Raw genomic sequence first — 72089 nt, forward strand, 5'->3', positions numbered from 1 at the left:
GCAGGGATTCAAACAGTCATATTTCCAGCAAAGTACGCAGAGTGCAGGAATGTTTCAGGGATTTAAAGCTGCCCTTTACACTTCTGGAACCCAGGACAAACAAAGCCCTCCTCAAATGAACCAGGCTAGCAGCTGGAAAGAGGATGTGACAATGACAGAGAATACGTCTGCTTTACCAAAAGAAGTTGAAGTTGTGCAACCAGAAATCACAGCCGCTGGTAAGTCACAAAAGAGTTATCTGCAGCCTCGGCCAAGCCCAGAGTTGTACCCGAAACAGTCAGTCAAAGTGTCCTTTGAACAACAGCCAGCCCAGAGTGGCCAGTACGACAGATGCATGGGTCAGCATGGATTCAGTAAGCAGACAGTAGCGACAATTCGCCAACAAGGGCAACTTCACACAGAGCAACAGCACACCCCGCCACCAGACGCAGTCGTAATGCGAGGGAAGCGGCAGCAGGGGCAAGAGACAGAAGATGATCGCAGGAAAAGGTTATCAGTTCACAAGGAGGAAATAATGCGAGGAAATGTGAAGGCGGCGATGGAGATATTTGAAAATTTGAGAAAGCGAGAAGAGCTGCACAAGATCTTGTCTCAGGTTAAAGAGTTTGAAGAGGAGACTTTTCAAGTGGATGTAAAAGGTCTGAAAAGTTTGTTTGAGAACGTGCCAGAATGGGTGGTGCCTAAGAATAAAGTGGCTAAGCAACTGAAACCAACTGATCGTCAAAAGAATGAATTGCAGAATCAGTCTAATGTAGCCAAGGACGAATTGGAAAGTCTGTCCTCCATGGAGCTTGTGTTTGAAGACCTTGAAAGAGCAAGTATGGAAATCATTTACCTGAAAGAACAGACACTGGCGAAGCTGTTACACATCGAAGAGTCCATTAAAAAGGCTCTCTATTCCGTTTCCAATCTGAAATCGGAGTCTGATATCGTGGGACTCTCTGGCCTTTTCCGGGAGTCACTAGGAGTTGCTTCAAGCTCCCCATCTGGCAACATTAAGAAGATCAGTCTGGTCTCCAGCAAATCGAGTGCAGAAAAAGCCAAGGAACGTAAAGAGGATCAAGTTCGAAAAGAAATGTTAAACAATTCAGAGAAACAAGTGAATCCATTGTTAGATATTCCAGCCGTTCCGGCTCGTGTGAGCACTCCATCATCTCCCTCCTATATTTCCATTGAATCAGCAGCTAGGAAACCGACAGGTTCCTTAAAAAACAACCCACCAGTTGCACCAACAGAAAGCATGTGCATTTCTCCTGCTCCTCAAAACCAGCACGCTGCACCATTATCTCCAAAAGCAACAACCTACAATGATATTCTTTGCAATGGACACCAGAGTGATACAGCAGAGAAGGCAAAGCATGAGGCTGTTGGCAGCAAGAATTCAGTGCCAAAAGACACCAATGAGTTAATTCAAACCGAGAACAGAAATGGAAACAATATTGCCAATATCAATGACAGTGCACTCAACGCGTCCACTGGCGTTATCCCTTTAAGTGGATTTAAAGGCAATGTCTTCGAAAGAACACAGACGCCAGTCCCTCAGAGAAGCAAAAGTGTTGTAGAGTTCAAGACGGGACCTGATGGAGGTGAGATAGTCGGTACGAAGACTGTCATGGAAAAATATGAAGAGATTGATCGATTTGGAAACAAAATCATCACATCAAAAACCTCAACCACAGTCACAAAGCAATCAGAGTCTAGAACCTCATCAACATATGAGGTAGTTCAAGCGCCACCCAAGTATGAGGTTGCTACTTCTCCCCTTATGGGTAGGTACCTGCAGAGCCCATCAAAGCTAGCAGAAGATTCATATTCGAATGCTAAGGAAAGCGGAGTCATGTTTGTTTCCATTGGCAATCCCAATTCGGTAAAGAAATGTTAAATATTAGAGTCACACTAAATTCCGTTAAAGTACAACTTATGACACGGTGATTAAGAAATGTAGAGCTGGGTAAAGAACATCCATGGAGCTGGAAATCTGAAATAAGAATCAAAAAGGTGCTGCAAATGCCCAGCAGGCCTGGTCAATCTCTCAAAGGATGGGTTTGTATATCACGTCTAGGTGGATAGAAGACCCATAGTTAATGGAGGACCCACACAAAAAAAGTGCCAAACTCATTTAGTATTTCAAGAAGAACAAACTGGAATTTTGAAATGAAGATCAATATGTTCACATCACGCTCATCAGCTTCTGAAAAGAAAAAAAGGATAATGTTGGAGATTTAGAATACTTTCCAGAAATCAGCTTCTACTAACAGCCTGTAATCACAATGTTGACCATCATTTCCACATGTTGCTGTTCTTAGGACAATATTCCTTTTGACAATGTGATTTTAGACTTCATGGGAGGTCATTTTAACTTTGGGCAATGGTATACAATGTGTTTGATTGAATTAGCCACTCATTTTACAGCTCTGTTTATTTTTTGACACTGGAATAGAAAGTCTTGTACTGGGGGCAACTCAATATTGTCTGTTTCACGCTGTCAAAGTTAAAATTACCTCCTTGTGTGTCACATATCTCCAGGGTTTCCTGATTTTTGCTGAAGAGTTGTAGTGTTGTGAATGCAAATAGACCACAATTTTAAATCACTATTCAATTTTCTCCTCAAATTTCCTATTTTGTTTCTACATCCAACAATGTATCAGTTTCTTTAAGCTCTTTGAAAGTCTCTTTCTGCCTGTGAACTGTTTTTCCTGTTTGCTAAATACTTTATTCACCTCTTTTTTATTCCACAGCCTGCCTTAATAAACATTTTTAATATTTTACTAGCTTTTTCTGATTTCTTTTGCATGAAATCAGTCTCGGACTGTGTGACATGAACTGTAGGCTTTATCTGAATCTTATTTAAAATTATTTTGGTATCTTCACTGTTGGTCATTAGTGCTGGAATTGATAAATCATTTTTTAAAGCGTCTCCTGTTATTTGGTTGGTAAATGTATTTTCCATTTTGAAATCTAGCCATTAGACAAAGGCTCCTAGGTTTGGTTCCTGTTTGTTGCACAATTCGTGGATGACAGTAAGAACAGTGATTGGGTGAGCCCCATAATTGTCCTTTAACCATAAGAAGAGGGAACAACCCAGGTGTGGTTAATGGTCCTGTTCCTAAACAGTAAAATGTTTGAATTTGGCCCATTTAGATTTAGAATTAGAATTAGATTTATGTTTTATTGTCATAGGTACGCTAGTACGGGACACCAGAGTACAGTGAGATGTGTACAATGTCGCCACACTCAACAAAGTACCTAGATACAGAATCTTAGTTACAAAAGTAGAAAAATAAAGAATTAAGTTAAAAAGTCAAACATTACAGTCCTTTCTCAAGCCATGGGCTTGCAGATGCTCCAAGCTGGGCTTTCCCCAAGAGGGCTCGCTCACCCCTGTGGTGGGCTAAGACCAGCCTGTGCTTGCCAGCTCCGACCACTGCTGCTGATCTCCATCGGGTACACCAGGCTTGGCTGCCGCCGCTCGCAAGGCTTCAGCCCCGACCGCTGATGCCGCCGCCATCCATTGTGACTGACTTCTGCTGCTTCATCGCCGACCGCCGCTGTCCCAGTCCGGGCTCATGCTGGGCCCCAGCCGCTGCCACGCTCTATTGGCGCGTTAGCCACTTTGTGCTTTTCCCTACCCTCCTGGGCACAAGATGATTGAGAGCGCCTGAACAACCAGTCCCCAGGCAAGGTTGTCCAATTTTATCATAGTTCCAGATCAGAAATTGTCCAAGTTGTCAATTTCATCAGGGGGGAAGTTATGGAATAGTTTTCATTTTTTATTTCCACATCCCTAACCCACCCCAGTTGCTTGCATCAAGATTAATTTAAAAAGGATCCCTTCCTTTGGGATCCCTTTCTCCCAGGCCAAATAAATTTATATTTTCAAGAGAAAATTTACCCAGGCTTATTGAATTAAAGAAAAGAATGAGTTAATTCATTACTGAACAGGAGAACAAATAACAGCACAACACACATACATATGCATTAGAAATGAGATAGTGAGTCTTAAAATGATAAAAGTTTAAAAAGTTATAAGGATCAGTCAGAGTTCTATGAACAGTAGACAATGGGACATTGTGACCATGATCTTGAGAGAAACCACTAGAATAGCTATCGGTGAATGGTTGATTTTTGAGATATGTGGCTTTTTTTGCTTTTGTCCTGTTTCTTGTTGACAGTGAGTGGCTTGCCACACTCAGAACAATAGATTTTCTTTTACATTTTGCCTGCAGTGCAGGGGTGTTTAATGGCTATTCCCTAGCTGTGGCTTTCACAGCACATTCGTCCACTAGCACATACAGATCAGAGGTCCCTACCGGGTGCTACTTTCCAGGGGTTCACAATTAATCTTTAGTCAACAGTTAATTCCATGCTCAGAAGCTACAAGATCAACCAAACTTGGTTTGCAGTCTTTATTTTGAAAAAGTCTTGTCCAAAAATTCTATATATTCACTTGTAATTTTTGATTCATGATACTTCTCCTTGTAATGAATGATACTTCCCCTTATAATGAATGAACTTCCCCAAATAATGGAGAAAAGGAATAAAATATCATTCCCTTCCTTGTCCTGGGTGTCTAAGAGTGTCTCTTTGAAACCTGGACAGCGAATCTACGCTGACATGAATTCCAGAAATGATTTTTAAATGATACAGCTGGAGGAACAAAATCCAATGGAATACATTCTGGATGTGAAACTTTTCCACAAAAGTTAATGGCCTGTGGTCGATATAATCTGTGGTCTCTCTCCGTACCTATTTTGGACACACATCTCAAAGTGCCTGACAGCCTGAGAGTTTTCTCCTCTACTGTAAAGACTCATTTCTGATGCTTGTTTAGTTTTTTTTTGACAAATAACTGATTTGTCTCTCTATTCCTAATTCATCTTCCTGAAGGAGGACCACCCCTACTCCAATGGCTACATTGAATGTTTGGTTAAAAGTTGGAGATGTAAACACAGGTTGATGAATAAAGTGGCCTTCGGCATTTCAAAAGCTGTTTGGCATTTCTCAGTCAATGCTACCTTCACATTTTTCCATTGCAGTTCTGTCTGCAGGGCATTAATTGTACTGAAAATTGGAATGAACTTTCATAGAATACCTGTGGTGCAGAAAGAGGCTATTCAGGCCTTCAAGTCTGCACCTTCCCTCCGAAGACCCACTCATCCAGAACCACCCCACATCCTGTCCCATCACCCCACATTTACCATGGTTAATCCACCTAGCCAACACATCCGTTAACACTTTGGCCAATTTAGCATGGCCACTCCACCCATCCTGCACATCTTTGGACTACGGGAGAAACTGGAGCACCCAATCGTACCCCACGCAGTCACGGGGAGAACATGCAAACTCCTCATAGACAATCATCCAAGGCTGGAATCGAATCCCAGTTCATGGTGCTGTGAGGCACAAATTGAACTTGTAATAGAATCCACGCATCCCCAAGAATCTCATGACTTCCCATTTTGTTATGTGAATGGGGAACTGCTTCTGAATGGCTTCAACTTTTGCAGCCTTGGGTAGCACATGCTTGAACCACTCTGTGTCCTCAATAGATCACTTGACCCTTTCCAAACTTGCTGTTTGTGAGATTGACCACGAGGTTAGCTGACCATGTGTTCCGGAAGATACCTTCCAGTTACCCTGAGTATCCAATGTGTTGCTGAAGACTTGCAGGTTGTCCAGGTACACTGCACAATTAGATAGTTCTGCCACTGTGTTGTTATCAGCCCGGATAGATTGGCTGGATTGTTTGGAGTTTGAATGTTATGACTTGACAGTTGAATAAAATGTCTGGAGTTACAAACACTTACTTTGAACAGGCTGTCAAGGGAATTTGCCAGAATGGCTTATATAAATCTATCTTGGCAAAATAGGCTGATTTACCTATCCTAGCAACGTAATCTTCCAGCTGGGATATTGGGTAGGAATTGGCTTTGGTCACTGCATTAACTTTTTGGTAGTAAATATAAAGCCTTTTGGAAAAAATCCGCTGGGCACAAGAACAACTGGGGACCTCCATCATGACTGCTGGGTTCTATTGGTCAGTGGTCTGGCACGTAGTTCTTTCCAAATGTGGATCAGCTTTTCTGGGCCTAGCTGAAAGGGATGTTGTGTCATGGGAGGGGCCTCTCCCACAACCACATAAAGTAGAACTAGACTAGTGTAGCCTGATGTCCCTGCACAGCGAGCAGCTTCATCGATTCTAATTAGTTCAGTATTGGTTGTGCAGGTAATAAGTGGTTCATTGGTTAAATATGGGCCTTATCCACATCTTCCTCCAATTCATTCCTGCTGCTACCATCCTCTTGGTTACTGGCAATGGACAGTTGGCCATTTGGGTAATCTGGGGTGAGGCAGTCAGTACCTCTACAATCTGGAGAGTGGGCCATTGTCAGATCTGCAGGTCCAGTACATCTAGTCTGGGGAACTCAGTCAAAGAGATGCCTAAAAATCAGTCAGGGATCTGCCCAATCAGGTCTGTTTTTCCATGCCAGCTGGGTATGGGTCACAGTCATTCTAGGGTTTTTTTTATTGAATGTCAGAAATCACTGCTTCGATGGGCACATTAGGGAAATTAGTTGTGGGGAGGAGGCATCATGCGAGGATGCAGAGGGGATAATATTTGTGGGGCGGGGTGAGGTGGTCAACTCAACATATCAGGATGGGGAGATAATAAAACATGGGAGGGCAAGGACTACTCTGGGAGCGGGTATTCATTGACGGTCATCACCAACCTAGCTTCACTGGTGGGGGGGGCGACAATGTATGTAGTATAACAAAGCTGTGTGCCTGGGGAGAGTAGGGAGAGTAAACAAACAGTTTGGGTGTGAACATGGGGAGGATCAAAGCTAGTGGGGTTGACAGGATAGGCAAGGAATAAAGTAACAAGAAGGTTCGGTGGGGGAATCTCACTGAGAGTGAGAGACTCACTGAGAGACTGAAAGCATGTGACTCACTCCATGAAGAGCTACCTGTATTGCCTTCCATTCTCATCCAAATTGCAAACATGCAATGGAACTGAAAATGTCTGAAAATGTAAGTGTTGGTTTCTTTTTCTCAAATGGAGGGTGCTTCATTTATCGATAGCGAGGTCCTTCAAGGGGCAATAGTATTAAATAGCTATCCACACAGTTCAGGTGAAAGACATCTCTTATTAGCAAATATTTTATGTAGACATCAAATATTGATCTACTGTGTTGATTAAAAATCCTGGCACCGAAGACTTTAGAGCAATTATATTACAAATGTACATTCTAAATGTTATCACTCCAACTATTTTAAGTGGCCAGAATTTGAGTCTTTGTCAGCAAAATAAACAAGTCAAGCACCGAGGACTTTAGAGCACATTATATTACAGATTAACCCCGCTAATGGCTGTGAGACATGAGCAAAATCTTGCAGACAGGAAAGATTCACTCAAGTTGCCATAGTCACAAATACCTACCCAGGTCCCATTGCCTGCACAGGGTGCAGGAGAGGCTCTCTTCATAAGCACATTTGGATCATAAAATGTCTACACGGTTATCCCATATGCAATACTGCCTTTCTAGGGTACTGTTGAGTCTGTGTTGGGAGGGGGAAGACCTCCTCATCATTGCTGCTTCACGTACAATCTGCTACTTCATGTGCCGTAAATGGATTGAACAACAGATGTCTGAGTCAGGGCAAAGATGTGCAGCATGCACATACAGACATTCCTCTATGTAAGCAGGGGTACCTTCTCCATCCTTTACATCCCTTCTCACTCCATTCATTCTGTGGTAATGACAGTCAGAGTGACCCAGCCAACTGCAATGGAAATGGTGAATTTGGATACCCACTTCCTTGTACAGGACAGCCCAAACATCTGGCTGGGTGAATGCTACCTTGGCCATTCCCAAACATCTGCAAAGGCTTTTGTGGACCTTAGCCCAGGCTGTTTCATCACAACAGATTAGGTCATCCCAGTTTTAGTGTTGTCAATGCCGAATGTGCTGCAGCCTTTTCAGAAAGAGGCTCTTAAAACCTGGGAAAAGTTACAGTATTCACCCTTGCCTAGGTCCTCTCTCTATTCCGACCAGGACTTCTGGAAACAGCCATGAAATCTCTCTGCAAATGCACTGATGGTTTCATTTTGATACTAAATAATACTTGGTGGAAATCAATATTTTCTACCCCCCACCACCCTACTTGTTGTTCCTTGAATGAACCTTTGGCCACAACACCTCAATTGAGCTTTCTTTTTTCGAGGGATCATGCAGCAAAGAGGGAGAAACTCAGCAGGTCTGGCAGCCTCTGTGGAGAGAAATCAGAGTCAATATTGTGGGTCCAGTGACTCTACTTCATCGGATTAACTAGAGACCTGAGACAGAATATTAACTTTGCAGGATGAGTCCTGCATTAACAAAATTACTGGAGCAGGTTGTGTCTACCACAACTCTATCGATATTTTTCAATCAATTTTGCTCAGAGAGGTTATTATGCACCTCTGGAGTAGGTGGGACCTGGACCAGGGCCTCCTGGCTCAGAGTTAGTGGCACTGCCATTGTGGTGAGTAGGTGATCCTCAAAATTGGGTACCTGTCCAGCAAATGCATAGTGCCAATTAACATTAATCAGATGGTCCAATGGGCAGAGGAGTGGCAGATGGAGTTTAATTTAGATAAATGTGAGGTGTTGCATTTTGGTAAGGCAAACCAGGGCAGGTCTTATATACTTAATGATAGGGTCCTGGGGAAAGTTGGTGAACAAAGAGAACTTTGGGTGCAGGTTCATAACTCCTTAAGGTGGAGTCACAGGTAGACAGAGTGTTGAAGAAGGCATTTGGTACGCTTGCCTTTACTGGTCAGTGCATTCAGTATAGGAGATGGGATGTCATGTTTTGGTTGTACAGGGCATTGGTTGGGCCACTTTTGGAATACTGTGTTCAGTTCTGTTCTCCCTGCTGTTGGAAAGATGTTGTTAAACTTGAAAGGGTGCAGAAAGGATTTATAGGGATATTGCTGGGTTTGTAGGGTTTGAACTATGGGGAGAGTCTGAATAGGCTGGGGCTATTTTCCCTGGAGCATTGGACGCTGAGGTGTGACATTATAGAGGTTTATAAAATCATGAGGGGCACAGTGCATAGCCGATGTATTTTCCCCCAGGGTCAGGGAGTCTAAAACTAGAGGGTATAGGTTTAAGGTGAGAAGGGAAAGATATAAAAGGGACCTAAGGGGCATCTTTGTCACACAGAGGATGGTGTGTGTATGGAATGGGCTGCCAGAGGAAGTGATGGAGGCTGTACAATTACATTTAGAAGGCATTTCGACGGGTATATGAATAGGAAGGGTTTAGGGGGATATGGACCAAATGTTGGCAAATGGGATTAGATTCGTTTAGGATATTTGATTGGCATGGATGAGTTGGACCGAAGGATCTGTTTCCGTGCTGTACAAGTCTATGAGTCTATGACTTTATGACCTGTGAGTGTGAAGAATGCCAGGTGAGTAATTTAATTTTTAATCATTCATTTTGTCAAGGTGGTTTAGATGCACCAGGGAATCAATATTACACTTCAGCAGTTTATCCTACTGGTAGGTGTGAGTACTTCTAAGTGAAGGCATTGTATTTGTGTATTGTTTTGTGAAGATTCAACATCTCAAAGTTACAGGCACGTTTGTGGAAGTGCAGTCCCATCCGCACTATAGCTAGTGTGCTCATCTGGAGATGCAACCTCCAATGAGGAGGTGAGAAGGGTAAGGAGGATGATTATAAGGAGGATAGACATCCGCTATCCTTGCCTGTTCTGTGATTCCAGACCCACAGCAAAGTGGTTGGCTGTTAACTGCACTCCTTGCAATTGGGGGTGGACAATAAATATTGGCATAGTCAGCAATACCCTCATACCTTGAACAAAACATTTTAAAAAGGAGGAGGCTGAGAATGAGAAGCAGAAGAAGAAGGGCAGAAGCTGAAGCACAGGATATTTCTTTAAAAGCATAGATGTCTATCCAAATGCATGGGATGAAAGATCATCAGAAAGCGGGACAGTGGAGCCTCAGAAGAGTGCCAGAAGACATTATGCAGCCAACTGAAGCTACGGAATCAGGATGAATTACCTTCAAATGTCTAAGACACAGTGCTGTAGAAGATGGACCGTAATGTCTCTTTGTAACATTCTGCCTGGGGTGATACTGTCTAACTGAATAGCAGGGGACACAGTACCAATGACCTTAAAGGTGACCTTGGTCATAAATGTTCTTGGAAGTAGTATATTTCAGACTGTGATCTATGTGGTTTCACCCAGCCTAAAACCTAACATTGCATTAAAATGTTTACTGATACAAAGTTCACTGCAGGAGCAGACTTTCTAAGGTTTCAGGGTGTTACTGAATGTCTGTCATTACAAGGCAGCTGCATGTTCATCTCCTGACTCCTCAAAGCCTGTCCACCATCTACAAGTCACAAGCCAGGACTGTGATGGAATACTCCCCACTTGCCTGGATGACTGCGGCCCCAACAACACTCAAGAAGCTTGACACCATCCAGGACAAAGCAGCCCGCTTGATTGGCACTACATCCACAAGCATTCACTCCCTCCACCACCGACGTTCAGTAGCAGCAGTGCGTACTATCTACAAGATGCACTGCAGAAGTTCACCAAAGATCCTCAGACAGCACCTTCCAAACCCACGACCACTTCCATTTAGAAGGACAAGGGCAACAGACATATGGGAACACCACCACCTCCATGTTCCTCTCCAAGTCACTCACCACCCTGACTTGGAAATATATCACCGTTCCTTCACTGTTGCTGGGTCAAAATCCTGGAATTCCCTCCCTAATGGCATTGTGGGTCAACCTACAACAGGAGAACTGCAGCGGTTCAAGAAGGCAGCTCACCACCACCTTCTCAAGGGCAATTAGGGATGGGCAAGAAATGCTGGCCAGCCAGCAATGCCCACATCCCACAAAATAAATGGAAAAAAAATTAGGGAGGGGTTTCACTTTATAAATGTCCAACTGGTATGCAACCATGTTGGAAATTGTGGTCCCTTTAAAATTGTACTTTGCTAGTATTTCCTGTGCAGCGCAAGAGCTCATATAACTGCAGTTACTTTCTTTTTTCAAACAAACAATTTCTAATAAACAACAATAAAAAGAAGATATGATCATGGTTATAAAGATCACCGATGTCACTGCGTTGTACTGAACTGACATCAAAGACTACCCATGTTCTATTATCAATGCAATGTTTAGGAAAATAAACATTCAGCTTCTCAGAATAGTGAAAAAACACTTTATAATGGGAGAGGACAAGAAGGGGATAATGGTAATTCTGACTTGACTGGTTGCAACATGATCATTGGCTAAAAAAGATTTAGACAACTGCCAAAAAAGTTCAGATCAATAAGTGCTCAGAGCTGAGGATAGTCAAAGTCAGGGGATAGTCCTTGTCAGGCACCTGCCTTCCATATCTGAGGAAAGGTGTGCTGGCTATGGAGGGAGTGCAACAAATGTTTGCCAGACTGATTCTTGAGTTGGCAGCACTGATGTATGAAGGAAGACTGAGTCAGTTAGCCCAAAGATGTGCAGGTTAGGCAGATTGACCATGCTAAATTGCCCCATTAGTGCCCAGGGATGTGCAGGCTTGGTGGGTTAGCCATGGGAAATGTGGGGTTATGGGAATAGGGTGGGGTTGGGTGGGATGATCTTTGGAGGGTCGATGCAGACTTGATGGGCCAAATGGCATCTTTCCACACTGAAGGGATTCTATGATTCTATATTGACTGGCATTTAGAGAATGAGAGGAGACTCTTGGGGCCCTAATAAATCTTGACAGAACTAAGTGCAGGAAGAATGCTCCGGATGACTGTGAAATCCTGAACCAGGGCTCACAGACTAAAGATACTGTATAGGGGTAGGCTATTTACAGCTGAGCTGAAGAGAAATTTCTCCATCCCGAAAGTAGTGAGCCTTTGGAATTTGCTGCCACAGAAAGTGGTGGAGGCTAAAACATTGAATGTTTTCAAGTAGGAGATGGATATAGTTGTTGGGCCTAAAGGAATCAAAGGGTATGAGGAGCAAACGGGAACAAGGTACTTAAATAGATGATGGTCAGCCATGATCATATTGATTGGAGGAGCAGGCTTGATGGACCGAATGTAATACTCCTGCTCCTATTTTCTATGTTTCCATGTAACTGAGGTTCTGAACCCTGCAAAATTTAATAGCTGGTGTCAGGACTGGAATCTAGAAGCAGAGATTTTATAAGCTTTAAATGAGAAAATCAGCGGTTTTACATTACAGTTAAACACTTATGAATAGCCCTTAAGTGAAACCAGAAGCTGCATTTTATAAGGAACAGTTGGCAGAGTGTTTCACTGCAAAATCTGGGGCAGCTGGAACAAAAGATGTACAGGGGTTGATAGAGGAATGTGACAGAGATTATGAAACCATCTTTGTTTGACTCTCTAAGAAGGTTCAGAGGGTAAGATTGAATTAAAACAGTCTGCAATAAACTGGCCTATGGCACCCCAAAGTGTGCCTTACAGCTGAATAAAAATTACAAGGAGTTGAGGGAACCAGCTAAAGAGTTACAAGGAAAAGTGACAGGCTACATATTCAGTTAAGATAGGAGTTAGATGTGATGAGGAATACTATTAAAAGGAACAGAGGACATATTGGAATAAAACTTTGATGCATTCAGAGAATGACAGATTGAAGTGTGACCTGCAAAGATGCAAAGATTTCTCTGAAAAAGTTAATTTGACAATAAAATGACAATAAAGTTCCTGGAGCAAGCCACATCTCCTGCATTAACAAAGTCAGAAACTCCAGACACAAGTTTTACCAACAATGACCAGTGAAAGCTGCAAGCTCTCCTGGTGAGACAAGAGACCTTGATGTATGCTAGTAAATCCGAGAGCTGTTTCTCTGGTGATTTTAATCTTTATTAGGATAGCACAATTGAAAGGCCCCTCTGTCCTGCTTCTCCTATGCCAGTGTGTGCAGTTACATGAGCCATGGCAACAACTGAGACAGCCATACAGGGATTAAAGAGGAGGTCATCACCACGCACTGAGCAGCTACATGTTTTGAGACTTCTGACAATCACTAAAGCCCAGCATTTTAATTACATTGTCTCCCTAGTTGTTAAATGCACTGGACTTCAAGGTGCTTTTATCCCTTTCTCTACTATTAAACTTTAATTCCTAAAACTAAAAATTATACTGAAACAAAAGAAACATCAACGAGATATTCACTGTACACTAATTATGGACATCAGACACAAATAAATACCATTACACTTTCTGATAAAGACCAAACAGAGATAACACAAGAGCTGATGTACATTCTAAATGTTATCACTCCAACTATTTTAAGTGGCCAGAATTTAAGTCTTTGTCAGCAAAATAAACAAGTCTATGTTGAGAATACATTTCAGACAAGTCAGCTAATAGCAAGAGTGGACAACACTATTGATGTCAATACAGTTAATATATGGTGTTAACGATCCCTTTGCATCTAAGGAGTTTTTTATGATCTCCTCTGTCAATAAGAAGACACATTCTGAGATTTGGTAATCTTCTCTGTCAATTTTCAAGCAAGTCTCCTTAGTCAAATGAGGTTTTCAAAACATTTTGTAAATAAAAGCAGCTTTGAAAATGAAATACAAGCTGCTTGTAAAGTGAGGTGGGTTAACCAGTTCTGCAAAAGAAAAAGACCAGGCTAACAAATTCACTTTTATTAGGATAGTGTTCTGATTAAGGCATCTACTAATCTAAAAGATTAACCCTCTCCCTCTTCTTCAGATACCGATAGAACAACAACACCACACCAAAGTGAATGGAGGGGATGAGTAAAATATGAAGTTACTGAAGACAATTTTCATAGCAGAGAGCTCAGGAGAAAGATAAGGAGCTGGATTTAATGCTCCCTCATCAATGAGTTTAAAACTGGGGTTGGGAGAGCGCATGTTAAATCGAGCGAGGAGCTTGCTCTGCTGACCATTTCTGGCACAATCACCCATTATGCCAACAGCATGGGCGTGAAAAAAGTACCTGATTTACTCAGCAGCAGAGAGGACCATGCCAATTTCCCAGTTCAGCAAGTTTCCCCATGCAGGCGATAGTTAACTGGGCTGCTAGTTCCTCCCTAATAATGGGTGTTCATTAAGACTATTACCTCCCAACTTTGCACAGTACACCTCCATCCCTCCAGTCACTTCTCCCCTACCAGACTGCTTGTATTCTCCCCCATTCCCCATGTCTTCTCAGCGCTCAGTCCCAACGATCCCCTCCACAGACCTTTCCAGCTTGATCCACGCAAAACTTATAAACACTGACCAATGTCACCCACTTCTTTCCCAAAGTGCCAGAGAGTTATCAGCTCTGGTTGTCTGGCAGCTCTCTGAGGGGTGACTGACTGCTCCAGAATGGCATAAGTCTACTAATAGCCAATTGCTCGCACACAACAGCACTCACCTGGCTCCCTGCAGTCACCCACAAGGTACCAAGCACAACGTAAACCGCAACCTGGATAGGAGCATCCAGTATGTTTGGATCCTCAGAGGCTAGGTCTAGACCACACGAAAGTCAGTTACATCTGCATGGGAAAAGACCTTTTGGAAGCACACATAAGCATGTTGAGAAGAGCACTTAGACTCACTTGGAGTTTGTCGATGTATAGATTATGTACATGCTCAGCCTTGAAATTGTAATACACTTATTAATTGTCAAATTGTCAAATAGGACAGACAGTGGCAACGTGGTCATATCACAGGGCTGGTAGTACAGAGATTCAGGTGAAAATTCTGGAGGTGTGTGGATTCATATCCTAGCTGGTGAGTTTTAAATTCAATTAATAAAATTTAGAATTGAAAGCTGGTCTCAGTAATGGTGACCATGACAACTATCACTAATTCTCATTAAAACCTGTCAGGTTCAATTATGTCTTTATAGAAAGAAATCTACAGTCTTTACATCTGATCCAAATTTACACCTTATGACTGACTCTTAATTGCCCTCAGTACCATAATCACAGTATGCAGAGACAGTGACATTATTATGCATGGAATGTAGTGATGTAGACCACGCATGTGCAGACACATTCTCCCTTGTCAATACCTGACATCAGTGGTTCCATTTTAACATGTGTCTATGTGTGTGTATCTGTGTGTGTGTGCATGTGTCTGTCTGTGTGTGTGTGTGTGTGTGTGTGTGTGTGTGTGTGTGTGTGTGTGTGTTGTGTGTGTTTGTGTCTGGGTGCCCATGGAGTATACACTGAGATGTTGATGCCTGTTGTTCAACATGGAAGTCCCTTCGGGGCAAGCAGTGAGCCAAACTTACCAGGTACCTGCAGTGGTTTGCGTGTCAAGAATTTTCAGTGTCTAGTTTACACATGGCGGGTGATAGGATAGGAAGTTGCACGTTAATATGCATTAGATAAGCTCATTAATTGAAACAGTTCCCCTTAACAAGCAACTCAGATTCCCTCATGAGGGTCATAGATAAGGTGAATAGCAAGGGTCTTTTCCCTAGGGTGGGGGAGTTCAAAACTAATGGGTATAAATTTAAGGTGAGAGGAGAAAGATTTAAAAGGGACCTGATGGGCAACCTTTTTACGCAGAGGGTTGTTTGTATGTGGAATGAACTGCCAGAGGAAGTGGTGGATGCAGGTACAATTACAACTTTTAAAAGGCTTTTGGATAAGTACATGAATAGGAAAAGTTTGGAAGGATATGGGCGCCCGAATGCAGGCAAGTGGGGCTAGTTTGGTTTGGGAACATGGTCAGTGCGGAACGGTTGAACTGAAGGATCTGTTTCCATGCTGTATGACTCTATGACTCTTATATATTGCTCCCAAAAACGAGATATTTCTCGCTGAACTATCTGAGATTCTACAACATTTCTTACCATAGCCCATGTCGTTTCTTCACCCAGAAAGTGATGAGCGTGTGGAATTCTCTGCAACAGAAAGCAGTTGAAGCTAAAATATTGAATGCTTTCAAAAAGGAGTTAGATATAGTTCTTGGGTTAAGGGGATCAATAGGTCTGGGAGAAAACAGGAACAGGGCACTGAGTTGGATGATCACTGAGCCACGATCATATTGAATGGCAGAACAGGCTTGAAAGACTGAATGGCCTACTATGTTTCTATGGTTCTATTCACATAAATCCAAGAAGGATAGGAAATGGGAGAGAGGATGGTACTGAAGGTGGATATGAAAATCAAGTGCCTAAACGTTTAAGTAGTTATAAAGTGGGACACATTCATTCCAAATGTTGGAACTTGCATGGGTAGCCCATGGGACCATTTGAGGTTCATGACAGCGAGCACAAAAGGACAACTCCAAAGGAAGCTTTAACAGATCAATTTGCAGCTTTAATTACAACTGTGGAACAGAAAGTAAAAACTATTTTGAGTGCTTGTGAGTGAATAGGATTGAGGAAAGACATGAAGGTTTTTTTTGTCAAAAGAGAAGATGGTCTTTTTTATGATTTGGCTGGAGTAAAGGTTATTAGCTTCGCAAATAATCACAGAAAACTTGAATAAGGCTAAAGCGACAGAAATGTGACAGGAACAAGTTCCAAGTATTTTTCTATCATGCTTGGTGACCAGAACAATGGTTCAAGTCCATCACCACACATTAAAATAATAACAAGCAGGGTAGCTGAAACTTTCTTTAAGGATGGGAATGATTCAAAAGAAGTATTAAATATATCTTTGTTAATTGAGGTTCAGACAGTAAATCTAAATTTAAGTAAGTTAATGGAGTCAGTTCATACTGAGGCCGAAAGTGAAGGTGTTCTGGAACATTATCATACTGAAGTTGGAGTTGTGATAAGGAAGTTGAGACACCCTCACTGGCCTGTCATTGAGAAATAAATGGTTCTTCATCAGATTGTGGAACTCCCCAACTATCGTGAGGAGATAATACAAGAAGCATTTGAAATTCCTATGGGAGAACATGCAAAGATGTAGAAAATGCAAGCCTTGCCGGGCTTTATCATATCAAGCACCAAAACCCACCGCTGATCACCATGTGGTGGTTGCAAATAGAAGGATGCAGCCACCATTCCTTGTTCCTTGTCAGGGTCTAAGGGCCTACTTAATTTATAGTGGCAAGGGAACAACCACTCATGAGTCTTTACAAGAAGAAGCTCTTGTCTTGAACAATATGTAACACATTGCAAAGCAATCAGGTACAAATTACATTAGTAAACTGTTGCTACACCTATGAGGAGACCTGGATATATGTCTTCACTCTATTAGATTTCAAATTCTTCAGTCTTATCTCCACCTGAGCAAATATGACATCATCAGATTAGGTGGAGTTTAATGCAGTTTTCAATATTAACCCTTTACGAACCATTTCCTTACTCAACACTTATTCATTGTCCTTCCCGGATTAACACCAGTGTACACAATTATCACAACCTGTACTATCACTGCAATCTTCTTTTTATCATTCAGTCAGTGAAACACTCCAGCATAAAAACTGCATCAGATTACTACATAAAGCCTCCTCAGACTCACTACCAAGACTTATTATGCACACTGGTGAGGGAAAGCTGGCCAGGCTTTGATCACTCAGCTAGGTTAGTCCTTCCTCTCTGAACTCTGGGCTCAGGGTGCTGCTTCTGTAATGATTGTTCCTAGGTTACGCTGCCAATGTCTTCAAAATACTTATTTTTATGTTTTGTCTTGAAAGTTCCAGAATTTTCAACTCCTGCCAGGACCCTTGTGACTTGAAGATCATCTATCCAACGTCGTACAGGCAAGATACATCTGTTTCATTGTCCTCTTTTCTGTCTTTAATTAAGTGGCCTTGATAACCATGAAAGTCAAATAGCTTTTTAGCAGCTCTTATTACGAGACTCCTGCTTAATCTGCAGTGCCTGGCTCTGCCTTGCTACTATTCCTGAGAAGTTGGCCACTTTTCCCATCAACCCTGTAGACACTCACCTGTTCTGGTATAGAGTAGAACATAGAACATTACAGCGCAGTACAGGCCCTTCGGCCCTCGATGTTGCGCCGACCTGTGAAACCAATCTGAAGCCCATCTAACCTAAACTATTCCATTATCATCCATATGTTTATCCAATGACCATTTAAATGCCCTTAAAGTGGGCGAGTCTACTATTTTTGCAGGCAGGGCATTCCACGCCCTTACTACTCTCTGAGTAAAGAACCTACCTCTGACATCTGTCCTATATCTATCACCCCTCAATTTAAAGCTATGTCCCCTCGTGCTAGCCATCACCATCCGAGGAAAAAGGCTCCCACTGTCCACCCTATCTAATCCTCTGATCATCTTGTATGTCTCTATCAAGTCACCTCTTAACCTTCTTCTCTCTAACGAAAACAGCCTCAAGTCCCTCAGCCTTTCCTCATAAGACCTTCCCTCCATACCAGGCAACATCCTGGTAAATCTCCTCTGCACCCTTTCCAATGCTTCCACATCCTTCCTATAATGTGGTGATCAGAACTGTACGCAATACTCCAAGTGCGGCCGCACCAGAGTTTTGTACAGCTGCAACATGACCTCATGGCTCCGAAACTCAATCCCTCTACCAATAAAACCTAACATACTGTACGCCTTCTTAACAACGCTATCAACCTGGGTGGCAACTTTCAGTGATCTATGCACATGGACACCGAGATCTTTCTGCTCATCCACACTACCAAGAATCTTACCATTAGCCCAGTACTCTGTATTCCTGTTACTCCTTCCAAAGTGAATCACCTCACACTTTTCCGCTTTAAACTCCATTTGCCACCTCTCAGCCCAGCTCTGCAGCTTATTTCTGTCCCTCTGTAACCTGCAACATCCTTCCGCACAATCCACAACTCCACCGACTTTGGTGTCATCCGCAAATTTACTAACCCATCTTTCTACGCCCTCATCCAGGTCATTTATAAAAATGACAAACAGCAGTGGCCCCAAAACAGATCCTTGAGGTACACCACTAGTAACTGAACTCCAGGATGAACATTTCCCATCAACCACCACCCTCTGTCTTCTTACAGCTAGCCAATTTCTGATCCAAACCGCTAAATCACCCTCAATGCCATGCCTCCGTATTTTCTGCAATAGCCTACCATGGGGAACCTTATCAAACGCTTTACTGAAATCCAAATACACCACATCAACCGCTTTACCCTCATCCACCTGTTTGGTCACCTTCTCGAAGAACTCAATAAGGTTTGTGAGGCACGACCTACCCTTCACAAAACCGTGTTGACTATCCCTAATCAAATTATTCCTTTCTAGATGATTATAAATCCTATCTCTTATAATCCTTTCCAACACCTTACCCACAACCGAAGTAAGGCTCACTGGTCTATAATTACCAGGGTTGTCTCTACTCCCCTTCTTGAACAAGGGGACAACATTTGCTAGTCTCCAGTCTTCTGGCACTATTCCTGAAGACAATGACGACATAAAGATCAAAGCCAAAGGCTCTGCAATCTCCTCTCTAGCTTCCCAGAGAATCCTAGGATAAATCCCATCCGGCCCAGGGGACTTATCTATTTTCACACCTTCCAGAATTGCTAACACCTCCTCCTTATGAACCTCAATCCCGTCTAGTCTAATAGACTGTATCTCAGTATTCTCCTCGACTACATTGTCTTTTTCCTGTGTGAATACTGACGAAAAATATTCATTTAGCACCTCTCCTATCTCTTCGGACTCCACGCACAACTTCCCACTACTGTCCTTGACCGACCCCAATCTTACTCTAGTCATTCTTTTATTCCTGACATACCTATAGAAAGCTTTAGGGTTTTCCTTGATCCTACCTGCTAAAGACTTCTCATGTCCCCTCCTGGCTCTTCTTAGCTCTCTCTTTAGGTCCTTCCTGGCTAACTTGTAACTCTCAAGCGCCCTAACTGAGCCTTCACGCCTCATCTCGACATAAGCCTCCTTCTTCCTCTTGACAAGAGATTCAACTTCTTTAGTAAACCACGGTTCCCTCGCTCGACCACTTCCTCCCTGCCTGACAGGTACATACTTCTCAAGGACACGCAGTAGCTGTTCCTTGAACAAGCTCCACATTTCAATTGTGCCCAGCCCCTGCAGTTTCCTTCTCCATCCTATGCATCCTAACTCTTGCCTCATCGCCTCATAATTGCCTTTCCCCCAGCTATAACTCTTGCCCTGCGTTATATACCGATCCCTTTCCATCGCTAAAGTAAACGTAACCGAATTGTGGTCACTATCACCAAAGTGCTCTCCTACCTCCAAATCTAACACCTGGCCTGGTTCATTACCCAGTACCAAATCCAATGTGGCCTCGCCTCTTGTTGGCCTATCTACATACTGTGTCAGGAAACCCTCCTGCACACATTGGACAAAAACTGACCCATCTGAAGTACTCGAACTATAGCGTTTCCAGTCAATATTTGGAAAGTTAAAGTCCCCCATAACAACTACCCTGTTACTTTCGCTCCTATCCAGAATCATCTTTGCAATCTTTTCCTCGACATCTCTGGAACTTTTCGGAGGCCTATAGAAAACTCCCAACAGGGTGACCTCTCCTTTCCTGGTTCTAACCTCAGCCCATACTACCTCAGTAGACGAGTTGTCATCAAACGTCCTTTCTGCCACCGTAATACTGTCCTTGACTAACAATGCCACACCTCCCCCTCTTTTACCACCTTCCCTGATCTTACTGAAACATCTAAACCCCGGAACCTGCAACAACCATTCCTGTCCCTGCTCTATCCATGTCTCTGAAATGGCTACAACATCGAAGCCCCAGGTACCAACCCACGCTGCAAGTTCACCCACCTTATTGCGGATGCTCCTGGCATTGAAGTAGACACACTTCAAACCACCTTCCTGCCTGCCGGTACACTCCTGCGACCTTGAAACCTTATTTATGACCTCACTACTCTCAACCTCCTGTACACTGGAGCTACAATTCAGGTTCCCACCCCCCTGTTGAATTAGTTTAAACCCTCCCGAAGAGCATTAGCAAATTTCCCCCCCAGGATATTGGTACCCCTCTGGTACAGGTGTAGACCATCCCGTTTGTAGAGGTCCCACCTACCCCAGAATGAGCCCCAATTATCCAGGTATCTGAATCCCTCCCTCCTGCACCATCCCTGTAGCCACGTGTTCAACTGCTCTCTCTCCCTATTCCTCGCTTCGCTAGCACGTGGCACGGGTAACAAACCAGAGATAACAACTCTGTTTGTTCTAGCTCTAAGCTTCCACCCTAGCCCCTTGAATTTCTGCCTTACGTCCCCATCCCTTTTCCTACCTATGTCGTTGGTGCCTATGTGGACCACGACTTGGGGCTGCTCCCCCTCCCCCTTAAGGATCCCGAAAACACGATCCGAGACATCACGGACCCTGGCACCAACTGCGAGTCTCTCTCGTTCCCATAGAATCTCCTATCTGTCCCCCTAACTATGGAGTCCCCAATGACTAATGCTCTCCTCCCCTCCCCCCTTCCCTTCTGAGCAACAGGGACAGAGTCTGTGCCAGAGACCTGTACCCCATGGCTTACCCCTGGTAAGTCGTCCCCCCCAACAGTATCCAAAACGGTATACTTGTTTTTGAGGGGAATGGCCACAGGGGATCCCTGCACTGTCTGCCTGTTCCCTTTCCGTTCCCTGACTGTAACCCATCTACTTTTTTCCTGTACCTGAGGTGTGACTACCTCCCCGTAACTCCTCTCAATTACCCCCTCAGCCTCCCGAATGATCCGAAGTTCATCCAGCTCCAGCTCCAGTTCCCTAACATGGTTTCTGAGGAGCTGGAGTTGGGTGCACTTCCCGCAGATGAAGTCAGTGGGGACACTAGTGGTGACCCTTACCTCCCACATTCTACAGGAGGAGCATACAACTGCCCTAACATCCATTCCCACTGTTCTGAATTCCCAAACAGACAAATAAAAAAAAACTAGTAGCCTTACCAAATCAGCGCTCAGAACCTTTTTTTTGGTTAGAGGAGGAGGATGGGTGGGAGATACTACCTAGGTAGTGTTTTGGGTAAAGCAACCGCCCAAATATATTACCTCACTTACTCCAAAAATGGAGTCACGCGAGGTAAGACTTTTATAACCGAAAAGCTCACCTTCCCAGGCTGCCCTCGTGCTTCCTCCCGGACTCCTGCCGCTGAAACAACTGAAAGGCCGCAGTCACGCGAGGTAAGACTTTTATAATCGAAAAGCTCACCTTCCCAGGCTGCCCTCGCGCTTCCTCCCGGACTCCCGCCGCTGAAACAACTGAAAGTAGGAACTAAGATGCAGCCATACAGCTACAAAACTGATGGACCCCAATCACTGGCATTCCAATACACACTGGACATTTTCAGTCACATGCAATGACGTTTTCCTATAATTAATTGTGTCTGTCAGTTATGGTTCTTCTTGTGTTGAATTTACTAAAACAAAATTAACAAAATCTTTTTCTTAAAATCAATCTCTTAGCAATACAATTCTGTTGGCACAGTTAATATGCTGATGTCTGTTGAAAATGTGCATAAACTCCAAGTTACAATGCAGAAAAGAGTTGAAGAGTTCTGAGTGACTTATAGCCGTGTTGCTCAGAATTTCTGTTGCGTTGATGCTTTGCTTTATACTCGGGTGCTCTCAATAAAGTTTCTGTTTTCTGCTGTAGTCTGATTGTGTCCATTTTCTAAGTCATTCTTACTATTCACTTTCCTGGGAGAGAAGAAAAGAGGTATTTATATTACAACACTATATCATAATCTTTAGTTTAAAATACAGGGTAAGCACTGAGACATTGTCCCTCATGGAAGATCTAGAACTAAGGAGAAGCAGTTTGAGGTGCCCCATTTAGGCCAAAGGTAAGGCGGAATTTATTTTCTCAGAGGGCATTAATATTTGGAATGGTCTTCCCTATCGAGAGGTGGAGGCTACATAATTGAATATTCCTCTCCTCATAAGACAGACTATTGTCTCATTATAAGTGCCATCATCAAAGCAAGCTTGGAAAATTATATGTCTGTGAAGAAGCTGAAAAGTTTAGCCTGGAGATTGGGCTTTGTCGTACTCTCTCAGTGCAAATCAAGACTAGAGAAACATCAAAACAAAAACAGAAACTGCTGGAGGAGCTCAGCAGGTCTGATAACATCTGTGGAGAGAAGGCAGAGTTAACATTTCTAGTCCAGTGACCTCTCCTGGCTCTAAAGAAAGGTCCCTGGACTCAAAATGTTAATTCTGTTTTCTCTCCAGAGATGCTGCCAGACCTGCTGAGTTTACTCCAGCCATTTCTATTTTTGTTTTAGATCTTCAATGTTCACAGCATTTTTTGTTATTGAGAGAACCATCACTTTAGAAACTTGCCGTGCTGATTAAATTGGCTACAGACTCAGCATGAAATAACTACCTCAGCGATGTTTTGCTAATTTGCAGGTCTTCCAAGCAACTCTAAAAATTAGGTCACTTCATTAGAGCTCAAGGCAAACACTAATAGGGACATTTTAAAAACTTTTGAGTTTTTTATTGCATTAAGAAAGTGACTAACACACTATAACACATTTGATAGTATATAGAGCTAAAATAAACACACACTAACCTTCTAGATTTTCCAACTTGGCTGGTTTGATCTGGTAGTTCTTTGTTGACAGTCTCAGGTAACAGGACACTCAGGCCAGCAGCAACTATTACTGCAGATCCAAATAAGGCCATGGGGAGAGCTGGATAGTCATGTTGTAAAAGTACAAACAGGGGGATAATCATGCCACCTATCCGAGCTGACATGGACACCAAACCAAGGCCAGACTGTCTGTGTTGCCAACACAAAATAAACAGTTTTAAACATGCTGGCATTACAGTCCACCTCCATGAACATTCTGTATTTATAGCAGTCAACTATCCATTAATCATAACCATTTGCTATCAATGTAGGTGTCAATTATAAATTACAAATAAAAACAGAGAGTTCCGAAATATGCAACAAGTCAGGTAAGCAGCTGTGGAGAGAGAAGAGAGCTAGTAGATGGAATTTTATAAATGGCTGACATTCCTGATGATATGATTGAAATTTATCTAACTTCTGCTCTCACTTTTTGCCTCACTTTTTGCCTTTTCCCACATGACTACTATTAACATTTGAAGTGCTGGTGGTGTGCAAAGGAAACACATGCTCAAGCGAAAATAAAGCTAGGTTACATCTGTTGAAACAAAAACAAAGAAAGCTAGAGGGTGTCGACAGGTCTGGCAGCATCTGAAGACAGAGAAAGAGAATTAATATTTCCAGTCAAATGACTCTTCTTTATACCGACTCTTCTTCATTCTGAATCTTTGGACTTCAAATGTTAACGTTGTTTCTCTCTTCATAGGTGTGCCAGACCTGCTGAATATCTCCAGTATTCTCTGTTTTTATTTCAGATTTCCAGCACCCAAAGTATTTTGCTTTTAATTAAGGTAAAACACTTATATTGGTTAGAGTCATCATATTACTTGGTTAGCGTACCGATTTGTAATTTTTGCTTGTTTTTTTTTGTTTAACTTTGTAATAATGCTTTTGGTATTTCGGTTTAATTCTGGAGTTCTCCACTTTTATCTTACCTTTGGCTCTTCCACACATTATATTCTAAAAATGATAATTGTCTATCAAGCCAGATCACAATAAATATCTGGTTTGTGAGCAGAGATTTCAGAACAGGTTATTGGATATGGATTGACCTGAAGCCTCCTCTGTGAGGTGCAAGCTCTTAATAAAAATACTTTTTTTTAAGCTTCGCTGTTAGGTGGCATCAGCTAGGCAGGAAAATATTGCATTAACAAAACGTGATGGAGGTATGTGCTCCACTGAGTGTCCTCTTCACTTCTTCCATTGCATACTGTGGATTTATGCATTTTCTGCACTCACCCACTAAGTTTCCAATTTATAAGTTTAGAAAGTACAGTTTTACTGTTCATTGCATAGAGGAGGCAACTCATGTTCATACTGATATATCTATCAACTATCCTGATGGGAACTGAATTTACTCAAAGCTGAGCTTCTTTTTCCGTACAGTGCTGATTGTGTTCCTTCTCTCAACAGCTCTCTAACTTTACTCAAGTCTGGTCATTCTTGTTGACTATTAATGGGAAATGTTAACACTTGACAAACCAATGAACTGAGAGTTTAAATTGGATGATTCTATTTGCCGCTCTGTTCCTGCTGATTGCTATATTAGCCTGGTTGTTTTTAAATCGGCTGCAAAGGCGTCTGGCAAATCCAAATGGGAATGACATTGCTCAATACTAATCAGGGACCTAAGACATATCTAGTACGAAGCTGAATTTTAACAGTATGAGGATAAGGAAGAAGCGGGGTCTCTGAGCCTCATGAAGAATGTTAAGGCCTCTACTGTCTGTGTTCTCACCTTCCTATCCGCAAAATCCTCTCAATTGTTTTCTTTCTCTCCTTGACTGTGGGACAGACATTGATTTGCTAACAACCAGTTTTCCCTCTCTTTATGCCTACTGTTGACACAGGTGTTACTGGCAAAGTTGGCATTTATTGCCCAATCATTGAATGGGATTGAACAGAGTGGGTTGCTAGGCCAATTTAGAGGCTGCTCAACTGCTTTGGTCTGTATTGGAGCCATACACAGTGCAAAGCACTTTAAGTGAAGGAAAGTAGGCTTCCTTCCCGACAGGACATTGCTGAACATGTTAATATTTTTAAGGCTTATTTGTCACTTCTGCTCTCAGCAATTTCTATTTCCTGTTTTTAAAGTGAATTTAAATATAGAGTGTCATTGTGAGACATGAACACCCTCGTGTTCACGAATAAGACTGGATGACTGATACAGCAAGATATTCACACTATGTTAAGCCATAAACACTACATTAAAGCATATTACTGGTTCAAAGTAGAGAGAGAGTTGCATTCTGCATTTAATATACACTACACCTGACCTGAGAACATGCAGCTTGCAACACTGAATGCAGAAAACAGATAAAGCAATCTACTCCACCGTGAACAAACTCCATCAAAACTGACACATTTCTCAATTCTTCATTACAGGATGCCTTTTATAATTGATCATACCTGATCACAGTTGGAAATAATTCAGCAGAATAAACGTAGGCAGCGGAGAAGGAGCAGAAGATTCCCAGTTTTGCAATGACGGCAAGTACAGTGACTTCTAAAGGTGTACCTGAAACACAAAGAGCAACAACCATAAAAGGGCCATTTCCTGGCTATCTGCTCCTTTGAAACCTTTGCCCTGCAAAGAGGTATATACTAATCAGAGCATCTCTTGCATATATTTTGTGCTGAGTGTCTGTCCAGAGGTTCCATCTGTGCTCCTATTGGGTGATGTTGCAGCCCGGGATCGATGTCAGAAAGCTATGTATATACATCTACAGTAAGATGAAATACAAGTCACTTGCTGATGTGGACATCTGGATTAAGAATGAAGAATATTGCCTTACGTGAACGTAAACATGGTGAATGCCTCACTTTCCTGGAATTAGCTGAGTTCTGTCGCGCTCACCTATTCATTCTGAGCTCTCCTATTTCTCTCTGTTCTCTTTTCTCTGGTCCCTTGTCCCCAGCTCCCTCTCTCAGACTGGCGGATTCTCAGATATACAACCTCACTTCTGTCTACATGCAGTAACAGTAATGTATGAAATGCATAAGAAACTCAGGGAATGATGGGGGGTGGGTTTTAAGACCTGACCAACCAGGAATGGTAGGATGAGGCAAGGGGGAGAAACCAGTACAGTGTGGGGAAACTGGAAGTCAGGGGTCCCGAACCCACTTTGGAGTTTTAATGAAGCGATAGTGTTGGCAGCCAGTCCAGAAGAACTCAGAGGACCAGGTGGGTTTGCACACTGACTGGGTGTGACAGTCATGCGAAGGATCATTGATTCCAGAGGCAGAGCATATCCTTAAAGCAAATAGACTATCTCTGATGTAGGGTCTTCTCATCTGGGGTTCCGGGACAGGATGGCAGTTTGTAAGCTGCTCTAAGGATCTGATTCCTTCATTGGGTAGAGGGGAGATTAAAAGGTGGGTGGGTACAGGTGGGATCGGAGGATTCAGAGAAGAATTCAAGGTCTCTTTTGTGGAAGACAGAGGTCGCTGGGAAGGAGATCGGAAGTGTTGTTGGGATATCCAGTTGTTGGTGTATTAGTCTAGGGTGGGTGCACTGTCTACTTTCTGGTGTTCTTTGCAGACATTTCCTATCCTTGGCTGAACTATTGAGCTATGTATTGGGGAATGACAAAACTTTGAACAAATTTCCTGCTCCCCCGTCAACCCCAAAAACCCATCTCCCACCAAACCCATACAAAATTTGATGAGACAAAAAAAAAAGCTGCAGAAACTGGAATCCAATCTGGACAAACAGGAGGCTGGAAGAACACAGCCAAGCCAGGCAGACTCAGTCCTGAAGAAAGGTAATACCCAAAATGTTGGCTGCTCCTTTCCTCCAGATGCTGCCTGGCCTGCTGTGTTCTTCCAGCCTCCTGTTTGTCTACCCAAAATTATCCGCTATAACCTTTTGCTTTCAAAAGTTCTTTCAATTAGAAAATCCAGTTATCCCTCTATGAGTTGTTTTATGCAGGGGTCTATAAAGTAAGAATGCAAGTTTAAAATGTAAATGTCCCAGGTATGGATTCAGTTAATGATCCTTAGTGCCTCACACCTCATTCCCAGGTTTCCATTATTCCATAGAGGAAATGATCTAAACTCCTCAATTAGATTTCAACCCATAGCTTACTCCCACCTGTCCATTTGGTTGGAATTATTTGCTTTCTGCACTGAGTTGTTATTTTTAGAATGCACTGCCTTAAAGCATCGTGCAAACAGATTGAAGAATAATTTTCAAAAAGATATTTGATACAGACTTGAAAATAGTTGCAGAGTATGGAGAAAATGCAGGGCAATGGGATTAAATAGATCGCTTTTTCAATTGATCAGCTAAAAAATTTAATGAGCAGAATGGCCTCATTTTGTGCTTTAAGATTGTCTACTTCTTATCGTATGTGCGTCTGAAAGCGGTAAGTACCATCCATAATGCGAGTGAGACCTAACATCTGGTCCTTCACAAAGTTTCTGCAATAATGTCTATCATATAAATGTAACATGTAGCTAACTGCTAACTTGCAAAATACTATTGGCAGAATCTTCCTAACCTCCAAATGATGTGAACACTGTTGAGAAAATAGGTCGAGTTTTGCAGAAATTAGATTGTTGACATCAAGAAAAAAACATCTGATTCACCAACCGTAGTGACTTTATATAAAAAAAACACACAGTCTGAGAGAAATAGTTCAGGCAGGCTAATAGGAATTTATCGACATTGGGATAGCTAAAAATGAACAAAGTTATCAATATAGTACATGAGGCTTTCAGAGATGAGATACTAGAGTTGGTTCTTTTCGGCTTAGGGGAAACACCCATAGCTTGGAAAAAATAGTTTCAGTTTGAGGTAGTTATTAGAAGTCTTGGCTGAAGTTAGACATGTAAAACTGTTGTTCCTGTAAAAGGGAAATGGTTCGGATTGTTAAGAAAGAGGTTACATCAGTGTAAGGAGTTTAGTTTAAAAGCTCCAGGCCAGAAATGTTTGGATAAAATGCTGAAGGGGTTATTTGAAGCTGAGAAAATCTAAGCTCTAAGAAGGGGCTATCAGAGTCATAAGCAGGGAATTGAAGCTACAGTTAACTTAAATCTTATAGACAATGTAATAGAGAGAATCCTCTCTGCTGTGAGTACTGTCAAAGAGAATTTTTGGATTAGTGGGTTGTATTTTTATATGTTTTGATGTCTTTAAATTTGTGTTAAATGTAAATAATTTTGTTTATTCTATTTTAACTTAATATCTACTGCACAATGTCCTTCTTCTGTTTGATTGTTAAACAAGAATCTACAGATTGTACACTTGTGATTCAGTGAAAGTCTACATTGTTAAAATCAAAGAAAATCAAAACATAATCTATCAAGGCAGATATCAGTCTGGGCTCTGACTTGTTCAGTAATAATATTAGCTGGGATCATAACAAAGGGAAGTAGTCCTCACTCAAGTCAAGGGGGAGCAGCCTTTGGTCAGGGCACACCAGCACAGTAGGTTAAGGGCATCAGAGATAGTAGGAACTGCAGATGCTGGAGAATCCGAGACAACAAGGTGCAGAGCTGGATGAACACAGCAGGCCAAGCAGCATCATAGGAGCAGAAAGGCTCCGTCCGCTTTTAGTCCAGAGGTTTGGATATGGTCAATCAGCTGCTTTGAGTGGTCAGGGCCAGCGATCTATTTTGCAACAGTCCAGAGAATGGGCCATTTCAATCCAGTAAACACACTGCAACAAGACTGGGGAGTCACAATATGTCAGTCAGGGAGCTGTGCACAGATCAGTCAGGATTCCAGTCACTCATCAGTCCATCCATGTCAGTCAAGGGTGTGGGCTACGGTCAATCCTGAGGCTCCAGAACTAAAAAGCAAGGGGCTGTGGTTATCAGGACAACTGCTGTGGTAGGGAATCCAGGGAGATCAATTGTGGGTAACGTCCTGGGATGCAGAGAGGATAATAATCGTGAAGGGTGGCAACTCAACATATAAAGTGGGAGGAGGAGACAATAGAGAATGGGAGGGAAAGAGCTATAGAAGTAGGGGTGGGGTAGTTCATTGACAGTCAGAACCATCCTGACCTCAATTGGGGGGAGGGGGGTGCGATCGACAGTGCTCTACCACATCTGGCAAGAAATGTGGAATACCTCAGGCTCAGGGAGTGAAGTCAGGAGATGAACCCTGTTTGGACAGATAAATGAGTTGGGGGGAGATATGGGGAAGGTCAAAGCCTCAAACGACTGTTAGGGAGGGTAATCAAGAAGGACTCTCAACCTCTCCCCTCGCCTGAAGCATGGTGACTCTTAGTTTAAACCATCACCAGTTGCTTCTCTCTAATAACTGAGCAGCCCTATTGTCTGGTAAAACAATGGTGACTTTACCTTCACTGGTGACTTGATTACTAATGGGATGTGGGTTTGAATCCCACCATGGGGTTGAATTCAATAAAGTATCTGGAATTTTAAAAAAAAGTCTAGTGGTGACCACATAACCATTGTTGATTGTCATAACCCATCTGTTCCGCTAAGAATGATATAGATATTGCTCCTACAGCTAAAGAGATCAAAGATTATAGGGTGAAAGCGGTCATAGGGTTCGGAGTTGATGATCAACCACGATAACACTGAATGGGGGAGAAGATTTGATGGACTGAGTGGCCTACTCCTGTTCCTATTTCCTTTGTTACTATGTTTCTAGTGTGTTTTAGGGATAGAAATTTGCCATCTGTAATCTAAAGCAATAAGTGCTGGCTTAGCAAGTAACACCCACATCTCCTGAAAGAATAGAGCAAAAGAAATATTTCCAACAACACCATTTTGAAAAGACAGTCAAGGATGGCTATGTTAGTATCCTAACCAGTTCCGTCACATATTCCTACCTTCTGGAAAAAAAAATGCGAGGAGGCATGAGATTCCGCTGAGCAACAGGAAACCTCCCTGACATTTTTTCCAACCAAATATATTCAGCAGCCAAATGCAAGAGAGACGCAAAAAGTCCACCAATCCAAAGATAAGTTGTGTTATGTAAATGTTCATGCCAAAGCTCCCAACATTAAAGGCCAATCCATAATACACAAAGCTGTTTATGAACCTGTTGGAAAAGGTAATGAATAGAGAAATGCTATTATTCACTATCGCAACCATTTGTTTCTCACGGTCAGTGATGTTAAGTTTTATACAAATTGGTGTGACACAGCACTGTAAATTTATATGTTTATTGATGAAAAATTCAATATTGCCAGATGCTAATTAAAATCAATGTAATTCTCCTCAGCTTTGATGTCTTGAAAAGATCCAAAATGGAGGCCTTCTGGACTTCTTTCTCAGTCACAAGCTTGAAAATAAATGTGGTAACATTAGGCACCCAGTATCAGTAAAGTCAAAACAGCTGACTGAGTCACAACCAGTCATGATCATAGTTGAACAAATATATTCAATTTTCTTCAGATTAGAAATATTGGACAAGATTGTACTTATTTAGCTCCCCTCATTTCACATGGTCCTCTTCCATCCATGGCGCACACTGTTCCCCAGCTTATCAGACTAAATACTCCCAGGCCAATGCGAATTGCTGGATGGTGCAGATGGAGACGTTATGCAAGGAGTCCTTGGCTGTTATGTCTCCATTTGCTAATCTTCCTTACATAGGAACAATTTACCTTCACTTAACATGGCCCTGTCATCTCATCCTCAACAAAAAGTAGAAGACAGGAACTTTCAGCAAAGAAAACAAGTGTGCAATGCACTCATCTTACAAAGCTGGAAATCTTCACCTGAACTGATGCAGTAGGGTTAAGGCAAAGATGTTTACTACTAACAGCCAATCCACATCCCTCTTTCAGAATCTAGCATTGTTGGAGATTGCAACAACTTCAAAATGAAAAAAAAAATCACCGATCCTTTCTCATTTTGTGTTCAAGTTCAAAGTTTCCAAGTTTGTTGATGATACACAGCAAGGTAGTAATGTGAGGAAGTGGCTTTAACAAAATTTGTACTGACTAACTGAGTGGGCAAGAACATGGCAGATGATAACAAGGTGATAACAATGTGAAATTATACAGAGTAATTAAGTGCCTCAATAAACATAGGAACACAGGAACATAGGAGCAGGTGTATGCCATTCAGCCCATCAAGCTTGCCCTGCTATTCAATATGATCATGGATGATCATCCACTTCGATGCCAGCAATATCTCCATTTCCTTTTACATTATAAGTCATTTTGAAATCTATTAATCTCTATATATACTCAAAGCCTGAGCTTCCACACCCCTCTGGTTTAGAGAATTTCAAAGATCCATATCCACCCAATTAAAGTTATAGAAGATAGAACAGTATAGCACAGGAATGGGGCCTCCAGCCCATGATGTTGTGTCAAACATGATACCAAATTAAACTAACCCCTTCTGCCTGCCCTTGGTCCATATCCCTCCATTCCTTGCATATTCATGTGCGTATCTAAAAATCCCTTAAAATGCCCTCATCATATCTGCCTCCACCACCACCACCACCACCCCTGGCAGTGTGTTCCATACTCCTACAAAAAAAACTTGCCCCTTTCCTTTGAACTTTCCCCATCCCACCTTAAATCCATACCCCGTAGTATTAGACATTTCAGCTCTGGGAGTAAGATTCTGACCGTCAAACCTATCTATACATCTCTTAATTTTATAGACTTCTATCAAATCTCCGCTCAGCCTCCACTACTCCAGAGAAAACAACACAAGTTTTTCTAGCCTCTAGGAAAAGCTCATACTCTCTAATCCAGGCAGCCTCCTGGTAAATCTGTTCTGCACCCCGTCCAAAACCTCCACATCCTTCCTGTAAATGTGGTGACCAGAACTGAAAGCAATACTCTAAGTGTGGCCTAACCAAAGTCCTACAAAGCTGCAACATGACATTCTTACTCTTGTATTCAATTCAATACTCTGCACATATGTTCCTCATAGTAAAGTGTATAATTTCACATTGTTACCACCTTATATTCAATCTGACACATTTCTGTCCACTCAATAAGTCAGTCCAAATTTTGTTAAAGCAGCTTTGCATCTTCATAATATTACCGCTGTGTATCATCAGCAAACTTGGAAACTTTGAACTTGAACACCAAATGAAAAAAGGATCAGTGTATTTTTTTTTTCATTTTGAAGGCATCTTTCATGACCTCAGAATGTCCCAAAGTACTCCACAGCCAATTAAGCATTTCTGAAGTCGTTATTGCAATTAGGCAAAGCAGCAGTTAAGTAAGGTACAGCAGAGAGACTGCAGAGATGACTAAATATTCTGTTTTGAGTGCTATTAATTGAGACATAATAGAAGAATTCCCTTGCTGCTTATCAAACAGAGCTGTGGGATCTTTTGTACTGCCTGAAAAAGCAGGTGATGTGTTTGTTGAACATTTCCTCCAAAATGCAGTATGAGAGAACAACAGTTCCTGCATTGAAATGTCAGCCTAGATTGCATGCTTCAGTATGGAATGGGACTTGAAAGTCTGATTAAAGGCAAGAGACTAAGTTTTGACACTGAGGTTATGTTCTGTTGCAGAGGGCAAAAGTGGTAACAGGCAGGGACTGGCATTTTGCCAGTGGGGCAAATTGAAAGGCTGCTGCCCAATTGAGGATAGCTGCCAGTCCCCCAGAGCCGCTGAATCAATGAGAGGGCTGGCAGCTCCCCAGCTTTGACAGCCCCACGACTGGGGATGACCGTTGCTATGGCAGCAACTCCAGGATGGGGGTGTTCCAAAGGAGAGCTACCTTTAGAGAGCCATGAGGTTTTGGGGAGGAGGTTGCGGGGACTAACATGGAAGAGTCCAGCAACTGGGGATGAAAGAAGGTGATAGGGATGGTGTCAGGTTGTAGAGTCATGGGTATTAGTGTAGCTTTTGATTTAAGGATGGCCATGGACACATGGGGTCCCCACTATTGATAATGAAGCTGCCACAAAAGAAGGTCTCGAGGTATCTGCAGTCTAACTATACACTGGTGACATCTCCTGATGCAGGCTCATTGCCAGAAGTGGTCATTAATTGATTTAATTGGCTGTTCTCTGGGCATCTCTAATGCTCAAAGGGCTGAGTGGCCTATTCCTGCTTCTTCCTTTTTGGTCCATGTTCCTACTCAGGGCAATCTGGGAAGACATTGGGTTAAGATGTCAATCTTCGCTTGGCCTTATTGACAGCCCTCCCAGCTCCCAGCCTTCCCTCAATGGGCCAGGAAAATTCAGCCCAAGAATTTGAGCCAAGACTGACACACTTTGAGTTGTATAATAAGATTGTGAGGCTTGGGGCCTGTTGTCGGGGTCTCATCTCAAAACGACATTTATCATTTATATTCTAGTTGAGTGCTGAATGTGCACTACATTGTCAGAGGTACTGTCCTTTTATATGAGGCATGAAGTATGCTACTGCCTGTTAAAGTGCTGTTTTACAGACTATTTGAAGTGTAATGCCAGATTGACTTCTGAAACAGATCAGATACTGTGATTCAAAGTAAAGTGAAGCACTTTGGGACATAATAAAATCCCGTGCAATTTATTAACTTGACTATAGCACCAACCTTTTCTTCCAACAAGCTTGACTGAACACAGTTATTATTACTGAAACAATTTCTTGAAGCATTTTAGCTGTGATAAAATACCTTGTCAAACAATGTTTCAGGTGCCACCCTTTTGTTTATTACTGCTGCATTCATAACATACTTCTTGGCTGCTTCATATTGACCTTTCGTTATAAGCCATCTTGCAGATTCAGGGAGGACCCTGCAGAAAATAGGACAAGAGTTGGATAGCACAGTATCCTCGATGTTTGCATAGCCGAAATGGGATGGGGGTGGGTGGAGGCACTACAGAGAGGGGGATTTCTCCTGTCTGATTGGTAGCAGCCTGTTTTCTAGGACTAGGCTGACTATTTGGCTAGAGAACCTGTCGTGGATGAGGCAGAATATAGCTGAGTCCTTGGGTGTCTGCATCTTGCCATCAAAATTCCCATGGGGAAGGAGAGAATCATTTGCAGGAGGACAGGGGAGTTAAACTTTGATACTTCTAACAGCTGTCAGTAACATTACCCCATGCTAATGTTGCTTTGATGTCAATAGTGGCAGCTATGGCACACATTGCCATCTATCATTTACCTATTTTAAATATATGCAATCATATTTTGGCTGCGCTTCTTCCCCATCTGTCCAAATTAGGAAAGAAATGTCCTGCGAAACATCTTGATAAGCTTTACTATATAAATGCAAGTTATCATTGGTGTTAAATACTGTGGCAGTGGAAGAGAATCTGGTTGGCTCAAAGACCTGTTGCCTTCAAAGACTCGATTAATAGACGCTGAAGGAAACATGAAAAGGGCCAATGTAGCTCCCAGTTCAGATTTCTTCCTGCTTACACCAAGAAGGCAGTGTTGGTCACTTTAAAGGAAATATCTCCAAACTGAAATCTCCCCCAGATATACCTCCAGAACTCTGCAAGTCTCAAAAATGCCTTTACAGTCAGTTATAGGCTAAACAGGATTTTAAGAAAAAGCAGTAAGAACAGTAAAGGTCTAGCAGCTAAGGGGATAAAACAGTTACAGATGATTTGATAAAGCTCTTTCAAATTATGAATGAGTTGGCTAGGTTAATGTGGAGAGAATGTTTCTAGTTATTGGAAAACCAAAAGTACGGGTCAAATATACAAGGTAGTGACTAATCAATTTAATAGGTAAATAAGGAGGAATTGACACTGATGGCAGAATGGAAATTCACAAAGGTTATGTAAAATACTTCACCATATATAAAGCAGAAAAATAACCATTGGACATGAGATAGTTAATTGCAACATTCTCCAATCACGTATCGCATAAGCCAGCCCAGCTAGAACCACCTGCCCAAATGAAAAGGCACAGTGTGAGAGGACAATTATAAGTGTTCGCTGCGATACACCAGACCATTCTGCACCTGCAAATACACAAAATTGGCACAATAGATTTTAAGACATGCTCCAATTTTATAATTACAAATCTCCATCCATATCATTTTTATTGTTAATCTTGCAAGAGTCGCACATCCAAGTATGTAGAAAAAATATAATGGGATTTTCCCATTAAAAATAAAGAGGCTTTGTTTGAAGACTGGGATTCTTCTATAAAATAAGACGTCTTCCCATTTTAAACTACAAATATTTGGGTAATTCATTAAGAAATACATACACACAGAAGAAAAAAATGTTGTCTGTTCTGTACCCAAGCCTGATCTGCCATTTAATTAGATTATAAATATCTCAAATCTTTTTACTTGACTTTGCTCTATAGCCCATGATACACAAAAAGATATTTATCAGTCTTTAAAGTTACTTACAAAGAAAGTTTCAGAATACCTACTGCCTTTTTAGTGGAAAGTGTTTCTGATTTCACCCCTAAACTTAAGATTACCTGTAGGGTCATCATTCTGGTTAGCTCTTTCTAATTAGCTGTTCTACTTCTTCCTTCAGCTCTTTTCAAACCAACACCAATCAGGAGCATTCAAGGGCAATCTGTTCATCAGTTATCAAATGTTGATCATTCACTTGTTTAATATATAGTTACAGTTCATTGCTTTTACACTGAACATTCAGTTTGCCATTCAGTTTATTCAATCACATATACTTTGTGCTAATATCTGTCAGAGTTTCTGGAGGCAGTGCAGTCCCATGTACAAATGTTGGAGGAGTCCAGCCATGACTTGGGTGATGCAGTTTCTGACATGGGAATGCACTGAGCATAGAAACTCTCATGGAGTGGACGTGGAACATAATACCGAATGGATTGAGGGGTACACACAAACCTCGACAGCATGGTGCAAAGTATGACATTTGGATTGGTGAGCAAGATGGGCCAGCAATGCATGTCTCCACTGCCAGGAGCTGAACCACTCCAACAACCATTGGAGTACATATGGCACCTGAAAGGACAGAGGGAGAGCAGGCTGAAGGCAAAGGAGGCTCCTCTTAGGGCTTTGATAGCTGAAGGTGGATCATTGGTATTAGCACTGCATATTGGTCTGATGGTTGGGGCAGCCACCAGACCAATATAAGTGCCCCGAATATGCTTGGATCCAGTAAGGCTCATAAGAGGCTCCAGAGGCCACAGGCTGTGACTTTCTCCTCACCAAGGCAAGAAAGTGCAGCAGCTTGCTGCTTCCACATTAACTTGGTGCACAGGGACAGCTCTGGTGGTCAAAGGTGAATGGGTAACCACATAGACTCTGGGTTTCATTGACTGATAAGAATTTGTTAAGTGCAGAAACCTTTAATGTTTAATCAGTTTTAGAGGTCTGGAATTTCAAAGTGTAACCACTCTTGTATTTATTGATGTGTAACTGTTGACAAGGTGTGGAATCAAATTGATAGATGGTTTGTAAAAGTAAGGGCCTCACGAGCACCTGTACTTACTGAAGCCTTGACATATAGTGATGGCTCGTACTGAGAGATGGTAGGGGTCTCTCATGATAGGTCAGCATCGCCACCTTTGGGGCAGACCTTCTAGGTTTGGTGAATCTCTGTGTTTCTCTGGTAATTAGAGAGTTCGAAGACACCCCACCATGCAAAGCATCGCTGAATGTTGGGGTAATCCTTGGTCAAACTTACTGCCAGGGCTGACTCTTTACCCTCTATAGGTTGTTAAAACATCCTGTACTGTTGTCTACCTTTGAAAAATGCCACCAGTGATTGACACAGTACATTACCTATTGACTATAAGACCATAAGAAATAGGAACAGGGGTAGGCTATTCAGCCCTTCAAGCCTGCTGAACCATTCACTAGGATCATTGGTGATCTGACATTCCTCACATCCACCTTCCCATCTTTTCCCCTTAACCGTTGATTGTCTTACTAATCAAGCAACTATCTATCTCAGCCATAAATATACACAAGGACTCTGCCCCCACAACTCTCTGTGGCAAGGAGTTCCAAAGACATAACTGTCGCAGAGAAATTTCTCCTCATCTCAGTCTGAAATTAGCACCCCTTTATTCTGAGATTATGCTCTCTGGTCCAAGACTCTCCCATGAGGGGAAACATCCTTTCAACTTTTACCCTGTCAAACCCCTAAAAAAATTCTAAAAGTTTCAATGAGATCACCTGTCATTCTTCTAATCTCCAATGAATAGAGTCCCAACCTGTTTAGCCTGTACTCCTAAGACAATCCTCCCATATCAGTGAATATCCTCTGAGCTGACTCCAATTAAATAATATATTTTCTTAGAAATAAGACTAAAACTGCTCATAGTACTCCAGATGTGGTCACACCAGCACCTTGTGCAGTTGTAAGACTTCCCTAGTCTTATACTTCAAACCCCTTGAAATAAGGGCCCTCAACATTCCATTAGCCTTCCTGATTACCTGCTGCACCTGTGTGCTAGCTTTCTGTGTTTTGTGCACAAAAACTCCCAAAGCCCCTTTATGTTGCAGCTTTCTACAGTTTTTCTTAATTTAAATAATACTGTTCTTTTGTTCTCCCTTCCAAAATGAATAATTTCACATTTTCTCTCAATATATTCCATTTGCCAACTTCTTTCCCACTTACTTAAGCTATTAATGTCTCCCTGTTTACATCCCTCTCACAAATTGCTTTTGCATCTGGAAATTTGGCTACAGTACATTTACCTTCTTCCTCCAACTCATTCATATATATTGTAAAAAGTTGAAATCCCAGCACTGATCCCTGCAGAACCCCATTGGACCGGCTTGCCAACCTGAAAAAGAACCCTTTATCTCCATTCACTGTTTCCTACTCATTGGCCTATTTTTTAAACATGGCAATAAACTACCTCCAACACCATGGGTCCTTATCAGCGCACTGCCTGTCCTGTCTCACTGGTCATCTTCTCTGCTTCTGGCCCGCAATATCACATGCAAAGCCACCTTTGTTTTTGGTAACAGGATTTGCTGCCTTCACATAACATCCAATCTGCAGTTTTCATATTGCTGCTTCAACATCTCAATGAAATGGAGCCTCTGAACTTACATACTTTGCGCTGGGTAGCACTTTCTATGAGTATGAGGCTGCCTTCTTTCCTCTATGCACCCTCCCTGTCCAATCTAATGGCTTCCTTATGCCAGTGCACAGTATCTTCATGTGGTTGCATCTGCATTTCTCTGCTCTTTTCCCTCTCACTGGAAAAGTCAATGTTTGAAGAAGCCTTAACATGCAATGGGCCTATAAGCTTGTCCTGCCTCCAGTGATTGCTGTGGACCTGGTAGATACCTGTCAATTAGGAATATTTCACTTTGTCTGCACCCACTGCAGTGCCTCCAGACTAGAAAGTCCCACTTCTTGAGAACACAGCCTGCAGACAACTTCACAATATGGCTGCCAGTTCCCTCCACAGTTCACCAGCTGCTTAGATCTCTCCCTGCTTGAACAAATAAATCTCTGAACCAGCAAATACCCTGTGCACCATCAGTAAAATTAAGAAAAATATCTGAGAATGGGCTATTTGGTGACTTAAATTCCCTGCCTCTTGCTAATATGTGAGTGGCTGCAGATTTGGCTGTCTCTAACCAAATGTACTTGGGTCGGTAAGCAAGCCAGAAGAGGAATTTAGAGGGTTTTTTCTGCTGAGAAAATGTTCTAGAAGTCCAGTCTTCATGAAAAGGCTGTTTGCCCACTTGGGGAGACTGACCTAAAAAAGATGACTGTGTCAACAGGTATCACTGTGAGACTGGGAGACTCTAGCCATGCTTGAAAGTCTTTCAACACATATGTGGAGCAGCTGGAGATATTTTTCACTTTTAATAATCGTCTTGGATGTTCCTAATAATCTGACTGTTAATCAGAAAAAAACGAAAGGGCGTTACGTTTAACTAAAGCAGGCTCAGTAAGAATAATACACTCAAGAGTTTGCTTGCCACTGCTAAACTAACATATATGCTGCTGCAAGACATTATGTGTAAGCTTGAACAGCACTATAACCCAATCAGAAAGTTAGTTGTTTGGATCAAGGGATCAGTTACCTAGTGAGCATATTGGAGACTATATTGTGGCTTTGGAAAAACTGTCTACCTAGTGGATGTTTGGATCTATTTCATTTCATGGGCAGCCATTTGGTGTTTCTTCGGGTTTTGGAATTGTTCAAAGGGGAATGAATCACAGTTTGCAAGGAATTCAGGGAGTTGCATGTTATTTAGATGACGTGCTAATTTCAACCCACATAGGCAGACCCACAATGGAGAACTGAAGAAGTTGCTTCAACATTTGGAAGACCGTAGGGCTCAGGCAAAAGCAGTCAAATGTTTCAAAATTTGATAAAGTATTTGCTTCCCAGGGTGAACCATGATAGGTTAGATTCTACCCAGAGTAATGTTTAATCAACAAAACATTGGAAATTGTTCTGAATTGGATAATATGAATATATTACAGCACCAACTTCAACTGAAGTCAGTTGAGATCCAAGCCAAAGTCAAATAGATATGGTTGATGAAAGGAGATTCAATCGAAGGTTGAGGGCAAAAATAGACTTTGTTAGGGAAAACCTCGCAATCTCAGACATAAAAGTGGCAATGTCCTTCCTCCAATTCTAAACAATGGAGCCAAGAAGGGAAGTATTCTCTTAGGAATAGGAAGCCAGGTTAAGTTGGATTTGTAAATAAATATAAAAAGAGATGTTGAAGTTTCATGGAATTCTTTTTTCAAGACTTTGCTTCCTTCCTTACAGATACTACCAGACCCGTTGAGACTCTCCAGCAATTTCTGCTTTTGTTTCAAATTTCCAGCATTCGCAGTTCTTTGTACTTTGTATAGTGTTTAACTCCCTTCCACTTGGCATTCTACTTTCTTCAAGAAGTCTGCCACAAGAGAAAGCGTTTCCCAGGTCGGATCACAACATTTTGTCTGTTTGCATCTATCAGTTTCTTTACATTTTCTGAACTGCTGACGGGCAAGGCTCAATCAATTATCTGAAATACTTCCATCCTGGGACTGGAAATCAATAGCAAAACATTGTTTGCAATGCACAGTTCCATTTAAATTCATGGAATCGGTCAACTTAACTGAGATATACAAATGCCTAATTGTAGTACATTATTGTTGCATGTTTGGCTTAAGTGAAGCATAAATACTGACAGCTGCCAGTTAGCTACTTATAGCCACTTCTAAGTTGTAAATGCAAGCTGCAGCAGGTTATTGGGGGAAGGCAACTGGGGCTGCTTGCATTTGTTCATGGGACATCTTAGCCAGCATTAGATTCTTGATCAGTTGGAGACTCAAGGGTTACCAGCAAAGGGCAAGAAATGGACGTGAGGAATGTCAGAACAGCCATGATCCTAGTGAATGGCATACTGGATTCAAGGGACTGAATGGCCTACTCCTGTTCCTGTTTTTTATGGATTTTTTTGCCCATCTCTAATTTCCCAGATTACATTTAAGAATCAATCACGTTGCTATGGGCCTCAAGTCACCTGAGTGGGTAAAGATGGCCAACTTCCTTCCCTAAAGGTCTTTAGTGAAACAGATCAATAATGGTCACACTTATGCTAGCATTTTAATTTCAGATTTTTAAAAAAATTGAACTCAAATTTGACCATCTGCCATGGTGGGCTTCGAACTCGTGTCCCCAGAACATTGGTATGGGGTTACAGATTCCAAGTCTAGTGGCATTACCATCATGCACCTCTCCTTATTCATACTGACTGCTTTCCTCATACCTAAGACGAAGGTGTTAATTAACATGCCAGACACCGATGCACCAACAACAAACTGCAGAGCCACGAATAGATTGAAACTTGGCACAAACGCTGCTCCCACACTACTCACTAGTTGAAGAATCAGTGATAGCAAAACAATTGGGCATCGGCCAAACCTATTAAAAAAAAGACATATGATTAAATGTGTGCTTTGGCTTTTACCCAAGCCCTATCTTTTCAAGGACACTAACTCCAGGAATATTTCAATGTCCTCGTGAATAATCTGGGCTGAATATTAGCCTTGGTGGTCAGTTCAACCAGAAGCTCTGCTGGTTACCATGTGGAGAGACTAGTAGATTTTGCCTGCATAGTTTTAGCTGGGAGCCTGCAGTGACACTAGGGGTGCTACAATTTAGTCTCAATATGGTTCAGAATGGAGCTGCGAAGTCAGTCTGATCCTGATCCTTTTCCTGTAACTCCAGTTGCATGAATGAACATAAGAAATGTTCAGGATTATTCTTGGTCTGAGATGAATATTCTGACAACAGTGCAAGAGGAAATAACAATTTTTACCTTATTCATTCATGGGAGTGGGCACCACTGACTGAGCATTTATTGCCCATCCCTAATTGCTCACGAGAAGGTGGTGGTAACTGCCTTCTTGAACTGCTGCAGTCCCCTTGGTGTAGGTGGACCCCCAATGTCCTTAGGGAGGGTTTTCCATGGTTTGTCCAAGCAACACTGTAGGAACAGTGATATACTTCCAAATCGGGATGGTGAGTGGCTTGGAAGAAAACTTTGTAGGTGGCGGTACTCCCATGTATCTGCTGCCCTTGTGCTTCTAGATGGAAGCGGTTGATGGGTTTGAAAGGTACTGTTTAAGGAATCATCGTGAATTTCTGTAGTTCATCCTATAGATTGTACACACCATTACTACTTGATGTGAGTAGTGGAGAGAATGAATCTTTGATGATATGGCACAAATGAAGTGGGCTGTTTCATCCTTGATGATGTCAAGCTTCTCGAGTACACCCATCCAGGCAAGTGGGTGGCATTCTATCACACTCTTGACTTGTGTCTTGCAGATAGTGGACAGGACTTGCTGAATTCAGGAGATAAGTTACTCACTGCAGGATTCTGTGCGTCTGACCTGCTCTTGTAGCCGTTGTATTTTATAGCTAGTCCAATGGTAACTCACCAGGATGTTGACAGTGTGGGAATCAGCAACAATACTATTATTTATTGAATGGCAAGGAGCGATGGTTAAATTCTCTCTTGGTGGAGATGGTCATTGTCTGACGCTTGTGTGACATGATGTTACTTAGCACTTGTCAGCTCAAGCCAAGACATTACTTGGATTTCTTGATATCGTTTCATTGAAGTTGGTGAGAAAATCTATAATTACAGTATTTGAACGCTAAAATAAATAAAATGATAAGAGTTACCAGATTAAATGTTTGCAATGTTCACTTATTTCTTTATTTTGGAAATGTAGAATCATAAAGCACAAAGGATTAGTCCCACTCCTCTGCCCTTTCCCCATGGTCATTTAATTTTTCTTTTCCGTGTATACATCCAACAAGAGTAACCCAGGAATCTGCTTCCACTTCATTTTCAGCCAATGCATTCCAGAGAGTGCTATTCAGTGTTCATACTTCGATGTTATTTTAAATCCCCATATGTTTAATCGTCAGGGTATCCTCACAGCAGACATTTTGATATTTAATGCTGTTTTTGTAACTTCACAGTATTCCGATCCAATTATCTGACTGCCTTAGTTTTTAATCGAAGAATGGGGCCATTACTAGGCTCCAACCCTAGTGACTTATGAGGTCTGCCCACCTTTCCGGAGATGGCTTATTACTGAGGTCATCAGTGAGACTCTCAGCTAATTAAGGATAGCAAGTGTATGGCACAACTGGAGTGCTAATTTTGAATGTCCAATACTTTGGGTGCCCGGCAATCTGACCAGGAAATGCAGGTATTTCTGCTGCTATAGGTGATAGAATGCATGAGTAATTCAGGACGGGGGCTAGGGAATCATTGTGAAGGGGAATGTCTCTGGCACCTGCAGCTTCAGATGGCTTTAGGGGAAATTAAAGGAGGCCTCACTATTATCTCAAGTCTGGTGCCAGGAGGCTGCCTCCAGTCACCTGATGGTATTCGATTTCAGCACAGGGCTCACCCACCATGGTAAGGTTTGTAGGGTGGTATTTAAGGTCTCTAGGTTGGTATTTGGTTATTCCTAACTAGTAACCGTCCAGATAGGCAGGTAGGATCTCACCCCTTTTGACTTCTCTCTGCATATGCGAGTTGCCACCCAAGAAATTCTCTCTGAGAAAGAAGAAATATCTTCTCAATTTATCGACATCAAAGCTGCCTGTTCTAAAACACAAAATAAACATGAAAGATGGTACTTAGGCTAATTTAGTGAAACACATGTTTTTAAAGATACCACAGGAAGACATGTCAGGAGCAGCACCAGACATACCTAAAATGGGGTATCAACCTGGTGAAACTCTCAAACACGACTACTGCCATGCCAAACATCACAAGCAGCAAGTGATAGACAGAGCTAAGAGATCCCACATTTACAGATGAGCTCTAAACTTTGCAAATCTGCCAAATCCATTCACCAATGTTGGTGGACGGTTCATCAACTCGCTGGAGGAAGAGGCTCCATAATTGTCCCCATCCTCAACGATGGGAGAGCCCAGCACACCAGTGCAAAAGATAAGGCTGAAACATTTGCGGTAATCTTCAGCCAGAAGTGCCACATGGATAATCCATGTCAGTCTCCTCCAATGGTCTCCAGCATCACAGACACCAGTCTTCAGCCAATTCGATTCACTCCACGTGATATGAAGAAACAATTGGAGGAATTGGTTACTGCAAAGGCTATAGGCCCTGAAAACATTCCAGCAAGAGTACTAAAGACCTGTTCTCCAGATATTGCCATATCCCTAGCCAAGCTGCTACAATACTGGCATCTACCCGGCAATGTGGAAAATTGTTCGGGAATGTCCTGTACACAAAAAGCAGAATAAATCCAACCCAGCCAATTATGGCCCCATCAGTCTATTCTCTATCATTAGTAAAGGGATTTGAAAGTGCCATCAACAGTGCTATAAGCACCTGCTCAGCAATAACCTGCTCAGTGACGCTCAGTTTGGGTTCTACCAGGGCCACTCAGCTCCTGACCTCATTACAGTTGGTTTAAACATGGACAAAAGGCCTGAATTCCAGAAGTGAGGCGAGAGTGAAAGCCTTTGACATCAGGGCCACATTTGACCAAGTGTGGCATTAAGGAGCCCTAGAAAAACTAGGAAGTCAGTTGTCGTTGTTGGACGTCAATTATCTCAACTCCAGGACATCTCTGCAGGAGTTTCTCAGGGTAGTGTTCTGGCCCAACCATCTTCAGCTGCTTCATCAATGATCTTTCCTCCATCATAACGTCAGAAGTGAGGACGTTTGCTGATGGTGGCATAATGTTCATCACCATTTGCACTCCTAAGACACTAAAGCAGTTCATGCCCAAATCCAACAAGATCCAGAGCATATTCAGGCATGGGCTAAAAAATGGCAAGTAATATTTATGCCCCTCAGATGGCAGGCAATGACCATATCCAGTAAGACACAATCTAACCAATGGCCCCTTGACATTCAATGGTGTTACCATCACTGAATTCCCCACCATTGGCATTCTGGGAGTTACATGGACTAAAAACTGAACTGGGCTTGTCATGTAAATATAGGCACTATAACAGAAGGTCAGAAGCAAGTATTACTGTGACAAATAACTCACTTCCTGACTCCCCAAAGCCTCTCCACCATTTACAAGGCAGAAATCAAGAGAGTGATGAAATATTCCTAACTTGATGAATGAGTAACAACAACAATCAAGAAGCTTGACACCATCCATTACAAAGCAGCCCACTTGATTGACACCACATCCATAAACATATTCCTCCACCACTGACACTCAGTACTGTGTATTATCTACAAGGTGCAAAGCAGAAATTCACCAAAGATCCTTAGACAGCACCTTCCAAGCCCATAACCCCTTCCATCTAGAAGGACAAGGGCAGCAGATAAATGGGAACACCACCACTTTCACGTTCTCCTCTAAGCCACTCACCATCCTGACTTGGAAATACATTTTTGTTCCTTCATTGTCACTGGGTTAAACTCCTTCAAGAACAGCATTGTGAGTCAAGCTACAGCAGAAGTAGGTTCAAGAAGGCAGCTCACTACTACCTTCTCCAGGGCAACCAGAGATGGGCAATAAATGCTGCCTAGCCAGCCCATGTCCCATGAGTGAATAAAAATATTTCATTTTAAAATATGAATAATCAATAGGAGTGATTTTAAAGTATTTAAATTGCTCTTACCTGTCTGCTAGTGGACCAAACACTAAGGCTCCAATAAGAAGCCCAAACATGGAAATGGACCGTGAGAGGTGTTTTAACCAATTGTCATCACAAACCAGATCAAACTGAAGAGTGAGAAACGATCCCAGTTAGAAAGAGGGCTTGGTTAACAGAGGGAGGAGTAAATGCTCCTTCAATTGCTATATCATTGTAATACAGAGCAATGCACACTGAATGCATGAAGGTTCAGTTCAGTGATTCTTTATCCCACTGGCACTCAACATTATTATTAAGTAACAAAAAAGGTTACCTCAAGGAGACAATCAAACAATTGAGAGCTCCATCCAGCACACTTGAGAGCTAGTCTGCCCTCAGCGCCAGCCCTGCCTATCTCTGAGTCCATTGAAAAAGTACCAGAATCCTGGAGGATCCCTGACAAGGAAAACTCACCCTACGCCTCCATGACTTCTGCCAATGAACAGGGCTGCACCTTACTCGACTGACCGTCACTATGGCAACCTCGAGCGCAGCATCCAGGTTAACCACTACAGGAAAAATTCACCTCTGTATCACACCAACTGCACCTTGGCCCCTGCTCCAATCAATTTCCATCACACCTTGCTGACAATCTCTGTCATTCAGCACCCACACCTCACCCATACATACAGACCACTGCTACAAACCTCACAGTCATATCCCTGAGGCTGTACCCTTTGCCGGTTATTCCAACATGACAAAACCATCAGTCTAATGCATGGCACTCACTGGCACATTTGCCTCTCATTTGCAGATGATTAGATGGCACAAAACTGGAGGCATCAAGAGCCAGATGAAAGGAAAAGTTTGCCAGCATATCCCAATCACATTTATGGGGCAGTATTGACCAATATTGGAATGTCTTTATTGAAACTGGAGCTAATGGTAAGGGTGAGATCATAGTAACTGACAGTATCCTCATATCTAATCCTCCTCAAATTCCACCTCTCTCAATCTCATTCTTCCTGATGTACCAGATACAGAAGGTATAAGCACACACCTCTTACTGCATTCCTGTATGACAATATTACCTTCGATCACTTTCTTTTCATATATCCAACAAGTAGGAAATTTGCCAGACAGAGCAAAAATGTGAAAAAGATTGCTATTAAGAAGACACAGAGCCATTACAGCATTTACACTCACAACGCCCACCCACTGTGAGAGGAAAGATTAGGATCTGAATGTGCTGAGATACCAGGCATGAATGGACTGTAACCAGGACAAAGGGCAAGAATGGCACAACTGTCAGCTTGACAGAGGAAGGGCATTGCAAGTGGATCCTGTTGTAGATGGCGCAGATGAGAACGTCGATAGGACAACTTACAGGTGAAGGCTGATACTATATACATAATAAAAACCGAAAGAACAACGGATGCTGTAAATCAAAGACAAAAATAGAAATTGCTGGAAAAGCGCAGCAGGTCTGGCAGCTTCTGTGGAGAGAAATCAGAGTTAACACTAAAGAAGGATCACCAGACCTCAAACATTTACTGATTTCTCTCCACAGATGCTGCCAGATCTGCTGCGCTTTTCCAGCAGTCATGTTTTGGTGTCTTATATGTATATTATATATTTACACACAAAATGCATCGGAAACCTAGCAGAAAGCCTATTCCAAACCTGTACACCACTATCAATTTCTCCTCAAATTCCTTTGTTCAAAGGAGAACAATCCCAGCTTCTCCAAACTTAAGTTTATAGAGTCACACAGTTGTACAGCATGGAAACAGACAACAGACCCTTTGGTCCAATTCATCCATGTCGACTAGATATCCTAAATAAATCTAGTCCCATTTGCCAGCATTTGGCCCATATCCCTCTATTCCTATTCATGTACCCATCCAGCTGCCTTTTAAATGTTGTAATTGTACCAGCCTCCACTACTTCCTCCGGCAGCTCATTCCATACACACACCACCCTCTGCGTAATAAATTTGCCCATTAGGTCCCTTTTAAATCCTTCTCCTCTCACCTGAAACCTATGCCCTCTAGTTTTTCCTCCCCACCCTGGGAGAAAGACCTTGGCTATTCACCCTATCCAAGCCCCTCATGATTTTTATAAACCTCTGTAAAGGTCACACCTCAGCCTCCAAAGTTTCAGGGAAAATAGCCCCAGCCTATTCAGCCTTTCCCTACAGCTCAAACCCTCCAACTCCAGCAACATCCTTGTAAATCTTTTCTGCACCCTTTCAAGCTTAACAACATCCTTCTTATAGCAGAGGGACCAGAAGTGAATGCAGTATTCTAAAAGTGGCCTAACCAATGTTCTGTACAGCTGTAACATGACCTCCCAATTCAATACACTGACCAATAAAGGCAAGAGTACCAAACACCTTCTTCACCACCCTGTCTACCTCTGACTCCGCCTTCAAGGAACTAAGAACCTGCATCCCAAGGTCTCTTTGTTCAGCAACACTTCCCAAGACCCTATCATTAAGTGAATAAGTCATGCCGTGGTTTGCCTTTCCAAAATGCAGCACCTCACATTTATCTAAATTAAACTCCATCTGCCACATCTTGGCCCATCTGATCAAGATCCTGTTGTACTCTGAGATAACCTTCTTTACTATCCATTACACTACCAATTTTGGTGTCATCCGCAAATGTACTAACCATACCTCCTATATTCACATCCAAGTCATTTATAAAAGTGACTAAAAGCAGCGGACCCAGCACCGATCCTTGTGACACCCTGCTGGTCACAGGCTTCCTGTCTGTAAAGCAACCCTCTGCCACCACCCTATGTCTCCTGCCTTCGAACCAATTTTTCTCCAATGGCTAGCTCACCCTGGATCCCATGTGATCTAACCTTGCTAATCAGTCTACCATACAGAATCTTGTCAAATGCCTTACTGAAGTCCATATAGAAAAAGTCCACTCCTCTGCCTTCATCAATCGTCTTTGTCATTGCTTCAAAAAATGCAATCCAGTTAGTGAGACACGATTTCCCATGCCCAAAGCCATGTTCCTAATCAGTTCTTGCCTTTCCAATTACATGTAAATCTTATTCCTCAGAGTCCCTTCCAACAACTTACCCTCTGCTGATGTCAGGCTTACTGGACTATAGTTCCCTGGCTTTTCCTGACCACCCTTCATAAATAATGGCACCACAGGAAGATAAAATCCCCTGACACTGGAATTATTCTGGTAAATTTCCTCTGCACCCTCTCAGGGACCTTTATATCCTTCTTAAAGTGTGGTGATCAGAACTCAATGTCATACTCTAGCCGGGGAATAACCAGAACTTTATAATGCTTTAACATAACATCCATGCTTTTGGACTCAAAATCTCAATTTATGAAGACCATGATCCCACATTTTTTGTTAACCACTTTCTCAATTCAACCTTCAAAGATTCTGTATATGCTGCTTGAGCCCCTCTGTCCTGAGAACTACAGCATTCGGTCTTTTCTGAGCATATGTTTGCTCTCACTTTTTCCCTGTTTTCTGTATAGTGGGATGGAGTGGGTTGGGGTGAGGTGTGGTGGGGGGGTGTGCGGTGGTAGTGGAAGGATTCCCAATTGGGTCACCAGCTCCATGGCTACATTATGAACACTCCTTCCGTTGCTAACAAATCGTGGTGTGGGATTTGAACCCAGAGCGTCTGACTCAGAGATAAAGATGCATCATAAAACCTCTTTTATTCAGATTTCCTTTTTCCATCTCTTCTGCCAAATGTATCACCTCACACTTCTCTGTACTAAATTCTATCTGCTCCATGGCTGCCCATTTCGCCAGCCTACATATCTCCTGTCATAGTCGGACAGTACATTTTCGAAAAATCAAAACAAGCTCTCTAAATATAGAGCAATTTGAAAGATTTTAAAGACAACAATCTAAAAGTGAGAGGGTTTAAGTACAGGAGTGGGGATATCTGACTGCAATTGTACAGGGCCTTGGTGAGATCACGCCTGCAGTAATGGGTGCAGTTTTGGTTTCCTTATCTGAAGGGGAATGTTCTGGCAATGGAGAGAGTGCAAAAAAGGGTTACCACACTGATTCGTCCAATGACAGGACCTATATGTGAAGAGAGACTGGATTGGTTAGGATTATATTTGCTGGAGTTTAGAAGAAGAGGGGTCTCAAGAAACCTATATAATCAAAGATATGGGGTAGGCCATTTAGGACTGTGATGCAGAGAAATTTCTTCACTCAGAGAGTGGTGATTATGTGGAGTTCTCTGCCATGCAAAGTGGATGAGGCCAAAATATTGAATCCATTTAAGAAAGAGTTAGATATAGTTTTTGTTTGGGCTAAAGGGATCCGAGGGTATGGGGAGAAAGAGGGAACAGGAAACTAAATTAGAAGATCATCCCAGGTTCGATTCCACCTCTAGGTGGCTGTCTGTTTTTGGTTTTGCACATTCTCCCTGTGACTGCCTGGGTTTGCACCAGGTACTCCAGTTTCCTCCCACAATCCAAAGATGTACAGGTTGGGTGGATTGGTCATGCTAAATTGTTCATAGTGTCCAGGGATGTGTAGGCTAGGTGAGTTAGCCATGGGAAATGCAAAGTTACAGGGATAGTGGGGGGGGAATGGGTCTGGGAAGGATGCTCTTCAGAGGGTTGGTATGGACTTGATGGGCTGAATGACCTGCTTGCATATTGTAGGGATTCTGTGATTCTATGATTTAGATCGCACTGGTGCACTGAGATGTAACATATTTGGTGCCAGTGTTTAGAGTGGGGGATGCAACATGTGGTCTTACGTTGTAAGAAGGTGTTGGTTATGGACAGCTATGTTTCAGCACAGAGATCCAAGAATTGATGTCCGTTTTCATTATCGTCACCAACTCCATGGTTTCCGAGTGCTCCCTTTCATGTCTGGCTGTCATGGCCCACGCTGTCATTAAAATCACCAAAGATAACAATGTTGTCCCTGGGAGGGGCATTCTGAATGAGTTCTTGGAGTTCTGTGTAGAATTGATGTCTATCAGCCAGGGCAGCCTTCAGGATTGGAATATGCGATAGCCATTTGGCAGCTTTGAAAGTTTAGCAGTGGTAATTTTCTACACTGTGATGCTGACAGGGAGAAGGCGTTAATCACTTTAAGACCTACCTGAATGATAGAAGGTGTAGTTTGGAATGTTTATTTTTTGCTGGCTTTTGTTTTTGCTTTGTGGCCAAGTAATTGTTGTGATAGTCAGTTACTGAGGGAAGGTAAGGTATGATACATAGTGAATGGGAATTGAGCTTGCAGTTATTGATATAAGGATGAAATTCTCAGCGATAGCACAGTAAGGAAAAGGCTCAATAAATTATCACCATCTCCCTCCACAAATGCTTCCTGGTCTGGATCATCGTCCTCAGCTACTCACCATGTAGCTCATGGCAAGGGCTATCCTGTGATCATGGTGAAGCTTTATATCATACAGACCGCCACAAATCTAGACACTCTGCTCCATACAAAACACAACAGCTTCAGTCTCTCAATGGTCTGTCTTCTCAAATTTTGAGTAGCAGTGCAGCTTTTATTGTATATTGATGCTGCATATGTCTGCAAGAGTTAGCCGAGATGTTTTGCTGACAATAGTCACAATTTTTTTTTGTGATTGTTCAGTTGCACAGCAGACCGATGTTGATGAAGGCATCATGGCTCCAGGATACTGAATATTTTATGACACAGTGGAATCCCTCTTGCTTCTGGTTTTGAACAGATTTAACATGTCACACACCATTCACAAATCAACATAAGTGCAGTCAATGACACTCTGCACCAAAGGCCAGCTTGTAAACCCATTGAATCAAATGCTCACTTTGCTAGTTTCTCTCTGCACAGAGTGAATGCAATATTGAATGGAGAGTCTCAGTGACCTCCATTAGGTCAAGATCTTGGAATTCCCTTACTAACAGTTCTGTAGGTGCCCCTACACATGAAGGACTGCAAGAAGGCAGCTCACCGCCAACCCCTCAAGGGCAATGAGGGATGTACACTAAATCTCACCTTCGCTAACAATGTGCCATATCCCATGAATACATTTTGAGAAGTAGATGCCAAGTTCTGAGATGTTACAAACATCTCCGGCTTCAAACTGGAAGAAGACAGATGCGTAAAGATTGCTTTACCAGTGGCTGTGATCAATCCTTTTCATGTTCAGAGGTTATAGTTGTGGCTGCAGCAATGGCATATTTAAGTAAGGACATCATGCCCACAGCAAGGACATCAATTGCTCCCCAAACACTCTGGGTAAATCTGGTCTTCTGTATGCTCTGGAGTATTGGAGGCTGAGGGGTGGCCTTGTAGAGGTTACAAAATCATGAGGGGCATGGATAGGGTAAATAAACAAGGTCTCTTCCCTGGGGTGGGGGAGTCCAAAGGTGAGAGGGGAAAGATATAAAAGGGACCTAAGGGGCAAATTTTTACATGCAGAGGATGGTACATGTATGGAATATGCTGCCAGAGGAAGTGGTGGAGGCTGGTACAACTGCAACATTTAAAAGGCATCTAGATGGGTATATGAATAGGAAGAGTTTAGAGTAATATGGGCCAAATGCTGGCAAATGGAACTAGATTTACTTAAGATATCTGGTTAGCATGGACAAGTTGGACAAAAGAGTCTGTTTCTGTGCTGTTACACTATGACTCTAAGGAGAAAATTGGACCGGAAATAAAAGTTTTGAATTGAGGGAAGGCTGATTTTAATGAAATAAGACAGGTTCTCGCCAAGGCGTCATGGGACCTGCAGGAAAATTCACATCAGGGGCATTCAAAAGGGTAATAGTGAGAGTTCAGGGCCACATGTTCCCATAAAAGTGAAGGGTGGGACCAATAAGACCTGAATGTCAAGGGATGCACAGGATTGGATAAGGATATGACTGATATTGAGGACTCAAAACCGCAACTGCCTCGAGAATTATTGGACACTGGCTAGTGTAGTGCTTCTGTTTAAGAAGGTATGTAAGGAGAAGTCTGGGATCCTATAGACCTGTGAGCTTGACTGCAGTCTGGGTAAGTTGTTGGAAATGATTTATATGCATTTGGAGAGGCAAGGAATGATTAGGGATAGTCAGCATGGATTTGCAGGAGGAAAATCATGTCTCACAAACTTGATTTTTTTAAGGAAGTAACCAAAAAGATTGATGAGGGCAGAGTGGTAGATGCTATTTACTTGGATTTTAGTAAAGCCTTTGACAAGGTTCGCATAGTAGACTAATTAATAAAGTTGGATCACATGGGATTCAGGGTGAGCTTGCCAATTGGATACAACAATGGCCTTATGGCAGGAGACAGAGATTGGTGGTAGAAGGTTGTTTTTTGGACTGGAAATCTGTGACTGGTGGTGTCCAACAGGGATCGGTGTTGGGTCCACTTTTGTTTGACATTTATATAAATGATTTAGATAAGAATATAGAAGGCATGGTTAGTAGGTTTTTGGATGACACCAAGATTGGTAGTATAGTGGAAAATGAAGAAGGTTATCTAAGATTACAAAGAGATCTTGATCAATTGGGTCAATGGGTTGGGGAGTGGCAGATGGAGTTTGATTTGGATAAATGTGAGGTATTGCATTTTGGTAAAACAAACAAGGGCAGGCTTTATACTTTGAAATTTGCATCAAATGTAGACAGGGTGGTTAAGAAGATGTTTAGCACGCTTTCTTTCATTGCTCAGACCTTTGAGTGTAGGAGTTAGGATGTCACGTTGAGGTTGTACAGGACATTGGTGAGTGGATAAAGATTTAAAAAAAGACATAAGATTGTGTGTGGAACAAACCACGGGAGGAAGTGATGGATGTGGATGCAGTTCCAACATTTAAAAGACATTAGGTAAGTATATGAATAAGAAATGTTTGGAGGGATATGGGCCAAGTGCAGGCAGGTGGGACTATTTTATTTAGGTCAGCATGGACTGGTTGAACTGAAGGGTTTGTTTCTGTGCTGTCTGACTCTATGAGTTTAGAGATTGCAGGGGGCTGCTTAAAAAAGAAGTTAGGAGAGTGAAAAGAAGACATGAAAAGAAAACACTGGCAGGTTACATTAAGGAAAATCCAAAGGCATTTTCTATGTATATTTGGGGCAAGAGAATAACAAAGGATAGAGTTAGGCCCATCAGGGACCAAAGTGTGTGGAGCAGGAAGACATAGCTGAGCTTTTAAATGAGTACGTTGCATCTGGATTCACAACAGAGAAGGACGATGTACGTTGAGAAATCAACGAAGGACACTGTGGTATATTCGGACAAATGAGCATTGAGAGGGAGCAGGTATTAGTAGTTTTAGCAGGCTTGAAAGTGGATAATTCCCCAGGTCCTTTCAAAACACCTTCTTAACCACCCTGTCTACATTTGTTGCAAATTTCAAAGTATGAAGCTTGCCCTTGTTTATTTTACCAAAATGCAATACCTTACATTTATCCAAATTAAATTCCATCTGCCACTCCTCAGCCCATTGACCCAATTGATCAAGATCTCTTTGTAATCTTAGATGAGATGTATCCCAGGCTGCTATGGGGTATGGGAGGAAATTATAACGAGTCAGAAATCAATTTTCAAATCCTCTCAAGCCACAGGAGGATGGTAGGGAATAAACTAGGAAACTACAGGCCAGTGAATCTAACATCTATGGTAAGGAGGCTATTGGAAAACATTCTGAAGGACAAGATTAAGATCCACTTGAAGAGGCAAAGACTCATCAAGGATAGTGAGCATGGCTTTATGAGGGGCAGATCATGTCTAACAAACTTGATTGAATTTTCAAAGAGGTGAATAAGTGTGTAGATGAGGGTAGTGCTGTTGGTGTAGTCTACATGAACTGCAGTAAGGCTTTTAACAAAGTTTCACATTGCAGACTGGTTAAAAAGCTAACGTCTAAAGGATTGAGGCAATTTGGCAATTGGATCTGAAAAAGGCTTAGTGGCAGGAAGTAGAGGGTGCTATTTGAATGGTTTGTTTGTTTGACTGGAAGCCTGTGCTCATCCATCTTTTCCCCATCAGTACACTTCCTGAAATCCTGTTATACTATGGTAGATTGGTTAGCAAGGTTAAATAGCGTGGAATAGAGGGAGAACCAGCAATTTGGATACAGAACTGACTCAAAAGGTAGAAGAGAGAGGGTGGTGGCGGAGGGTTGCTTTTCGGACTGGAGGCCTGTGACCAGTGGTGTGCCACAAGGATTGGTGCTGAGTCCACTGCTTTTCTTCATTTATATAAACTATTTGGAAGTGAACATAGGAGGTATGGTTAATACGTTTGCAGATGACACCAAAATTGAAAGTGTAATGGACAGCAACGAAGGTTATCTCACAGTACAATGGGATCTTGATCAGATGGGCCAATGGGTTGAGGAGTGGCAGATGTAGTTTAATTTAGATAAATGTAAGGTGCTGTATTTTGGAAAGGCAAATCAGGGCAGGACTTATAAAGTGAATGGTAAGTTCCTGTGGAGTGTTGCTGAACAAAGAAACTGTGGAGTGCAGGTTCATAGTTCCTTGAAAGTGGAGGTAGATAGGATAGTGAAGAAGGCATTTTGAATACTTGCCTTTATCGGTCAGTGCACTGACTATACGAGTTTAGAGGTCATGTTGCTGCTGTACGGGACATTGGTTAGGCCACTATTGGAATAATGTGTGCAATTCCGGTCTTGCTGCTACAGGAAGGATGTTGTGAAACTTGAAAGGGCTCGTAAAGGATTTACAAGAATGTTGCCAAGGTTGGAGTGTTTGAGCGATAGGGAGAGGCTTAATAGGCTGGGACTGTTTTCCCTGGAGCTTTGGAGGCTGAGGGGTGACCTTATAGAGGCTTATAAAATCATAAAGGGCATGGATAGGGTACATAAACAAGGTCTTTTCCCCAGGGTGAGGGAGTCCAAAACTAGAGGACATAGGTTTAAGGTGAGAGGGGAAAGATATAAAAGGGATCTTAGGGGTAATTTTTTCACGCAGAGGGTGGTACATGTATGGAATGAGTTGCCAGAAGAAGTGGTGGAGGCTGATAAAATTACATTTACAAGGCATCTGGATGGGTACGTGCATAGGAAGGGTTTAGAGAGATATGGGCCAAATGCTGGCAAATGGGACTAGATTTATTTAGGATATCTGGTTGGCATGGAGAGTCTCTATTGAGGTACTCTTGACAAACCAGCAATAAGTATATACCTCAAACATCGCGAAGTTTACACTATTATTCTCTCCAATTACAGTTTTTTTTTAAAAATGTATTTACCACAATGTAAATAGACTTGTTGTTCAATCAAATGACCATATGAAATATCAACAACTGATTTGATTTTGGGACAATTGAACAACCTACCACAATGTCTGAGTAGTGTGTTGTTTGCGCGAGTGAGAAAGCTCTCTGCTAGTAAGATCTTTTTAAGACAAAGTTGCATTTTTGTTAAGTGATTTATGCTGAAAATAAAGTATAACATTGATGTATATACCCTCTGCATTATGTTTCTATTACTTAGTGTGTGTTTTTACATTATGTGTACCTCTTGGTTGTCTGAAATATTTTAATCAACCGGCACATTCCTGGTTCTATATGTGCCAGTTAATAAAAAATTTGTTTTCTTTCCAAAAAGATGTTCATTTCATTAATTGAACAGTGGTGACATCAATAGAGTTTTTTCAGCAGCAATTCACAAAAAACATATGGAGTGAGGCAAATTCTGTTTGGTCCAAGCTCATTCAGTGAGAATTCAGTGGACGCCTTCAACATGAAATTGGCTTTCAAATAGCATCATCCAAATTTAAACTTTCCAGAATGGCCAACGTCCAAAGCAAACAGTGTGCAAGAAATGGAAATTAATTTTCTTTCTCAATTCCTATAATGAAGTTGGAAGCTCCAAAGATAATGGTCACTCTAAAGCACTACAAGCTAGTTAAAAGAATGCTTTAAGAAATCTCTCCTGTTGCTTTCAGCCATATGAGGATAGATTATCATTTCATATCAAGAGTTTCACTGACTCACTAACAAATTGAGTGAAATACCAGAACATATTCAAATAGATCACAAATAAAAATATTTACCTGTGTGTCACAGAATGATGGAGGCTCGTACAATTACAACATTTAAAAGGCATCTGGATAAGTATGTGAATCGGAAGGGTTTAGACAGATATGGGTGAAATGTTGGCAAATGGGACTAGATTAATTTAGAATATCTGGTCGGCATGGAAGAGTTGGACCGAAAGGTCTGTTTCTGCGCTGTACAGCTCTATGACTTCTATGACACTAAGTCCTCCCAAGCTAGATAAAAAGGGTATGTGCAATATTGAAAGGCAGAACCCAGATTATTACTCATTAGTGCTGCTTAACTGTGCTTACTTCAGTGGTTTTTACTCTATTATTAGTATTATTCACAAGCAGCATACTTTACGTGGCTTTTACGAAAGAACAGTATTACATTTTAATATATATGACTGCTGGCATACTTCCCTATCTTCATTCATCTAGTCTCACTTTCCTGATCCTTCACATACATATGAATAAATGAATTAGGAACAAGTGTAGGCCACTCAGCCCCTCGAGCTCGCCCCACCATTCAATAAGATCATGGCTGTTCTGATTACTCCACATTACCACTTAACCTCCACAGGGGGGTCCTTTCCCTTTCTTTCAAGAATCTATCCATCTCTGCCATAAAAATATTCAAAGACTCTGCTTCCACTACCGTTCAAAAGAGTTCCAAAGACTCATCTCCTTATGTGAGAAAAAAAACTATTCTCATCATTCTGTCTTAAATGGGCAATTTATTTATAAACTGTGGCCTCTAAGTCTATATTTCCCCATAAGAGGAAATATCTTTTCCATATCTACCTCTCAGAATCTTGTACGTTTCAATCCTTGATACAAGATTAGCCTGTTCATCCCATTCATTCCTGGTGTTAGTTTAACAAACCATCTCTGAACTGTTTTCACTGTATTTACACACTTTTAGTGTTTCTCAATTCTCAGGAACTGCACCCCCTCCCCCCATTTTATTTTAAAGCTACTTCAATTTCTACCAACATGGTTAATGGCAAACAGTTCCACGTGCCAACTGTCCTGTGTCAAATGGGTCATTGCAAACATGCAACAAATAGCGGTTTGCCAACACTCACTATCTTTGGCAAGGCACAGAACTGTTTACATTTGAAACAAAACAAAACAAACCTCTGTCACCAAGGCTGAGCTATATTGTGAGGTGTCGTATATCCAGCCTTCTTCACATGCTACTGTAGACTGGTTTAGGTATAATCGTATCCAATCCATGTCTTTATCTGGATTTGGCTTGTACATTTCACATTTCTGGTAAGAGCCATTGTTTTCCTTCGGGACAGTCAAGAGCAATTGTTGTTCTTTGTCCAGAATAGCACTGATGTTTAAGATCCAATCAGTCTGACAATAATGTTGGACACTCGCACCAGTAAAAACCTGAGCAATCAAGTGGAACCCCATGAAGAAATTTGGCAAACATACCAAGATGAGCAAACGTTTCTGGAATGGGCCAAATTCTCCCACAGCTCTCAGAATTCCTCCAAAATCACTCATGTCGTCTCCTCTTTTGATGGTGTCAATTCTACAGTTCTACAGTCTACAAAGTCTGAATTTTAAAGCAGGCTGTATTCATGCTCAGTGACGCTATAACTACCATTAACCACAGTTTCTTGATTTAAGTTAATGGTTGCTATACCGTGTAACAAAATGAAAAGATGCCAACTTAGGGCAGAGATTGATTTTAGATGTTTGCTCTGAACTAGTGACAAAGTGACTTTACAGGTTCAATTTTATTTGCAAAGAACGAGCAACTGCCAATAGTTCAAATGTACCAGTGATTCTAAATCAAAAAGCTCCATAATTTTGTTTAATTGCCTCATAAAATGTGGGCTTTGCAGGGAGGGTCCAAAATCTATTACACTCTATTCCTAATTGTTCTTGAGAACGTAATGGTGAGTGACCTTCTTGAGCTACTGCAGGCTTCATGGTGAAAGAAGCCCTATGAGGAAGGGATTTCCAGGATTTTGACCCAGTAATGGTGAAGGAATGGCGATATGTTTCTGAGTTTGAATAGTGTTTGACTTAAGGAACTCACACATGATGTTCCTGTATATTTTTGCTATTATTCTTACAGGTGATGAGTTTGGGACTTTGGAAGCTCTGTGGTTGAAGAAGAATGGTTCGATCTTGTCTAGTTGTCAAATGAATTAAATCCATGATCAGAAAACAGAAACAGGGTGTGTGATGTGAAGTAGTTATTGACTGGAATTAGGTTGGAGTCTCTGATTGAGCGGTTTATTCCAACCTCCATAAGAGAATAATGAAGAGAATAGTACCTTTGAACTATTGGCAGTTGCTCGTTCTTTGCAAATAAAATTGAATCTGTAAAGTCACTTTGTCACTAGTTCAGAGCAAACATATAAAATCAATCTTTGCCCTAAGTTGGCATCTTTTCATTTTGTTACACAGTATGAAATGAGGAAATCCCAAGCATCGAGACATTGCTTCATGTTCAATTGTTAATTAATACCCAAATACAAACATTACTTTCAAGCAAGGGAGACCAAGCTTTTCATTGCATACATCACTTCAATTCATGCTATGCAAGCTCAATGGCTACATATTGTATTTAAATCCATATCCTCCCTAATTTGCATACATCAAATTGTCATTTGGAGTACAAAACTTGAGTACTGCTGGGAAAAGACACATTATGTCAAAGCTTTTTGATTTGCAGCATTAGGACAATTCACAAGACATACCAAAGAGAAAACAATATTTATATTGCATGTGAGAGAGTGCTGATTGGTGGAGGCATTTCCATGGGGCATGCACCAGTAAATGATGAGTGACAGTTCACTGCCAAGCTTTGTTTAAATTTTAAACCAAGTCGCTTGACTGATTGGTCAACCCATTGCCATGAGAAATGAACCAGAGAATGGTTTTGTTGTGAAACAGGCACTGTGTGTTTGCATGTTCTTTCTGTCTAGAAAGAGACCTACGTGTTAATAGATGTAGGCTGTAGTACGTGTGCCATACTGTGCGCCCAACTGACAATTCTAAATTGGTTGCCAGTATAATGCTTTGCATATTTAAGGTAATCTAGCAAATGTTGTCCAACTGCAGAGTGAGATCTGATGTTGGACATTATGTTATGAGTTTTGTAAGTATAGGCTGGTTGCGTAGAGTTAAAACCTCGCTTGTTGCAAACTTAAGGGACACCTACATACTCAGTATCACACCAAACTTGAAATTTAGATATCAAATTACTCTTTAGTGTGAAAGGCAGAATGTCTTTTTGTCTTGACAGCAGCATTCGATGAGCACAACTCGTGTTGCTATTGCATATTAGCACTGTGTAACAGCTAACCTCACCTGTAATTCAGATCCTTTGCTCTTCCAGGGTAATCTGAGGTAGACTGGGCACTTTTCAGCACCAAAAGTATGGACTCAGGCCCATTCATCAACTGGTGTGATATACTGTGAAGGATTATTTGATCAAGGTAGCTGTATCATGCAGGAGTAGTCCTGAGAAATACACCAGATGCAACCTGGCTTATTTATAATTTAAATAAAGCATCACAGTTAACTTTCAGTCATCACCACTGGTGCATTCTCCATAGATATGCCTTTACTGAGCTAAGTTCACTTGCCAAACTATCAGCACTCTCCTCTAATACAGTATGAATTCTCCCTTTATTTTGGCATTTTTTATAAATTGCTCTGATGTTCAAGACAAAATCTTCAACTAAATTTACCATTTTTCAGAACTATTCAAGTTCTGTACTACCAAATGATTATCTATATTTGTGACCCTTACTTTTGGACTGGTCCACCAATGGAACAATATTAACTCCATTTACTCCATCAAAACATTCATAATTTTAAAGACCTTTAATCAGGCCACCGTTAAGATTTCTTTTCTAAACATAAAATGCCACAACATATCCGATTATTTCTGATAATCTTCCAACTCTGATACCATCCTTGTGAAATATTTCTGTTGGTTGTTGCATTTTCCAGTGTTTCTGTTCATTTGTATACTAAGGAGATTATATTGTGCAGAGTGTAGTCTAACCAGGAACACGTAATTTTATCACAACTTCAATATTTCTGAGTTCTATACCCCTAAAACAAATCACTGCACTTAGTTAGCATTTTAGCTCATCTACTGTCTGCGTATCTAGTCTCATTTGTTCGCCAGTATCCCCGATCACTCACTTATTCTACCCCATTTAACTTATTTACTTTGCATCAATAACCAGAAGTATTGGTGAAGAGAATTATTAAAATAACAAGAAGCAACATGAGGAAGAACTTTTTTTTCTGCACCAAGTGGTTGGGATTTTTATTTATTGATTCATGCGATGTAGTTGGTGTGGGCTGGGCCATCATTTATTGCTTGTCCTCAGTTGTCATCGAGAAGCAGGTGAGTTGCCCTCTTGAACCGAAGCAGTCTATGTGCTGTAGGCAGAAGCATGATACCATTAGGAAGAGAGTCCCAGGATTTGACCGAGCAACACTGAAGGAATGGTGATAGAAGTCTAAGTCAGGACGTTTAAACTGGTGGCGTTCTTATCTGTCTGCTGTCCTCAACTTTATTGACTGAGGTGGTTGTGGGTTTGAAGAATGCTGTCTAAGGTCCTGGCATTTCTGCAGTGTATCCAGCAGATGGGATACATGCTACTACTGAGCACCAGCAGTAGAGAGAATGAATGCTCGTGACTGTGATGCAAATCAAGTAGACTTCTTTATCTGGACTGCATCAGGTCGAGGGCTGTTGGAGCTGTACTTATCCAGGCAAACAATCAGACTCCTGCATTATGGAATGTAGATTTTAGATAGGCTTTGGAGCACCAGGAAATGAGTTACCCACTGTAGTATTCCAAACCTCTGACCTGCTCGCGTAGCCACTGTGTTTATAATGCCAGTCCCTTTCTGCTTCTGGTCAATGGCAACCTCTAGAATACTGATAGGAGGGGTTGAGTGATAGTAGTGTTGTTGAAGGTCAAGGGACTCTGGTCAGATTGTCTCTTATCATGATGAGGCATGTGTTTGGCATGAACAACAGTGTGGAGCTGGAGGAACACAGCAGGCCAGGCAGCAGCAGAGAAGTAGGAAAGTTGACGTTTCGGGTTGGGATTTTAATTTCTGAAGAAGGGTCCTGACCCGAAAACGTCAATTTTTCCTGCTCCTCTGATGCTGCCTGGCCTGCCGTCTTCCTCCAGCTCCATGCGGTGTTATCTCTGATGCCAGCATCGGCAGTTCTTACTATCTCTGTCTGGCATGAATGTTATTTGCCACTTTTCAGTCTAAGCCTGAATATTGGACATGAACTGCTCCAGTGCAATCATCAGCAAACATCTTCAGTTCTGACCCTATGATGGAGGGAAGATCATTGACGAAGCAGCTGAAGATGGTTGGGCCTAGGACACTACCTTGAGGAACCCCTGAAGAGATATCCTGGAGCTGAGGTGAATGACCTCCAACAAGCACAGCCATCTTCCTATGTGGCAGGTATAATAGCAACAAGGTAGAATTCCACACAACCGCACCCTCCCCCACCCCCAATTCCTAGTGGCTCCAGTTTACTAGAGCCCCTTGACGTCACATCCAATTTAATTTGGCTTTTGATGTCAGGGAAGCCACCCTCACCTCAGATATGGAATGAAGTTCAACAGAATCTGTCACATTAACCCAATTTCTTTCTCTACATTTATTACCACACCTGCTCAGCTTCACCAGCATTTTCTGTTATTTCAGGTTTTCAGCATCCAGAGCCATTTGCCTTTAGATGAGGATTTTGAATGAGTTGCTTAATGCCATGGTGGATGCATAGTCAACAGTAGTTTGCAAAAGTTAATTAACACTTAAAGGAGACAAAAAAATCATAGACATAAGGAAACAGTGAAGGAGGTAGACTCTCTGAATTGCTCTGAAAGCCCAATTTGATGGATCTACAAAAGGTGCAGATGTTTAACTTTTTCTTATGGAATTGCCTCTCTTCTCATTTGTCTACATCAAAAAAAAATCATTTCCCACTAATTGCCCAATCTAAGGTTTCAATCAACTTGTAATAGATTGCATTCTTTTTCAACTTTAGGTTTACAACAACCCCTACCCCACTATCTCAATGACATCATCTACAAATTTTGCTGATGAATTACTTGATCCCAAGTCTAATTATTAGTAGTGATGTCAGAACAGATGATTCTTTTAAATACCACTTTCTAATTTCCTACTATTTTCTACTTTAAGGACACCAAGATCTTGCTGTTCCTCTGATCTTCCTAGTGTCCTACTGTTCATTGAGTACTTTTGTATTGTTACTTCTTCTAAACTTTTCAGGGTTAACTTTCATCTATCACTGATCTGCTCATTTGATTCTCTATATCCTCCTGTAATTCTAAGACCTTCTTCCTCATTGTCAACTATCTGGTCAATTTTGTGTCATCTGCAAACTTAACAACCTCACTTCCCCTCCCCCCACCAAACACATTTTCTTCTTTTTAAAAAATATATATCACAAACAATAAGGGACCCAGCACTGATCCCTATGGTATGCCACCGGACACCTACCTCCAGTCACACAAACAGCCTTCTACCACCATGCTGTCTCCTATATGCTTTTGTCTTCTTTATTAGTCTCCCATGTGGGATGTTGTCAAACACTTTGCTGAAATCAATATAAACAACATCAGTTGCACTACTCTCATCTACACACCTATTCATGTCCCTTAAAAATAATCAATCCTTTTTTAAAGGGCATAAACTCCCTCTGAGAAAGTTATGCTGACTATCCCTGATCAAACTTTGTCTTTCCAGGGGATATTAATTCTCTCCTTCAGAATTTTCTTCAGAAGTTTCCCTATCACTGATGTGAGACTCATTGCTCTGTAATTCCCTGGTTTATCTCTACGATCCTCCTTGATAGGTGGAAGGTCATTAGCTGTTCTCCAGCCCGTGGCCAAAGAGGAATCCAAAATTTGGGTGAAAGTCCCACTAATTTTCTCCATTGTCTCCCACATCTTGGGATACAACACATCTGGACCTGTGGATTTTTCAATCTCAAGCCTGCCAATACTTCCTCACATCAATTTGCTCAAGAGCCCCACAGTTCCCTTTCCCAAATTCCAAACCTATATCCTCCTCCCGAGTGAAGATAGATGCAAAGTACTTAACATCCTAATAATATCCCATGGCTCCATGCACAGATTGTCCCCTTGGTCCCTAATTGGCCCTATTCTTTTTCTGGTTAGCCCCTTCTCCTTAATATACTTACAGAATATCTTGGACTTCACTGTAATCTTACTGGTCAGTATTTTTTCATGCCCCATCTTTGCTCTAATTGCTTTGTTAAATTCTCACTGCACTTTGTATTCTCCACTGGGGCTTCCATTAGTTGCTCCCTCTATACCCGTTAAAGCCTCATTTTCTTCTTATCCAATCCTGAATAATCTGAGACATGCAGGTTTGTCTGGACTTGTTGCTCCTGAAAGGAACATCTTAGGCCTGTACTCTCCCCAATTCCTTTTTGGACGTTCCCACTGTTCTGCTCCAGGTTTACGCAGAAGTAGCTGTTTCCAGTCTTCTGTGGCCAGACTATTTTAATGATATTTGCCTTTGCCTAATCCAAAACTGTTTTTTGCAGATCATATTTTTTCCTTTTCTATAACAAACTAAAACAAATAGTGCTGTGGTTACTATTATTAAAATGCTCCCCCAAAGCCACCTTGAACACCCATCTGCCTCAGAACTAGGTCCAGCACTGCACTGTACCTTGTAGAACATCTACATTTTGATATAAAAGACTCTCCTGAATACATTCCAATAAAATCTACCCCCTCTAAACCCTTTACACCATGACTATCCCAATTAATCTCGAAACCCCCTAATGTAGGTTTTTAACAGATTTCAGTGAACTTTCTACAAATCTGCTCTTCTAGTGCCTGTTTGGGGGCCTATTATACGCTCCCAGTGCTGTGCCTGCACATTTTTTATTCTTATACTCCACCCAGAAAGCCTCATTTGAAGACCCTTTCAAGATATCAAGCCTTCTTACTGCAGTAATTGACTTTTTAAAAAATTAATAATGCAGCACCACCTCCACTTTTACACCCTTCTCTGTCCTGTCCTTCCTTAAGATCCTACTCTTGGAACATTGAGTCACCAATCCTGCCCCTCCCTCAACCACATCTCTCTGTGATGGCAATAACAGTGCAATTCCACCTGTCAATCTACACCCTTAACTCATCTGTCTTACCTACAATACTCCTAGCATTAAAATAGTGGCCACCCAGCCTCAGCTTACTTCCTCGAAACATGTCTGAACTCCATCTGCTTGGTTCCTCTTTTAAAGTATGTGGTGTCCCCTCCCTCGGCTGAACCAGTTTAAGCTCCTCCACAGCAGTAGCAAATTGTAACGATGTTGGTCCCATTCCAGTTAATCCCACCTTCACAGAAATGATTCGTGATCCAGGAATCTAAAGGCGTCCCTCCTGCATCAAATCTTGAGCCACACATTCATCAGTCATATTCTCACATTTTCATATTCATTAGCATGTGGCACAGATTACAAACTTTAACACAGGATTCTGCTTTTTAATCTACCTCCTAGCGCCCTGAGATATTGATGCTAGTCCTCATCCTACCTATATCATTACTCTATCACTGATTTTTTTTTTTGCATTATTTGTGCACATAAAACTCAAGATGATCTGATTTTGCAAATTAGTTCTATTTTTCTGATTTTTAAATTCCCCAAATCATTTGTATTTATTTTTATCCTCCTCTGGCTAAATAGTTTTTTTCTTTATTTTTCTAAATTAATTTTTTGGTAAACTTCACATTGAATCAATAGTGCCCCATCATTAACATGCTTGTTTTTGGCATCTTCAAATGATATCACAGACACACCATTTCAAATCTTTCATACTGCTCCATGCACCACACACAACTCAAAAATCTGAAATAATGCCCAACATGAAAATAACTGGTTACCCACTGAAGATGACAGTCTCCATACTGCTAGAGTGGTTTAGTTGTAACAGGTACACCACTGATCAGTGGCCAACAAGGTGCCCAAATACTCACTCACCCCACCTCCCCTTCCTCTGGGCACCCCCCCCACCCCACCCCAACTCAACTCACATACATGCAAACAATAGCTCCTTGCTGAATGGGATTCCTGCTACTTGGCATAATTAGGTAGCACTTCTCTCCTTGGTTAGAAACAACAATGACTCCTCACACCTGGCACCCACGTCCTTCACCTTTCAGATGCAACTATGATAGCAAACAATATGCTACCCCTCCAAGGAATGATCTGGTCGTATGGAGCTTAAGTGTTTTAGGTGACCTTGATGACTCTTTTTAGTGGCTGCTCCCGTCTTGCCAAGAGGCTCACTGTCACCTTAAAAACATAGAACCTAGGCTCAAAAATGGATATATTCGGCCCTTTGAGCCTCCTTTGCTATTCAACATGATCATGGCTGATTCTCTATCTCAATGCCATTTTCCCCATTTCCTCCACATAACCCTTGATGTCTTTTGAATCTGAAAAATTATCTACTTCTTGAATATTTTCAGTGACTTGGTCTCCACAGCCTTCTGTGACAGAGAATTCCACAGGTTCACTACCTTTTGGAGAAGAAAGCTTTCCTCATCTCATCCTGAGACGATTTCTCCTAGTACTAGATTCCCTAACCAGGACAAATATCTTCACCACATTTAGCTTGTTCAGTACTGTTAGAATTTAATACATTTCAAATAGATCTCCTTATCCTCTAAGCTGAAAAGAGGCCCAGTTAAACTGATCTTTCCTCACAAGACAGTCCTGCCAACACATTATCAGTCTAGTGAACCTCTGCTATACTACCTCTACGACAAGTATATCTTTTCTTCAGTAGGCTGACTAAAACTGCCTATGTTACTCCAGGTGTGGTTATAGCATTTGCCTTGCTACTTGCTTTGCTGCACCTGCCGGTCTACTTTCTTTGGCTGATGTACAAGCACACTCCGATCCGTTTCTACATCCACATTTCCCAACATATCTCCATTTAAATAATACTCTTTATTATTTTTCACATCAAAGTGTCTAACTTCACATTTAGCCATGTTGACCTGTGTCTGCCCACCGAGTCAACTTGTCCAAATCACATTGAAGTCTCTTTGCAGCATCCTCACAGCCCTCAATCTCACCCGGTTTGGTGTCAGCAAACTTAGAAATGCTGCATTTGGTTCCCTCATCTAGGTTATATATATTTGTGAATAGCTGGGGCCAAAGCTTGTGGTACCCAACTAGTCACTGCCTGCCACTCAAAACACAGAATTCATTTATTCCCTCACACTGTTTCCAGTCTGTCAACCAGTTATTGATCCATTCCAGTATATTAACACCTATCCAGTGTACTTTAATTTTGCCCACTAAACTCTTGTGGGACCTCATCAAAAAGTTCCTGAAAATCCAAATACATCACATCCACTGGTTCTCCTTTATCTATTCTACTGTTTATATACTTAAAAAGCTCCAGTAAATATGGCAAGCATGATTTGCTTCTCATAAATCCATGCTGGCTTTGTCCAATCCCATTAATGTTTTGCAAATGTTGTTGTCACATTTTAAATAATACTCTAGCATTTTCCCGTTACTGGCATTAGGTAAACCGCTGTGTATTTGCTTTTTCCCCCACTCTCTGTCTTTTCAAATAGTAAATTTTCAAATTTGTCACTCTGTAATCTACTGAATTTTGGAAGATGGCCATCAACACATCCAATAATGCCAGGGCAACTTCCTTTAGTACATTAAGATGTGGATTACCAGGAAGCCTTTGAGCCCACTAATTTCCCCGACACCATTTCCTTACTAATACGGATTTCCTTCAATTCTGCCCTCTCATTAGACTCTTGGTTCCCCAACATTTCTGGGAGGTTATTTGTATTCTCTTCTGTGAGGACAGAACCGAAGTAGGTGTTCAAATCTTCTTCCATTTCTTCATTCCCCATTATAAATAACCTCAGCTTCTGTCTTGCAAGAAATGAAAGACTTAGGACCAACTCTTTGGGGAATTGCAGACATTGAGCATTGCATCTGGCTGAGACCAAGGTAGACTGATATGCTTCCAGAAGCTTGTTGGGTAAGTAGGCACTTCTGTGGACCTCATTCTCTTCCACATTTCCCACCACCACCACCCCCCACCCCCCACCCCACCCCCCCCAACCTCACTCAAATGTTTCAGCTCCATCTCCCAGTTGTCTTACAGACCAAAGTTGTTTTCACTCCAGAACTGTATCAGCCTCTGAAAGTCACAACCCTTTTACTGTCTGGAAGTAGAACCTCCTGACAAAAAACAGTAACTCAACAAAACTCCTCCAAGAATATGTCACAATACTTTCACAAACTATATAAGAGCAAAAGCAGAAGACTGAAACTTTAAATAATGTTAGTGGAGTGGGGTTACTCATGAAGCACTTGGTTAGCTTTCATTTGGTGTGATAACTGGATTTGCACGCTCAAATTTCCACTTAGGTGCTTGACATCATCATTTGATCTCTTCATATACTTCTGGTGCACGAACAGCAAGCCCACACTAGCACACTTCAAAGCAGGAGAAACTACAGATGTAGAGCTTCTAGCATATATCATTTTTAAGGTTGTCAACTTCCATAGAATTTATAGTTCAGTATTATTGATCAAATTACAAGTGGAAGCTTTTTTCCACATCCTTTGCTTCAGATTTTGTCTCATCATAGTCAAAATCTTTGTTACTGTTGTAAAATAAAAGTCTAGTTGTTCCTTGTTCCAACCAGGTCTCTTATTAGATTACACACTTTCAGCTGGCAAGACTGTTATGCTTTTGCCAATAAGAACCCTGCTAAGGTTGAACAGGAAATTGTAGACAGTGAGTCAACTGCTTTGACATTTCCATTCTCAGCATCTCCCCACATCATAGCTGATTTGATCTGAATATATCCCAAACACTACGGTCTGGATTTTGCAGGCCTCTCTCTTGGCAGCATTTTTGAAGGCTGGAGGGTCACAAAGCATGCAGTCTCTCCACTGACTTCTACATCTCATATTGGTCTCCCATGGTGGGCAGGGAAGCTAATGGCAGCCTTCAAGCTGATTGAGGACCTTTGTGGCCAATCAGTAAGTTACTTCAGGGTCTAAATTATGTCTTCCCCCCCCACACTTGCCAGCTATTGGGCAATCAGTGGAATAACTTGTGTTTTGGAGGTGGGGGTTGCCCTGAGCTCTTCAAAAAGACACAATCTATGGTCCGTCACTACTCATTCTCAGGGACTGCTTATTCCAACAGTGAAACATTCAAGCCTATATAGCCTTTAAGACTGACATCACATTCCCTAAACAAGGATACATACATGTAAGAACAATCGACACAATATGATTGTTCATTCTGATTAGTTGTAGGAACTGGGTCAGTCTTTTGGAAAAGAACTTTTAAGGGTTACAGAAATATTAACAGGTTAATAGAAAGTGTAGAGATCTCATGTGAAGTTACAGTCTGGTAAACAGGGTTATCAGCCTGCTCAGATTAGATGTCCCAAGGCATTATTCTCAAAAGGAGTAAAGAACTCTGCAGACCAGCTAATATTCCTCCTTCAAACAACAGCAAAAGACCATCCGTCACACTACCATTTTCCAGGGGGCTGATTTAGACAGCTGAGCCATTCATTACTTTGCTGCACCGCTGAAGTAATTTATTGCAGAATGTCAGGATATATTTTGGCAATGTCCTAAAGAAAGAACTTTCAGTTATCTTCATGCTTCAGGATATTCAAATCACCTTTCAATTAAGTATGTTTTGAAATGTAGCTACTGCTGTAATGTAAGAAACACAGCAACCAAATCATATACAGATTTCCCAAAACAACATGACACTGGCCAGCTAATCTGTTTTAGTACGGTTTGCCGATGAATAAATGCTGTCCAGGACACTGAGGAAAATTCCCCTGCATTTCTTCAAGAATCTACACTGAGTACTGCCCCAAAGTATCAGTGAAATCAGGTTTGAACCCATGTCCTTTTGACTTGGGGGAGGAGAATGTTACAATCTGAGCGACACCTGACTGAGATGATATGCAAACACAACCTATCTTTTGATTGGAATGAAGTGGCTTGATTGGTCAAGTCTTTATCTAGTTGTATGTTTTAATTATGCATATTCAAAAAGAGTTACTAAATACCAGGATGGTGAAATCTCACCTGCAAATGCACAACAATAGACAGTTTTCTGTTTATTGATTAAAAGGAATTAGCAAAACCATGCAACAGATCGAAAACACAATCATGTTGGAAAAAAAGTGATCACGATATATTACACCTCCGTTGTGTTACAATCAGCATGATACCGGGTTGTGAGTTAGCCCTAGTGACAGCAGTCCTCAGTCCCAGTTAATAGGTATATATTACTAAAGTAACTAATGCTATGTCTATACAAACTTAGTAAAAAAAAAAGAGGAAGTAGTTAAAAATCATGCAAGTGGGTCATGTAAAAGATCCTATAATTCCCATGTGCTGGAAGACAAATTGAAACAGGTTCTCTACCAAAGCCAGAATTCATGTTCTGAAATCATTCAAAAAGCCAGTAAATGGATACCAAGGCCAATAGTGAAAGACTCAGTAATTTTAAAATTATAAAAAAATTGCAGTATTTACACAGTAATACAATTAGTTCAAGTGCAGTTATTTCAAAAAGTACATGCCTCTTACAGGCATCTCTTCAAATATCAAGTTGATTATTTTTCAAAGGTAGTTAAAAACCACTGCAAGTCTAACCAATCTAACTATGTGATTATGTGGCTCCAGTTAGTCTTCCATAAATATTTTCTTCCTGGTGTGAGCTTTCAAACTGGGATCTGTGACATCAGATTTATGTCCATCGCAGGCAGGTGTACCACAGCTCACGAACACAGCTGCCGGACAATTCTGGGTTTCAATTTGCACTTGTCGACTTTCAGTCGGGAAAGAAAGATAACTTTACAGCAGTTTCCAAGATAGCTAAAGGATTAAAAAACGTTAGTGGGGAATACTGCTTAAATTGACAATAGGACAAAGGACACAGGTCAACTAGTGAAAGGTTAATTTAGAACTCACATCAGAAAATAATTCCTCACAGTGATCGACAGTTGAATAGCATTTCAGATATAATGGTGAATACCTTGGAGTCAATTAAGAAATAAATTAGATTAAGCTATTGGTACAGGAAACTGTAGGATCTTTCTCTATGGTGAATTAATACAGGCAAAAGGTCCTCCTCAACTTTAAGTATTTTATAAGTTATAAGCACATTGTTATTTTTGAGTGTTGATAGCATTGCTTTTGTGGTGGCTGACATAGTGCTGCATAGGGTAGATCAGGAGTCCCCTGGGTGTGTTAATGATTGTAGATTGATGGGATAGGGAGGAAGGAATAAATCTCCTTAGAAAAAATTTAATACCTTTCAAAGGCAAAGGTTGATGAATTTTAGATTTTTGTTTTGACACACACTGAACTATGACATGCATTGAAAGTGGGAATCTCAGCTCCTTCCCAAAATGTACAAACAAGGCAACTAATCTCCAAAGTGTTATGCAAGGCAACACAAACCACCCTTCCCACCTGCCACCACCAGCACTACCTCCACACCCTATCGCCATTCACCTAAGATTGCTCATAACTGTTGTGGGGTTTCTATTGCATTTGTCATCCAATTACTATCGCAAGGCTAATTTGTTGCATTCAAGATAGTGTTCTCAGTAAAACTTTGATAAAGCATGGATGGTGGGCATGCAAAATTCTCAACTCATGTCTAAAGGATTTCTCAAAAAAAAAATCAATTCTACATTCTGCTCTAATTTGGGAACGTTTGAGATAGTCTAGCACTGGCGTGACATTTACAGTTCTGTCACTGATGATCAAAAACTGCTTTAAAATGAATTAAGAGGATCACACTGGATAATTAGCACAGTTTTTAAGTGTATTGGCTTAAATGCGACTCTTTGTATATCAGAATAGTAGAAAGAGATTGCACAATATTGTTGCTGGAGCTTATTCAAAGTGATGTGTCATTATTTTCATTTTGCAAACCAAATGTGAGCTCCAAGAAGCAAGTTTAACAAATTCAACACGATCTTACTTGAAACTAGAGACGTATGCAGAAATCTAAACAGAACAACTCTCGTAATCTACAAAGAGAATTATAAGATACAACTGGCTGTTCAGCAGCTGCAATTTTTAAATTTATTTTTGTACTAAAAGATCTGACAGTTCAAAAAAAAAACCTCTTAACGCCGACTTCTCACATTGGTACCAGGCAAAGACTAAACCAATTGCTGTGTAATTTTTTTTGTTTACATGCACACTCCATTTGCAGATTATAAAGGTAGGCTACAGATTGTGCCATAATACTTTTATATTATATAAATGAAAAAAGGAAAAGGCTTCACCCTTGGATTTTTTTCCTCAATATTTATATTTATATTCTGGTTTACTGTTTCCACATAAACAAAAAAACTACTTTAGATCATGTCAAAAGGCAGTTAATGATGCGCCCGGGTAGCTCTAGCGCACAGTAAGCGCAAACAAGAAAAAAGAAAGAAGTGCAGCCCATTGTTTTTGGGCTGCAG

General features: G+C 41.6%; 3 protein-coding genes across 3 annotated transcripts in view; 1 reads left to right on the forward strand and 2 right to left on the reverse strand.

The window, feature by feature from the left end:
* The window catches only part of LOC109915137 (xin actin-binding repeat-containing protein 1-like), a 7815-nt gene extending 5933 nt beyond the window's left edge, over positions 1-1882 (forward strand). Inside the window, exon 1 of the mRNA XM_020514741.2 lies at positions 1-1882. This exon is cut by the window's left edge and continues 5933 nt beyond it. Within this exon, the coding sequence (XP_020370330.1) occupies positions 1-1882 (1882 nt within the window).
* A 20613-nt stretch (positions 1883-22495) lies between these two features.
* On the reverse strand, positions 22496-58016 carry slc22a13b (solute carrier family 22 member 13b). The gene is made up of 10 exons (XM_048595800.1): positions 57639-58016; positions 45533-45636; positions 41163-41317; positions 35270-35438; positions 34140-34260; positions 30746-30840; positions 30386-30597; positions 25986-26094; positions 23517-23726; positions 22496-22639 (listed from the first exon to the last, which is right to left on the reverse strand). Exons 1-10 carry the CDS (start codon positions 58014-58016, stop codon positions 22552-22554), a joined length of 1641 nt encoding a protein of 546 aa, XP_048451757.1. The 3' UTR covers positions 22496-22551.
* Positions 58017-69706: 11690 nt separating this feature from the next.
* Positions 69707-72089, reverse strand: part of LOC109915135 (oxidative stress responsive kinase 1) — a 173310-nt gene continuing 170927 nt past the window's right edge. Inside the window, exon 18 of the mRNA XM_048596170.1 lies at positions 69707-72089. This exon is cut by the window's right edge and continues 669 nt beyond it. The gene's annotated coding sequence lies outside the window, so the exon portion shown is untranslated.

Source organism: Rhincodon typus, chromosome 4 (genome assembly GCF_021869965.1).
Source record: "Rhincodon typus isolate 14 chromosome 4, sRhiTyp1.1, whole genome shotgun sequence".
Lineage (NCBI taxonomy): Eukaryota > Metazoa > Chordata > Chondrichthyes > Orectolobiformes > Rhincodontidae > Rhincodon > Rhincodon typus.

Coding starts and splice junctions, on each gene's coding strand:
- slc22a13b (XM_048595800.1), bottom strand. CDS start 58,016: ATGAGTGATTTTGGAGGAATTCTGAGAGCTGTGGGAGAATTTGGCCCA. Junction 34,261..35,269: donor ATTTTTCTGCTTTATATATG/GTGAAGTATTTT, acceptor TATTTTCTGCAG/GGTCCTCCCTGAATCTGCAA. Junction 30,598..30,745: donor TTGATTTTAATTAGCATCTG/GCAATATTGAAT, acceptor CTTTTCCAACAG/GTTCATAAACAGCTTTGTGT.